The following is a 69,921-nucleotide window of genomic DNA, read 5'->3' on the forward strand; positions in this document are numbered from 1 at the left end:
GAGGGATTTACAAACTGCTGGTGCAACCCGGTCCAGGAGAGGAAGATGATGGCTGATGTGATGAAGAGTGAGACGAAGAAAAGGGAAAAAAAAAGTCACGTCATCCTGTACAAACATTTAAGTCTCATTAACACATTTAAAGTCGTATTCATTTTTTTTATATATACGAACATCACCACTTTCAGTTCCACTTTTTGTGCGTCACTGTCAACGTCACCACTCTGTGTCTTCGTTTACGCTGTTCGCGAGCTATTTATTTGTGTTTGTGTGCATGCGTCTGGGAATGATCCGGCTATTTATTGATGTGTGCGTGGCTGTCAAACCTAAGATGCACGGCCCCTCCCTGAGGCATTTAGTTGATATTATAGCGTGCAAGTTTAAAGAGCGACTGTTTCTTTTGCGTGACTGCGTGCGTGATTGTCCGTGCTCTCCATCCCTGCCCTGTAACCTGCAGCGATGGGAGATCTGTTGCCTTAAGAGAGTCCAGTTGAGCCTCCTCTCCTCCCTCTTTCCGTCCATCCATCCATCATGTCGTCCATTTCTCCCTCACACACATTCCTTTTCCATCATCATCCTCCTGTTCGATGGGATAGTACGGTGGCCCGGAGAGCTCACAGCACTGCAAAACTGTTTATTTCACTTAATGTAAATAATCACACAACTGTTTTAGCATTCTGATTACACAAGTTGCAAAACGAAAAATATCTACAATCATATCTGAATCATACAGTCAGATTCAGTGCAGGCTCTGTGGACGGTTTCAAGTAATTATATCAAACATTTGTCACATTTCTGAGGAGAAAGGTTTCATTGAGATAATTATCTTTATCTTTTATACTTCCATGCCAAATTTCAGCCTCCTAGGACCAAAACTGTGGCCAAACCAAACCAAAAGTCGGGTACATTTTGTGGAACGGCCGTCCGACAGAGCGACCTGCAGAGCTGCTGGACGCTGCTAGAAATCTTAAATATACATCATTTGCTCGTATTGAACAACACCGACACAGCTGATGTGTCACTTTTTAGCATCCAATAGAAACAGTCGCTGTGCATTTTTCTCCTGCATGCTGCACACGCTGTCAAATGTTCCTAGGTTGCAGTTTGTGAGCGCTCAGGGCCACCGTAGAATGTGAGAAAAGACCGAAAGACACTCCTATGCACACATACGCTCACACACTCTCACACACACACATACACCATGCACGCACCTAATGCATTAAATGGAGGCCTATGGGACGCGGTCCTCTGTAGCAAAAACCATATAGGACCCTCTGAAGGAGAGAGGGAGGAGGAGGAGGAGGAGCTGACAGAAATAGAGATCTGACGTATCGTTCTCTGAATGTAAATAGAACCTTGAGATTGTCATTTTTTTATTTCCATTGCTTCTTTTATAAGATGATCAAATTGTAAGTTTTTTTATTATGCTGTGTTTGATTTTGTGCTGCAGCGCTCCTTCCCCCGACCCGCTGCAGCCTTTGTATCATAAACAATCCCCCCACCCATCCCCACCCATCCCCACCCCCCACCACCGTCTCCTCTTAGGTTTGTCGATTAGTAGCCCAGAGACATTTAGAGAAGACTAGAATCATAGCGAGAACAACCGCCCCCTCCCTTCATCGAGTTTCTTTATAGCGCTTAGAGATGCAGCAGATAATATTGATTATGAAGAAGAAGTCACATCATAAATGTTAATGTTTATACCTAACGCCAAGGCAGTGCTGTCGTAACATGGGCGAGATGTGTTCTGCAGCCCTGGACGGAGCGATACTGAAAATCAATCTTAATACTTAGAGGGTTTATTTTTGTGGCTTCACTGTGTCGGACTAAACTCGGTCTGACGAGCGATGTGAAGCAGGATTATCGACCAGGGACTTCCCAAGTGTTTGGACCCAGAGCTGAAGTTTGTTTCGTCTGGGAGCAGAGAGGGACGGGAGAGACGAGCCTGAAGAGCCACTTCACACACACACTGAGCAGAGAGCGTCACGATGCTGTTTCTACTTTTATTATTGTTGCAAATCACGTTCAAAAGACCAAAACCAGCCGTGTGTTAGTCAACCGCCTCTCAGCTCCAAACCCGCCGGCGCTTACTTTCATTTTTAAAAGGCTGTCAGTGATTTTTCAAAAACAGCTCCTCATTGTCGTTTTTTATCAAACACAGTTTGTTGGGGACTATTTTCAGCGGCGGATTAATCCGCGTCAGATGCTCTAATGAGTATTTGTGGCAGCAGGACTGTGTGTTGGGTTGAGCTCTGTGACACAGGGGAAGAAGATACAACAATACTTGTCAGTCGATACATTAATCTCCTTGTGGAGGACAACCAAGCAAGAAAAAAAAGCTTTCTTACAATTCAACATGTTTTTACCCTCAATCTGGAAAATCACAGCAGTAAACTCTACGGCGACATCCGCACGCAGCAGTCGCAATTTCAAATCGCTGCATTCACGTTAAAACAACTTGTGTTTCCAAGTGATTTAGTGTAAACATCCGTCCACAACGAACCAACTAAACAACAGAAAAACTCTAACGTTTTACTTTTCTCAGTAGATAACGCAGTAACGTAACAAGTTACTTTTAAACGTAACGTTACCCAACGCCGGTCATTGGTTTGCAAAACGCTCCGTGCACGTGGCACACACACACTGATACACCTGGCTGCAAGATTAAGATTTAAGATTTATACACACTAAAAACAGTTTGGAAAAATTTCCATTGACAGACAAAAAGACACATAACCATGACAACTGTCCTCCATCAGTCATCTCTCAGTGTAATAATCCACAGTCCGACATGTTGCCTTGTTAAACGTCTCCCAGGTCTCGCCCGGCTCCGGTCTTCCTCTCTGCTCCCGATGCTGACTGTACAGCTGTCTGTCTGTCTGTCTGTACAGCTGTCTGTCTGTCTGTCTGTCTGTCTGTGTCTGTCTGTCTGTCTGTCTGTGTCTGTCTGTCTGTCTGTGTCTGTCTGTCTGTCTGTCTGTGTCTGTCTGTCTGTCTGTGTCTGTCGCAGCCTTCTTTTATACATATAAACACGTTGGGAAAAAACACAAAAACTAGTAAAAAAAAAAAAAAGACAAAAAAGACAAAAAACTTTAGTTATAAATAATAACAATACTGCTAATGATAACAACAACAACAACAACAACAACAGTGCTATTATCAGTTACGATGACGCAGTCAGTATTGTCATCAGTAGCAGTGATGTGATCAGTGAGTAACACAATGAAATCAATCAGTATCACAGGATCGAGCAGGGACGTGACAACAGTGGAGGGGGGGGGGGGGTGGCAAATACAGAGGGGGGGTGATGGGGGGGGGGGGGGGGGGGGGGGGTGTACTGCAATATTGAGGTGTGCTGATGTTGTACCTGCTTGTTGCATTGTGCGCTGTACTGTAGCTGACAAACTAACCCCAGACTGTCAACTAATAAATAAACATGGACTACGCATATCCTGAACAGACCTGAGGGCTCCTTTCTTCTGTGTGTGTGTGTGTGTGTGTGTGCGTGTGCGTGTGTGTGTGTGCGCGTTGGTCTTTGTCAGGACCAGCGTGAGTTTGGACACTTGAAGTGAGGACCGTTTTTCAAAGTGAGGACGTTTTGGCCGGTCTTCAGATCCTTTAAGTGCAGTTTGAGTGTCGGAGGACTGAAACTGCCAAAAATCAAAATTGAATATAGAAATAAATAAATGACTCGATAAATAAATTAATGTGTCGTTTCATGCCAACAATATTTAAACATAAATGTAGGTATTAATTTGATATTTCTGTTTTAAAGATTAAAATCAATAACATGAAGAAAGAAAAACAAACAAGGGGAACGGGAAATATTACAGAAATATATACAATATTTAAAGGGGCACTACGTAGTTTTGGAGAAGAAATTCAAACTCATTTGAATATTTACAATATTAATGAGGTTGTAATACAAACTTTTTTCCATCAGTGAATAAACAAGCTGGAAGCTTCTCAGAGGAAAATAAGGTCCCAGAACACTGTCTGAAGCTAGAGAGGTGGCAGGGTCCGCCACATATAAACAAAGTAAAAGGTCAGTTTGTTTATTAAGTCATGAAAACTAAGAGAGTTTGTTTATTTGTTTGTTTAGGCAGATCTTTCTCTGCTCATTAACATTTCTTCACCAAAACTACAGAATGCTCCTTTAAACATATTGTAAAATGAATGAATTAATAAACAAATAAAAAGCTGAATCTATACAGAGGTAAATAAATACAGAAGCTACTGAAACGAGTTTTGATGCAGCCTTTAAAATCTTGGGATGTCGTCTTGAGAACAAGGAAATTGTGTTTATCAGTCGAGTCGTCGGTCGCCACGACTCCTGCTTCAACCTGCACGTCTGAAAGATCACGAGATGATCGATGGAAGTTTCCTTGTGTTGTTGACAGTTCGTCTCTCACCTTTGCCGGGGCCTCGAACATGAGGTCGCAAAATATTTGGGAATCACTGGTTTTAAACTGTCGATCTGTTGTCCTTGAAAAGTTTGTTGTGTTTTGTTTTATGTAATCTGAAAAGTAATTTGCAGATAAATGCAATATTTCCCTCCTGAACTTCAGTGAAGCAGAAGTATACAGAAGCAGGAAATGGAAATATTCAAATAAAGTAGCCAACAGGTGCCTCGCAATCGTACCTGCAGCTCTAAACATTAATGTGACGACAGTGTCGGTCTGAATGAAGCACTGAGTCACGTTTACGTAAAAAGTTATGCTGGCAGTCTGACAGGTCCGACCGGAACCATCAGATTCTTATCAGATGAATCAAGAACTGTACTGCCACGTCACGTTGAGGTACTTTCCATTTTCTGCTGCTTTAGCTTCTAGTTAACAACATTTCAGAAGCAAATACTGTATTTTTGACTCCATTACATTTATTCTAAACTTTTGTTATCACTGTACTGGCTGAAATTTATAACACAAAATATAAACAACAATATTTAAATTATGAAATTAGATTAAAATAAGATGATTGATCCAAACAGGATCCACAAGCGACCCAGCTCCATCTTTACCAGCTGCACATTAACGTATCAGTTATTCTCAGGTTACTGTTCAGATTATCACTGTGGTTCAGTGTTGGAACAAAGTTTTTTTAATGACTTTATTAAAAAAAAAGGTGGTGTTGATTTTAATGACTATCAAAACAAAGTTCCCACCACAGGCAGCTGGTGGCCCCCTGGCCCTCAGACAGCCTCAGTACGCCCCTGCTCATCACTCCCCTGAACTAATGTACTTTGTCACCGCTGTGAATATGAGAGTATCTGTGCTAACACACACACACACACACACACACACACACACAGTGAGTGCACAGCATCAGCCAGGCTCCACAGAGGACACAGAGGCGTGGCGGATGATGGGAACATTATTTGCAGAGACTCGAGCGGAGCTGTTTACTGTCATACAGGATATTCAGAGGAAGCAGAGGAGGGTCGGTAACGAGGGGTTAAACCTGGAGGACTAGTTCCCCTGACGCAGGCGGTGTGTGTGTGTGTGTGTGTGTGTGTGTGTGTGTGTGTGACCGCAGGAATACTAAACCGGAGGCAGCACGCTGAGGACCGTGACCAGCACTGTGGGACGATGAGGCGGCGGGCTGCAACTTGTCTGTAAACCGAGCGACCGTCACGCCACAGAGCCGAGGCACACACGGAAACACACACTCTGCACATGCTACATGCACGCACACGCATCCATAACAGACACACGCGCGCGCGCTCCGCCAGGAATAGATTTGGAGGATGAACGGACCGACGGTTACGCAAGACGGGGCCGAGCCGCAGGGGGGCGCGGGGAGGACGCTCCGGTTCCAGCGGCCGCACGGTGAGTGACGGCGACACACACACACACACACACACACACACACGCACTCTCTCTCTCTCTCTCTCACACACACACACACACACACACACACACACACACTGCTGACACGTTCATATGCGATGCAAACATTCACACTTCCTCTTTCAATTTGTGTGTGGGGAATTTGGGGAACTGTTTGCGCGTGCGCGACCTCGTGACACAAGCTGTTGATCATTCTCATTGATTAGTGCGCGTGTTATCATCACATCATACACACACACACACGTGCAGCATTATGTAACGTGGAGCGTGGCGGAGCCTCGGAGGTCTCCGGCTGTGGAACAGCATGTGCTGCCCGTGTGTCCCCCTGCAGCAGCCCGCAGAGGGGGCGTGCTGAGCGGCGGTGTTGGGTGTCCTCGCCCCGGTCAGTCAGGCGGTCCGGACCGGGGAGTGGGCGGCGGGTCGCTGCAGGCTGAAGGACGCTCTGCGGGGATGGCAGGCGTTTATTTTGGGATGGGGGGGTCGGGGGGAGGGAGGGGGCTGTAGTCCTTGTGACCCACGTGGCTCCTTCTTCTTCTCGGTCTCTGCGTGAAGAAACAAATGGAGTCCAAGAAGCTGAACGTACCGGCGGTGCGGCGGCTGCGGCGCGTGCGGTGTGACAGCACAGGTGAGGTTTGAGTTTAAAGAGCAGGATGATGATTTACCTGCAGTCTGTCTGACACACGCACACGCACACACACACGCTGCATGAAGTGGTGCATGACATGACAGGATGATGAGACGTTTTTCCTGCGAAATTTGATGCGAGTAGATGAAAAATAGCGATGTTGTACTTAAAGGTGCATTCTGTAGTTTTAGTGAGAAATGTTAATGAGCAGAGAAGATAAACAAACTAAATAAACAAACTCTCGTTGTTTTCATGACTGAATAAACAAACTGACCTTAAACAGCTTGTTTATTCACTGATAGAAAAGATAAATATTTCTAAGTTTGTATTATTACCTCAATTATAATGTAAATATTAAAATGTTGAGATTGAATTAAAGAGCGGATCGATGAAAAGCCTCCTGAACTGCTCACAGACTCATCACAGCCGCCTCCATGTTTGATATTTAGGATTTAAAGTCTGGATGATTTTACGTCGGTGCTTTCCGAGCCGGACCACAACAACCGATGAGAGAGGCATCCCAAAGCAGCTGACGGTGCTGCGGCTAACATTAGCTAGCACACTGATAGAAACTTAAAGGGGCACTGTGTCTTGGAGAAGAAATTCAAACTCTATATCTATAATATTTTGTATTTTTTCCACATTGTTCTCAGAGGAGAATAAGGTCCCAGAACACTGTTTGAAGCTGGAGAGGTGGCAGGGTCCGCCACATATAAACAAAGTAAAACAGTATAAACTGTGTCGTCCTTTAAGGTCAGTTTGTTTATTCAGACAAACAAAGAGTTTGTTTATTTAGTTTGTTTAGGCAGAAAAAAATCAGCCAATGAAGATCTTTCTCTGCTCATTAACATTTCTTCACCAAAACTACAGAATGCTCCTTTAAAATCTCCCCTCCAGTTCTCCCTGAAGAATAAAAAACCTGCGTCGCTTTGTTTCTTGTATACTCGCTTTTTTCCAAGTAATCGACCCGTTCAGTATCGGATCAGTGGACTGAACCGGACTGTGTTCTGAAAACAAGGCTTTTAAATATTATCAGCTAAATGTTCTTGAAGTGAAGTGTGTGTGCACTCATCATGCACATTAATACACACACACACACACACACACACACACTTTATTGGTCATGTGATGAAACCCTAATAGAGCCGCTCTGCGTGGTTCTTCCTGCTCTGTCACGCTTCACCACTTCCTGTTTGCCGGGGCAAAGTTTAGAGTTGTGCTCTGTGATTGGTCGATGCCCCCTCACTCTGGGCTTTACTGGGACAGTTAACGTGACTGACAGGTTATCTGACCAATCAGAGACACTGCATCCTCTGCCAGGCGTGGTGACTCACTCAGAGCTCCTCCCCCTCTGACATGGTGTGAGAAGGTTCAAAATCTGAACGCTCACCTGTAGAGCGCCTTCATATATCAGCCTCCTGTTAAACACACACACAGTGCAGAGGAATACACACACACACACACACACACACACACACTCGGTGGTTGTCGGCTGTTGAAGCCATGTCAGGAACACAAAGAAAACTCACTCAGAACCCTCTGGAGAAGACCTGGGTGCCATGGATGAATAGCAGGCTGAGCAGACGCAGAGGCTGTGAGTACGCACACAAACAGACACACATGGATACCACAGTGTTGTGGCGTCTTCAGCTCAACAAGTTGATACTTGTGCATTAAAGAAAAGGTGTCTGACAGCTTTTAAGAGCGGCGCGGTTTCTGTCATGTAACTGTTGGTTTGTGTTTTTGGGATCAGAGGATTTCTTCTTCTCCTTCTTCACAGCTCGGAGTCGCTCTGACAGACCGGACGGCCGTTCACCCCAAAGGGTCAACACGAGAGCACGTTTACGCTCGTGTGCGCTCTTCTAATCTGACGAATCCCCAATCATTTCAAATCACTAAGTGCCGGTTTTGATGCTCTCTGTCGCCAGATGATGCAACGTGATAGTGCTTAAAACTAAAGGCAGCGACTGATCATCATTATCTGTAACGATTAACAGAGAAACTTCAGAGTAATTAGCAGTGCAACAACGTGTCGCCATTCTCAAGGCTGTGGACTGATCTGATTTTATGTGACATCATCAGATCATTAACACAGACGCATCAATGTGAGAAACATTGTACTGTCGCAGCTGCTTGTTGGTTTAATACAGTGGTTCCTCCAACCCACTAACGAACCGTGTATTAACATTACTATCAAGATGAAGCTAACCTGAGAGGCCGAGCTTTAAAGGGTCCAGTGTCACATATCGATTCTGAATACTTGAAACTGTTCAAGACTCATTTTACAAAGTATCGATCCAACTGAACCAGCTGCACTTTCTCTCTCTGTGAGATAACGGATGCACTGCTCTGCAATGAGCCAAGAAAACATTACAGCCTTGTTACATTTATCTTTTAATAAAAATCACAGCACAGGAAAAGTGTTTAAAACGGGTGAAAAGATCTTCAGAAATATGAAATGAGGTCCCATGTTGGTCCACCAGAGGGGCCATTTTGGCTCTCTCTATAAGCTCATGTTCATTTTCAGTAAATGCATATGATCGGGTCATCGTTTACTGAAAACATGAGCCCTCTTTATTACGCCATTGTGCTAAGCTAAGCTAACCCGCTGCTGGTTGTAGCTTCGTGTTAAAGGTTCAGATATGTGTGTGGTTTTGATCTTCTCATCAAGATCAATGTCATCAATGTTGGACTGTTCCTTTAAGTTGTGTCAAACCTCTCAGGCTCCATGGAAACGTCTTCAAGTGCAGCACAGGCGTTTTAACACTGTGTGTGTGTGTGTGTGTCTGTGTGTGTCTCTCTCTTGCAGCGTCGGTGCCTCAGTTCACCAACTCCCCGACCATGATAGTGATGGTGGGACTGCCGGCCAGAGGGAAGACCTACATCTCCAAAAAGCTCACCAGATACCTGAACTGGATCGGCGTCACGACCAAAGGTATCACATGACGGTGCAGGATTACACTGAGCCTCACACCAACATGTGATCACAGATAACCACACAAAAACAATCGTTGACTCAGTGTTCGTGAGAATCTTTATTCAGTCGCTTGTATAAACACAACTCGAAAATGTTGAGGTCAGGCCAAGAAAGTGCAAATATTTGTTTTGTAGGTCAACATCTGGAAATCAAGTGTTTTCTCATGAACATGCAAAAAACTCAAAACACAGAAAAAGCTGCAGGGAACTTCTTCGTTCGTATTTGTTTGACAGAAGACGACTTCCAGCCCTTCCAACAAATGAATACAAGTATAATAGTGTTAAGAATCACTGAGAGATGCTACGTTAATTTGTTAAGAAGTGCTTTATAGATGACTAAAACAATAGAAAATCTTTTTGACATTTAACTCTAATAAATCGATCTTTGGTCACAGAAGCTGCATCTCTTCCACTTTTGTTTCGCAGTGTTTAATGTTGGCCAGTATAGACGAGATGCCACGCGTTCGTACAACAGCTTCGAGTTCTTCAGAGCCGACAACGCCGAGGCCATGAAGATACGCAAGTACGACCTTTCAGCCTCACTGCCAACAATGTGTGACTTCACACGTCTCCTGTCCTGAGAGTATAGACCAGTAGATCTGTATAGAGACAAGTGTGAAAGTGTCGGGTGTGTGTGGTGGAGAACTGTGATCCAAATCAGACCGTGTATATTATATTTTATTATATTATTAATGTTTGTTTTTCTGTTTCTGTGCACAGAGCTTGTGCTGTCGCTGCCCTGAAAGACGTGTCCGACTACTTCAACAGAGATCTGGGGCAGGTGGTGGTGAGTACAGATGTCACATCTGCTCATTTTCAGGTTCATAATTTTATGTTGTGCTACTCCTAGAACAGCTTTACATACTTTAATGCTCAGAAAACACATCAGTTGTCTCCTACTGCAGCTCTCTATGCCCCCTCTGTCTTGAAACGCTGTTTTAGCGCCTGTCTCTTTAAGGCCCGCCTCCTGAACACCCAGTCGGCTCTGATTGGTCGGCTCACACACGTCTGAGCCAGCATCGTAACAACAGAGCAGCTGTGTTTAATCAGTTAGGCATAAATTATGCAAATGTGTGATATGGTGACGTGGTGTGATGTCACAGAATTGAAGGCGGGGCTACTGACGAGGCGTTCAGGAGCAGTGTTTTCTGTGGGAGAGAGGAGCTTCATTGACTTTTTTACATGCGTAAGAACCAGTTTAACACACTGAAGGAAATTAGAAAATGAGAAGGCGTAATCAGAAAGTGATTGTAGTTCAGGTTGTTGATCGTGGCTGCAATTAAATAGATTGTGATATTATCTTTTCACCAGCGATCTGCCACCATCGTACCAGTCAACAGTAAGACTGATATCAGTGATAACAAACTGAGCTGCATTATTACATCATATGTTCTTACTGTCAACAGGGGAAATTAATTTTGCTCAGACTGACACGACAATAAATAACACAACCATAAATACACAAAGGCAAACATCACAGTTTATGAGTTTATTGCCAAGTAGGTTTTCATATACGAAGAATTTGCCCTGTTGTTTAAAATGAGTGAAAACAATTATTAAGCTAAAGTAAAAAAAAAAAACAATGAAATATATGAAAACGTGTATATAAAATATAATTTCTCTTATTGAAAAGAGCTGACAATTAAAATATTAGATATTGTGTGCAGGGCTGTTCACAGTCTGTGGATTTGTTGTGTTGTGAAAATTCGATGTCATCATCATTAAAGATTACGGCACATTTAAAACATAATGACACTACATATAAAGCCCCACCATAGTAACAGGAAACGATGACGCCGACATCAGTGATGACAAACTGAGCGCTATAGTTTCTTGTCAGTACATCAGTCAATACCCACAAATCTGTTTTGAGGTTTGTAGTCTCGATCGTACATTCATTGTTTGGTCACTCGTCACATTCGCCCCTGCAGGTTTTTGATGCCACCAACACGACCGCAGAGCGCAGAGAGGTCATCCTCGGCTTTGCCAAAGAGAACGGATACAAGGTTTGTTTTTCTTTTCCTGTATCACAGATGAAAACCTGAAAAAAATCTAAATGCTGCTACAACTTCTCGCTCTTTCTCGTCCCGCCTGCGCAGGTTTTCTTTGTGGAGTCGATATGTGACGATCCAGAAATCATCGCTGAGAATATTAAAGTAAGGTGTGTGTGTGTGTGTGTGTGTGTGTGTGTGTGTGTGTGTGTGTGTGTGTGTGTGTGTGTGTGTGTGTGTGTGTGTAGGAAGTTGTGTTTCCAGGATGTTGTGTTTCCAGGATCACTGTCGGAGCCGAGCTTCGAGCCAGGAGCAGTTTTGAACCAAAGCCCAGCGTGTTTCTTATTGGTTGTCGGGCTGAACTGCGGCGCTGCTCAGAGCTCGGTCACAGTGTGCCAGGTCACGTGTGTGTTGGAAGGATCTGATGTGTCGTTTGTTCCAAAACAAGATATTTCTGCACGTATGGAGAACATTTCTCCTGCTGTTAACATCTCTTACCTTCTCTTCCTTTTTTATTTTCAGCTCAGTTTGGCTCATTTGCAGTTGGGTTTAATTAATTTTGATTGTCTTTATGTGAAGTCATTGAATACCTTTTTTTTAAATATGTGAGGCTGCAAAACAACAAGTATTTTCCGTGATCACCACGCTGACTCTCACTGGGTTTGCTGCGTTCACACTGAAACAAGTCAGCGCTTCAGAGTAAAAGTGTCGTGTACAAAACTTCAGTGTTGAACTAAGTAAGTTGGTATTTCAAGAGTTTCTCTTGACAAATTATTTCAAACTCATTGTAACATTTTTTGGCATCTGTATGAACAGATGTTTAAGTTGCATGTCGTAGTCATTTAAAAAGATTTTTGATTATTTCCTTCTTCTTTCTTTGACATGAATATATTTGACATTCTTTAAGATAAAATGAGCAAATTCACAATAAATGTGATCAGTTAAGAGCAGCGCTGCCAAAAGTGGGGCCGAAGTTGGCGCTGAAATGAAACATGACCTATGTTTAGTTACAAGAAAACGTCTTTTAAAGATTAAAATACTCAGTTTAGGAAAGGCTTGTTTGTTTTTGGGTGAGAAGAAACCTTGGACAAAGGACTGACATGGAGAAAAAACTGCACGTTACAAAATTATATGGATATAATCTCAGTGTTGACTAAATAAGTTGGTATTTAAAGAGTAAATCTAGTTAAATGGTTCCAGTATTTGGCATCTGCATGAACAGATTTATTCACATTTTAAGATTTCCGTCTCATCTTGAATCTTTTCTTCTTTCTTCGGTCTGAATTTGTGACATTCACAAGATGAAAAGAGCAAATTTACAATAAATTTGATCGGTGGATCTGTGGAACAAACCTGACAGATTAAACTAATACATTCAAATAATAAATATCAAAAGTGATGTTGGACATGAGATGAGGTCGTGTGCTGCAGTTTGACGTCTCCCTCAGACTCTCTCTCTGTCTCCGAACAGCAAGTGAAGCTGAGCAGTCCCGACTACATCGACTGTGACAAAGAGGAGGCGGTGGCCGACTTCCTGAAGAGGATCGACTGTTACAAGATGACCTACGTCCCGCTGGACGACAACAAGGACAGGTGACGGCATCTCAGAGCCGGTCCAGTGTTCATGTTTACATCTGGATGATTCCAGCCAATCACATTCAGTTTCATCTGGGAGTTTTTTAGTATTTTTATGATCTTTCTTGACAATGTTTTTAAAAAATCATGTTTCCAAAGCTGCTGTCGTACGTGAAGGGAACGTGTTCAGAGTGTAATTAATGAATCTAAATTAGCGCATTATATTATATTATATTATATTATATTATATTATATTATAAGACTCTCCAGATATTGTAGATAGCGTATTATTGTAAAAATATATGCTGTTAAAGTTTTTGTTTTGTGGGATATTTAGTAAAATAAAGAACACCAGGTTTATGTAACAGCACTACAGTATATTTAGTCTTGATAATGTTGATTTTTATTTATTTTTTTGTTTTGGTGCATAAACTGATTTTCGTCCTTCTTCTCGTCTTTGCAGGAACTTGTCGTACATCAAGATCTTCAACGTGGGCAGCAGGTACCTGGTGAACCGGGTCCAGGACCACATTCAGAGCAGGATCGTCTACTACCTCATGAACATCCACGTCACCCCGAGATCCATCTACCTGTGTCGCCACGGAGAGAGCGAGCTCAACCTCATGGGTCGCATCGGGGGAGACTCGGGGCTGTCGCCTCGCGGGGCGAAGGTCAGGAGAGAGAGAGAGAGAGAGTGTGTGTTGAATATGTGACACATCCTGTTTCTATTCTCATATCCTCTGTGTGTGTGTGTGTGTGTGTGTGTGTGTGTGTGTGTGTGTGTGTGTGTGTGTGTGTGTTAGTTTGCCAGCGCTCTGGGTGCCTACCTGCGTGGGCAGTGTATCAGTGACCTGAAGGTGTGGACGAGCCACATGAAGAGGACCATCCAGACTGCAGAGGCTCTGGGAGTCCAGTACGAGCAGTGGAAGGCCCTCAACGAGATCGACGCTGTGAGTGTCGTTATTCTCTGAGAAGGTTGCAGCCGGAGGAGGAGAGCTGTGTGTTTTAGACTCTGTTTGTCTGTGTCTGCTGCCTCAGGGGGTTTGCGAGGACATGACGTACGAGGAGATTCAGGAGAATTACCCGGAGGAGTTTGCACTGAGGGACCAAGACAAGTATCGCTACCGCTACCCTAAAGGAGAGGTGAGGGAGGAGAGAGCCGTTAATGAGAAAAGGTTTTCAAACAGGGCCGAGAGGCGGAGGAACAATGTTAAGCTGTGTGTCAAATTAACCTCTGTGTGTCCGAACAGTCGTACGAAGACCTCGTCCAGCGTCTGGAGCCCGTCATCATGGAGCTGGAGAGGCAGGAGAACGTGTTGGTCATCTGTCACCAGGCTGTCATGAGATGTCTGCTGGCCTACTTCCTGGACAAGAGTGCCGGTGAGAGGAAAGACCAACCAGGTGTCACCGTTTCAGACGCACCTTCTTCAGTCCGTCTTGCCTAAATGACTGTTGAAGATTGTTAGTGTCTGCAGCATCTGTTAAGACATGAAACATCATAAAGTTTACACACCGTCCTGCTGACACAGACTCACTAGAGCACCAGGTGTGGATTCATCCGCTGCTGAAAGTAGTCCCCCACAGATGCACTATTCCCTCCTGGTTGGGTAAAACTACAGTGAGCAGGTGTTTCAGGAAATAAATCAACCTTTTTTAAAAAATGAAGCTTTGTATTCATGAGGTGGGAACAAATTTGAGGCGTGCGTACTTAGATTTGGTCTTTTTTCAAATGCATAAATATTAAACTGTGATTCAACGAACTGACTTTCTCTTTGTCGTCGTGTGTCAGCTGAGCTGCCGTACCTGAAGTGTCCTCTCCACACGGTCCTGAAGCTCACCCCGGTCGCCTACGGTCAGACTCTCTGCCGGACATTTATCTCTCCTCCGTTAACGTCCTCACCCGTCTACAAACTCTTTCTGTTTTTCTCTTTTCTCTCTCAGGTTGTAAAGTGGAGTCTGTCTTCCTCAACATCGAAGCTGTCAACACGCACAGAGACAAACCAGAGGTGAATCATTTTTATTTTTCAAAAACATGTCGTGTCCGCAGAGCTTCCTGTCAAACAACCAATCAGTGGATAAATGTAGAAAATGATCAGCAGATGAAAATACTTTAACAGTACTGTTACTTTTAGTACTTTAAGTATCATTTTCAGTGGAGGACCTTCTTTCTTGTATTTTTAGTGCAGTATTAGCAGTTTTATTGAGATCCGAGTACTTCCTCCACCACTCGATTTGATCCGGAGAGAATATCTGATTATCCTTTTTTATATTTACGTACATTATGCAGACAAACACTGTTTATTACTAAATCGATGGTATTTGCCCAGTTATCAGCCGATATTTACAGCGACGGTAGTGAGGCTAGAAAAAACAAAAAGTAGTTTGTGATCATATTTTCTGAGGTATTGGGTGTTTTTTAGTAGATTAATATACAACAGTGCTCTGCAACAGCAAAGCCATTATGGAATGTAACTAAGTATATCTACTCAAGTCCAGTTTTCAGGTATTTAATTTAATTATTTCCATTTTCTGCTTCTTTTTTTTTACCTCCGCTCCAAATATTGGACTTTTACTTCACTACATTATGATTACTTTAGTTACTTCATGAAGCATCAGAGTTTCACATTTTATCTTGTCAGCAATCTGATTTTTTTTTTTATTTTTTTTTTTTTTATGATTCTGATTATCAGTCGACTCATCATATACACACATAAATATATGTATGATTTACTTTTACTTGTGCTTTAGATACTTAAGTACATTTAATGCCAGGAGATACTTTTGATACTTAAAACACATTTGATATCAGAAACCTTAAAGACTTTTACTCAAGTACTATTTGTATGGGTGACTTTGTCTTTTACCAAAGTAATATTTTAACACCATGTCTTTACTTTTACTAAAGTTTGACCTTTGGATACTTGATACAACGCTGCAGCTGAGTATTTAAGTTGGCTGAATGAAGACGAATCTATAACGGCGGCTTTGTGTCTTCCTCAGAACGTGGACGTGGACAGAGACCCGGCGGAGGCGTTGGAGACGGTCCCAGATCACATCTAGGGGAGGACAGCCGGTGTCGCGTCCACCCGACCCTCATGGAAAGTGGCCTTTTTTTTAATTTAATCAATCATTGTGTTCATTGTTGTTGTGGTCATTGTTGTGAAATGGACAAACTTTGTGATATGAGACATTTTTCCTATTGCATTTCCATTGTAAATGCACTTTATAATGCAGGGCTCAGGCCAAATGTCTGATATGAAGAAGAAGAAGAAGCTTCCTTTACTGTGAAAAATGAGCTACTACTGCTGAACGCTGGCCAGATGGACCTCGTTGTTTTAACCAACATTCAAACAGCCGGCTTTTAACTTGATAACAGTATCTGACATGTCACTTTGAGCCGTTTCCCATCATGTTATCTCGTCTCCACATTCACAGAGGTTCAACATATACGAGTATACAAACGACTAGTAGGCAGATATGAATTTAGAGTAGCTGTGGTTGTGTTGGTCGTCACAGCTGTACTAACTGGTTGACTTTGGTCTAAATGCTGAATGAAACGGGGGAAACTACAAACCCCACAGTCCTTCCAGAGTAAAACTAAAGAGGACATTTGGCACTTTAACTGCCCGACACCACGACGTGCCTCACACAGGTCAAATATACTCGATTACTCTATGCACCGTTCATACACAGACACACACACTTGAGGCTGTGGTATGTTTTTAACTGACATGATCATTTTCATAAGATACAAGTGGGCGTCTGGTGCAATATGTCTTTTTTTAATGGTGGGAATATTTCACAGGTGACTGGCTGTTTGTTGTTTAGTGTCTCTGTGTTGTGATCAGGTTTTTACTTGGTTTTAGGTCGAGATCTGGGGCCTGTACCGTGAAGCTACATAGTGCGGCTCTCTGGCTTCATTGAGAAAAGACATCGGTGATCTTTGATAACTGGTTTCATGAAGCTGGTCGTCAACTGACTCGGTTAACTCGGGTTTTACAGAAAGAGTTCCTGATTGTTAAAAAAACAACAACCAAAAATTAAGTTAAAATACGGTTTATTATTAACTTCTTTGCTGTTATTTAATAGTAATAATAAGATTTAATGAGATTAAACTGATACCGATGAGGAAAGTTGGTTGATTCAGGATCAAAAGGTGATATTTAGTGTAAAGTGTATATAAACAACATAATCCAACAACTTGAAAAGAACCAACGCTGTGATAATAACCACATAAGAAAAGTAAAGCTATAAATTAACGTGGCCGATATCGTAGCCCATAACTACAGATACCTCACTCTTGTAAAAGCAGAAGTACTGATTCACCTTCTTTACTCCAGTAAAAGTAATAGAGTACAGGCTCTGACATGTACTCAGAGTATCAGAGTAAAAAGTCTCCCTCTGAAGGACATTTGTGGTCAAAGCTGACTGAAGCTCATGTCATGTTAATATAATTCAAAGACTGTTAAAGTTAAAGGTAGAATTAGTAGGATTTGTCCCAGCTGTTCCTGAACGCACCACAAAGATCCCATCCCTTGTCATTCAGCCACTTTTTATCAGCCTCTCGATTTAAAAGTGATGCAGTGTGATGGACAGAAAAATCAGCGTGGCAGATTTTACAGCCAGTTTTCTTTTAAACTACTGAAAAAACGTGATTTTTTTTTTTTTTTTTCTCCCTCTCCGAGGCGTCTGAAATGTGTTTTAATATTCCTTCTCTTCATTTCTTTCTGTCTCTCACTCACTGAGGAGGACGAGGTGTTAGTGATTACTAAAAGGGGGGAAAAAGTGTGGAAAACAGTCATGAATCAGGAGCGATAAAGGAGAATTAGGACCCCGGGAGGAAACCATGAAAAGCCCGCCGAGAAAATTAGGGGGGATCAGAGTCCCCGCCGTCTAACCCACTAATCTCGCTCTGTGCTACAGGCCACTGGTGTGTGCTTCTTTATAAGGATTACACTATAGTTACTTTATAGTTACTTTGTCCTCTGAGGGAGCAATAGAAAATACATTTTTTTCTCAGGGGATCTTTATTTTCAAAAAAGGGATGCCAGCACATATTAACGCACATTTCCTCTCAACGTGACGAGTGTCTTCGTCAGAAAACTAGCATCTAAAGACGCGAGCCGTCCCTTTTTAAAAAAGAAAAAACACGCTCAGCTCTTACGGTGCGTTCCATTGCAAGTCGGAAGTTGTAATTTCCAAGCCGGTATTTCTGATTTCTAATCCGAGAGCGTTCCGGTGCATTTCCTCTGAAACACATGGACGCTCGCTGCAAACGGCTGTTTGAATAGAAAGTCTGCGAAATTCACAGCAACTACAGCAGCTGATTTAATAGATAATGCGTACTGTCAAAGACTTCTCCTGTAATGAGCACAGATCAACTGAATGAAGGTGAAAATGACAACTACTATTTTTATTTACTGCACGTTTCACACAGTAATTGTTCAGTATGTGTGCAACCACACTGCTGTGATGTGTTCATGTCAGCTAACTACAGCTACACGGCTCTCGTCCGAGTTTCCGACTTTTCCACGTTGGAGGTCGCTTTTTTCCGAGTACAATGGAACGCACCATAAGTTTAAGTCCACACGGTCGGATCAGTGCTGTTTGGTCAGACTGTATCTGAGCTCACAGCTCTTCTCTTCTGTATGTTCATGTGCAGTTGTGCCTGTGTGTCCTGAGCTCTGTAGTATGTAGCCACAATCAGGACTGTCCTCGTGTCCAACAGCTGTGAGCGTGTGGGAGAAACGAATGTAAAGACGATGTCAATCAGTGCAATCAGTGATGTTGAATCTGTTTTAAAAGACTTTATTTTCTGAACTTGGGAGAAAAAATAAATGTCACCTTTAAAGTCCAGGCAATAAAATGAAAATGATACCTGACTGTGTGTGATAACGTTATTAAAATGTTTAAAGAGACACTCGGTGTAAACACATGAACATACAAGTATGTAAAATCCAGGATTGTAAATGATGGTTCAGTTTGTTGTACCTTGCATATTGTAACAGTTGATTTGTGTGTCTTCACTCTGAACACATTCAAAAAAGAAAATTATGCCAAAATAAATAACATTACAGGGGAAACACTGATACTGAGCTTGTTATCTCTGGCTGCTGGTGCCGGGCTGTGTGTTGGAGGCAGGGTGAGCTTCTCTGTACTGCTGGCTCCAGCTCTGAGGCTCCTGTCCATGAAGCTGAGACCAAACAACACATCTTCATTAGGTACAAATATTCAGTTTACCGACCGACTCAAAGTACAACAGCAGGTAGGTAGAGTCTGCTAGATAGGTCACACTACAGGACTTTAAAAGTTGTCAGATTGTCACAGCTCTTGAAGTCATTGTAGTTTAAGTGTCATTCATGCACAACTACACAAGCCTTTCGAATGTTTGGCCCACGCCGTAGCTGTCCCTCTACCATCGCTCTACCAAAGTCCATAATATCTGATCAGCTACATGTCAAAAGGAGCTTATTAGCACTAATTAATTTGAATCTGCAAAGAAACTAGCAGAAAATGGAAACACTGAAGTAAAGTACCTCGAAATTGTACTTTTACGATACATTTTGACTTTGACTCTAAGATTTGTTTTTTTCTGCAAATGTATATCTGTTCCAATTATCGCTTATCGTTCTCCTTATTTATAAATAATCCGTATCGGCCTGAGAAAAACACATCGGTCGACCCGTCTTAAATCCTCTAGTGTGAACTTTACCAACAACAGATACTTACTTCACCCATGAACTCGAGGATTCTGGCTTTTGACACTTCAATTTCAGCACGTTGACCCCATCGAAACTCATGTTCGACTGGCTCCGTGTGAGGGATTCGCACGTACTCCAGGTATCTGCACGCACACACACACGCACACAATAAGCTTGTCATTCGTAGCCTTAATGTGAAACATTTTTCAGCACATTCATGAAAGAGTTGTTGCCATCAACGTGAGTTAGAATAATATTTAAAACTATATATCTATAGTTCACATTGTAGCTCTCATTCTTAGTGTGGATGGCCGTTAACACAGTTAGAGGGAACAGCAAAATGAACTGTGTCCTGAAACATCAACCAGCAGCACGGGTTGAAATAACAGAAACAAATCCACCACCTTCCAGCACTTTGCTGGACCGCATCACACAGGGCTAAAAACTAAATGCACAAATCTAACAATCTCTGGACAAAAGAAGGAGTCAACTGAAATGTAAGCCAGTGAACTGAGTGTGGAAATACATTTGTGTACACAGTGAAAATGTTTGGAGTCAGGACTGGCCCAGACCACTCTGCTGTCGTGGCCTGGATTCTCAGTCTCCTGCTGATCTGTGGTGTGGTATAAACCAGAGTCTATGGTCTGACAGACACTGGCTCTGAACACACCAGTACAGTTTCATACAGTGGTCCCAGCAGGGCTTGAACCTGTGACCTTCTGATCACAGATCCACTGGATTAGATGAATGAGCTATCACCAGCAGCTAACAGCCACCATCAGTGTTCACACCTTCAGACGACGGAGGAGGGGGGAGGATTCTTACCTCTGTCGCACAAACTCGTCTGTGACCACCTTCTTCACGTCACCAAACTCTTCATGTTTCTTTCTGCACAGATTTTGCATCATCAGGATAAAAAGAAAGAATAAAAAGAATCGCAACAATCAAACTCATGAATGCGTCGTGTAACAAGTCAAGTCAAAGTTGCCTCACCCGGGGTCAACTCTGAGTTTCTTGAGAGTATTCCAGATGAGGTCTGCAGCACAAAACACAACAACGCGGTTCACACAATATTACTATGGTGAATGGACTAATACAAGTATGTGACTGATGCAACAAACAGCCCTCACTCACTTTCTCTGACGACTCCTTCTTTCATGAAAATAACACTCAGGATGACGAACAGCAGACCCATCTTTGGATTGGCGGGGCTACTGCAACACAAGCGCAACAAAGATTTGTCAACAAAATGCGATTCGGGTTCGATTCTCAAAAGCAACAATTCGATTTTAAGCTCTACCGTTGCTGGACTATTGTTTCTTGATTTGTAAAGATCAACCGATCATGTATTTTATCAAGGCTACATGGTTTTACACAGTGTGATATAACAGTACAGCACACTGAGGCCATGTGGACAAATGTAAGAAATGTATTCAGAAACAAGTTTTTTTTGTGTTAAACACAAAAACAAACTCAGTCCTGCTTTTGAATGCGATAATCAAAATTTAAAACTCATTTCCATACATTTTTGTTTTAAAATCAAAATCGTGACACCCCTAGCTGTGATGGTTGAAATGTTAAAGTACCAATATGTGATGAATAAAAAAACTGATGCAACAGTGTTATTTACTCACTTGATCGGCGAGGCTCCCTCAGCCGTCTCCAGCTTATTGATCAGTATGTACGTGTGACTCTTGGCGTCGATTTCAACCAGTTTGAGGCCAAATACCTGATTTAAACAGCAGAAAAAAGCAACACTGACTGTATTAGTGTTAACGTGATATCACTTTAGCTGCTTCCAGTGTTTCCTCTGATCCTCTCAGACTGAACAAACCTGGTCAAAAGTATGTGCTGCTCTCTTCATGATCTCAGGGTAGATGTTTCTGTACTCCTTCACCACGTGTTTCACAATGTCTGGAAAGGCGATGAGGAGACATTTATCAGAGTATGGAAACATACATTACACTTTTGACTACAGCTGCAACAAGTCGTTAAAATTCTCTGATTCCAGCTTCTTAAATTAGAATATTTTCTGGTTTCTCTCCTCCTCTGCGACAGTAAACTGAATATCTTTGCCTTGTGGACAAAACAAGACATTTGAGAATGAAACACAGATCGATATTTTTCACCATTTTCTGACATTTTTTGGTCCAAAAAACGTATCAGTTAGTCGAGAATTGACAATTATGAGAGACAGGTTAAGTGAAACATCCCACAATCAGAATAAACAACACTGAACGAAGCTGAATAAACTGGAAAGCCAGCATTAAGCAAAAACATATTTCTTTCTTCAAACGCACAAAGTTTTACGACACTAACTTCGGCCAAAACCTATTTATTTTTTGGCCATATTTTAAAAACGAGAGCGGCACAGATGAATGGAACGAGCAAATCACGCTTCTCTTCGTGCAGCTGTTTTTTTTCCCCGCATTTGGAGATACGATTCACCACACATTCATCAGAGCATCAGGCATTCCTCCGAATGTGTACAATACAGTCTGACAAAGATTACAACAAAGATTTTCTGACCCACTTCACAGGGTGACATGCAATGAACTTGTACAACTGTCCTCACTGACACACATTGTATTTACAGTAAATGCAGCTGTACCTGCTCGTCGTACAGGAATTTTCTTTTGGTCTTTCACCAAGAAGTACTGCACCACCTCAGCTGTCTGCAAGACACACAGACAAGATGTGTCCATCAATCGTTCAAAATAACACTGTGGATTTCTGCATGTGTGTGTGTGTCTGTCTGTGTGTTACCTTTTGGTCGACCTGTGCGGGTGTGACTTTCTCCAGCCCTCTCTGAACCTGCGACGTACTTGGCTGAGTGAATGTTGTGTCATCGTCTTCTTCCTGAGTTATAATCATTCACAGAAAGTAAGACGCTCAGGACATTTCTATGTGAACACAGTGAAGGTCACATATAAAAACGGTTGTGAGTAAATTACTTCTGCAGCGTTTCAGTATGTTAGATGAGGAGAACTCATAATTATAGAGAACTAACACCCGAGCAGTCGTCTTAAGCAGCTCCATCTTTTAAAATCATGGCTCGTGAAATAAGCAAATATAAAATGTGTAAAACCCACAAAGTTCAGTGTTTGTTAGGAGTGTCTGAGGCCCATTTCATCAACAAAATGATCAAGTTTCCCTCCACACATTTTGTTCCTCGACCTTCACTATAAGGATTCATGTACGAGCAGAGTTTGATGAGAAGGCTGCATTTTCACATTCATCTGTTGAAGCCAATCATGGTCCTGAAACTTAAACAAGTGCGATGTGGAAACTTGAAGCCTTTCGACTGAAGTCATTTTGTCCCAGTCTTGTCTTGGGCACGTTCAAGTCAGGTCCCTTTCCCTCCCAACGATTCTGTAGTCTTTGCTTGAACTCTGACCTTCTTGCTCCTATTTACGTTGAAGCTCAAAGAAATAAATGTGCTTTCATCTGTCACTGACTTTCTTTATATTCACGCGACACACCGTGACGTACGTGTCGAATCTTCAGCTGCACAGAGAATTGTGGGTAAGAAAAGCAGGCTGGCTTGCACACTGCAAAATGTGACCAGATATAGTTGAACATCCTGATATTTTTGGCATACTGCATTTCACCAACTTTGTTATTTAGGACATAATACATCTTTTTTCTGGCACACTTAATAATATGGTAGTATGGGTGCTGGAAAGCAGGGAAAGTATCTGTACCTGCCTAATGATGACATCATTACCCAATTTATGTAACCGGTTTCTTAATGTGAAAGTTTTAAACAGTGACTTGAGTCGATTCGGGTCCAGGTCACAATGACTCAAGTCTTCATCTCTGCTTTTCAGTCAAGTAGTTTCTTCTGTGTTGTGTTTTTTCAACGAGCTGGACTTTTTAGTGGAAAACCAAATCAGACACATATTAACAACCAAAGCAAACTGATCTGATGTCTTAAATTACGTCTTGGGGGATGAATCGATGCATTAAGAGGCTGATTATCATCAGATTATTCAATAATCAAAACAATCTTTAGTTTCGAGCATAAAACCTTCTCATGTAAAGCTTCATATAGTATCCATCAGAGCACATGTTTACAGCTGAGAGGCAGAAGAGGCTGAAGACACTCAGAGGAGATGATGGAAGGATGTTTTGTTCGTGTGTGAGACGCACTTACTCTGTTCTGAGTGGCGCTCTGTGTGTTAGACAGCCTTTTCCTCTGCGTCATGGCGACGAGCTGCCTGATCGACACAAAAGAAATACATCCAGTTATGTCGCTATGCTTCAGACAGCTATGAACTAACAGACACATCAACTACAGCACAGTCAAAACCGTCCCGAGGACACGGAAGTACCACGGCGAACCTTAAAGCTAAAGTAACCGTAGCTAGATAACCACAGCTCGATGGCTAACTAACTTAGCTGTTGTAAGAGAAAAGTCGACTTAAACGACATTTACCGTTCACTTCTCAGTCTCAGCTAACTGCAGCGATGCTAACAGAGTATTAATAATCCCGCTCAGTGGAAATGTTCACTCACTTCGCCTAAATACAAACTCCTCAGGCGTTTCCAAACTGTCAATTTCCCGCTAGTGCGGCTGTAAGGTAGGCGCCTGTTGATGACGTAACAAGAGTGCGCCGGCCGCCGGCTGCTTTGTGTTGTTGGGTTTTTTTTTACTGATGATTGAAACGATATTAACTATAATATCAATATAGTGGTGAATACTAATAATATTTAAATATCTGAGTTTAACGGAGCCTATAATAATAATAATAATAATAATAATAATAATAATAATAATAATGACAATAAAATCAATCAATCTTACAAATACACAGTGTCAGTGACTTCAGTGAAGTTAGTTTTAAGTTGGATATTAGACAGACATTCACACGTTTCAAGTGCACCGACTTCCTAAAATGCTGATATTTACTATAAAAAATAATAAAAAAAATATTTAAAGATGTAAGGTGTAAAAACAAGAGGTGTATCTCATGCAGCCAGTGTAGTTACATGATCCCACACTGATTTTGAGTCAATTGATCACATGACCTGGGAGCTATTGAGCTAAAATGCTAATGACGTGGAAGCTATTGAGCTAAAATGCTTATATTTGCATATAAAAATTAATAGAAATTAATAAAAAAAAATTGTAAAGAAAAGTGCCAAATTAAGTTTATTTCTATTATTATTATTATTATTATTATCATTATTATTATTATTATTATTTTTATTATTATTGCTGTTTTAGTAGTAGTAGTATTGTTATTATTATTAATTTATATAAATATTATTATTATTATTGTTGTTGTTGTTGTTGTTGATGTTATTGTCATTGTTGTTGTTGTTGTTGTTGTTGTTGTTGTTATAAATAGGTAGCGCAATTACTGTACAAACACCTCCGTAATATTACTTGTGCTTTTGGCCTGTGTCACCGCGGGGGGTCGCTGTTTGTCTGTTTGACTCTGTTCATACTCAGCAGTTAATGTAATCTGCATATATGTAGTTTACATTATATACACAAAGTGGCAACAGGCGACTCAGATGTAGTTGTGTTGTGACGTCACGTGATAAGTGTGCAGCTGATATAAGTAGTAAGTGTTGGCAGAGAAGTCTGTCCCTGTCTCCGTCTGTCCCTCTCAGCTGAGAGACAAAGTCCAGCTCATAGTGTGGCAGGCAGACAGACAGTTAGAGAGGCAGGCAGACAGGTGGAGTGTCTGACGGAGAGAGAGAGAGAGAGAGACAGGACGGCGGCGGTTGAGCGGACTGTCGGGGCGGTGTGAGGTGGACCGTGGCCCGGCTGTGTGTTCTGGCCATGCGGGGGAGAGGATGGGGACAGAGGCAAGAGTTTCTCCGCTCAAGAACTTCGTGGCTGGAGGCGTCGCCGGAGCGTGTCTGCTGCTGGCCGGACACCCGCTGGACACCATCAAGGTGACTGACTGACTGACTGACTGCACTTCATGTTGTTTAAAGTCAGTCTGTCATTCAGCACAACTTTATTCAAACCTCTCAGAAATTCACGGAGACGTGTATTCAGTCCCAGTTTCCTGGTTGCGAGCCGTTCTGGCAGATTGTGTTCTGGTCCTGTTCGGTTTTAAAGCGACTCGCGGTGGAAAAGTCAGTGATCAGACGGAGGTGTTGAGGGGATTATCGATAAATCAGCTTACACTGTCACTGAGGCCATGAACCAGCTACCAGGCAGGTGAAAACAGTCGTATAGAAGGATATTAGGCTCTGCATGAGGGGGAAGTGCTGCAGTTTAAGGATATATCCTATAATCAGTGGGAGAAGTCCTGTTTTAACTCTTAATGTCTCGTTTTGTCCGATTAAAACTCCAAAACTCAAAGATATTCAGCGTAAACATCACATATGATAAAGAAAAGCTTTACATCATCATATCTGAGACACTGGAAACTCTCAATGTTTGACTTGTTTATTGAAAAATGTAGATTTCTTTTCTGTAGATGACTAATCAGTGGTTAATGGAGTGGATAGAAAGCCTTCAGTGTCTGTAAATGTAATCCCATGGCACCAATGAAGTGCCTAAACCAGCAGGGGGCGACGCCACTGGTTCCAAAAAGAAGTCTGATTGTGTGTAAGCTTATGAGAAAATGACTCTACTTCTCAACTGATTTATCACGTCAGTAAACAGCTTCCTGATGAGTTTATGGTCTCAATCTCTAGTTTTAAGTTGTCTTCAATACAGCATGATGTTCATATAGTAAATGATGGTCCCATTCAGAGTAAAATAAACGATAAAGTGGAGTTTTCCTGACTGGGAAAATTCACGAGAGCCCCCTCAAGTCCGAAAAGTCGGCGAAAAAGTTTCCGAGTTGTCGTCGTAGGACGCTGAAACATGGCGGATGAAAGGAAACATTGGGTTGATGGTTCACATGTGATCTGTGATATGATGTTTTAGGTTGACACAGCTATCAAAGTGTTGTTCAAACACTCTGAGCGATAAAATGAGAAAACTACTACTTTCTTTCTGGCGTCCATGATGGCAAACAAAAACCAAGATGGCGACGGTGGATGAAGCTCCACCTCATCTTATCTTGGTGATAAAACCTACAGAGTCCTGCAGTCGGTGCACGGCAGATCACCGAACCTGTTGGCCGATATTAGTTCATCTCAGTTATATATCAGTTTGAGCACCGACATGTGAATACGACGCAGGTGCAGAAGCTCATTAGATGAACATGCACCCGTAAAATAAAGCATTTCTCAAATCATTTAGTATTAACTGCATTTATTTGGGAGGTGTTTCATAAATAGTTCTTCCTCTGTTTGTAACCAACCTCAGTCTGATTACCCTGAAACATCGATGTGTGAGGTTGTGTATGATACAATGGCTTTGCATTAATTGCTGACAGTGTGTTATATGTAAGTAATTAATGTGATTGTGTGAATGTGAACATGTTGTATCTCATCCTCACATTAACTGACACTCACAACGGCCTGTCTGTTATCAGTGACCCTGAGCTGCAGACGTTGATGGGTGTTTTCCTTATCTCATGTCTCAACAATCCTCCCTTCATGTGACCTTTGTGTGTGTGTGTGTGTGTGTGTGTGTGTGTGTGTGCGTGTGGCTGACCTTGCTAATTAATTTCTGTTCTCCAGGTGAGGCTACAGACGCAGCCTAAAGCCCCCTGCGCTCAGTATGTGCTCTACACTGGAACGTATGACTGCTTCCGCAAGACTGTATCCAAAGAGGTGAACACACACACACACACACACACACACACACACACACACACACACACACACACACACAGTTAGTTACGGGAACAGTTCACCCAAAAATGAAAATCCAGTCATCGTCTCCTCCTGATGATATAAAGTCAGGCTCAGTCATCGTCTCCTCCTGATGATATAAAGTCAGGCTCAGCCATCGTCTCCTCCTGATGATATAAAGTCAGGCTCAGCCATCGTCTCCTCCTGATGATATAAAGTCAGGCTCAGCCATCGTCTCCTCCTGATGATATAAAGTCAGGCTCAGTCATCGTCTCCTCCTGATGATATAAAGTCAGGCTCAGTCATCGTCTCCTCCTGATGATATAAAGTCAGGCTCAGTCATCGTCTCCTCCTGATGATATAAAGTCAGGCTCAGCCATCGTCTCCTCCTGATGATATAAAGTCAGGCTCAGCCATCGTCTCCTCCTGATGATATAAAGTCAGGCTCAGCCATCGTCTCCTCCTGATGATATAAAGTCAGGCTCAGCCATCGTCTCCTCCTGATGATATAAAGTCAGGCTCAGCCATCGTCTCCTCCTGATGATATAAAGTCAGGCTCAGCCATCGTCTCCTCCTGATGATATAAAGTCAGGCTCAGCCATCATCTCCTCCTGATGATATAAAGTCAGGCTCAGCCATCATCTCCTCCTGATGATATAAAGTCAGGTGAAGTCTCGTAGTCCACAGAACATTTCTGGAGCTTCACAGTAAAACAGAGTTGCAGCATTCTGTTAAACAGCTGAAGCAGCTGGAGACTTGATTTAAAACAGAGAAACAACCAAGAAATAAATAAATATAAATGTGTGTGTGTGTGTGTGTGTGTGTGTGTGTGTGTGTGTGCGTGTGTGTGTGCAGGGTGTCCTCGGCCTCTATAAAGGTATGGGGGCTCCTCTGGCGGGCGTGGCTCCGATGATGGCCATCAGTTTCTTTGGGTTCGGTCTGGGAAAACAGCTCCAGCAGACCGACCCTGACAAACCTCTAACGTAAGTAACACCATTCACACACACACACACACACACACACACACACACACACACACACACACACGTGTCTCTTTTACAGTGTGTTTGTAATACCTGGAATATGAGCTCTATATTTAACCATTCCTCTGTTGCCCTCCCCTCTGCTGTCATTCGCTCGCTTGAAGCTACACTCCCCCTCGACACCCGTTTCCTCGTGTCGTCCTCCCACCACTCTGCTGTCAGCTCCTTTATTTTGACCCCATCTGCTCCTCAGTCTATAAATGTATGTGCCAATGTCACACGTGCTGGAGACCACCAGAAGACTCAAGGCAGAAGGATTTTTAGTCCTCACGTTTCCTCAAACCACCTTCACTGTAAACTCTTTTGTTCAGACTAGTGCAGCAGGACTTGTCGCTCCTCCCTTCCCTGGCAGGATAAGCATTTTGAAAGTTGTTTTTTTCCACTTCCTGAATGTCAAATACAGTGCATACAGCCACAGACTGCACTGATCTTCTGTATAGTGAAGACAGGGTACTTCAGTCCACCAGTGCTTACTACTGACCTCGGTGATCCCCTCAGCTTTCCTCCAGCGCCACCATGAGGTTGACAGTTTTTGTTTTTAAGTGAAATATTTCATCAACTTTGGATAAATTACCAGTTAAATTTGGCATTTTAACGACCTTCCCACGAGCCCCAGCTGGACTTTATAATTATGGGAACTATGAAGGTGAACGTGCTGAACATTATGCCTTCTTAACATTAACATTTTAGCCTCGTCATTGTGAGCATGTTAGCACGATGACCAGCCTTCTGGTTTCCCTTTTTGAATGATGAATTCAGACGACTGCCTCCTGGTGGTGTGGAGGGTTATCTACTCTCACACTGCTGCCGAACATACGAGCTAGTCGTCCGTTGGCTGATGCCTTTGTGGTGCGTTCAAGTGCAGCTTTTTTTGGCTGAGACACGGTCCAACTTATTTGATTTGGGTTTTGTATGTTTGGGCAACTCACCGCCTCTCGAAACTCACTAAAACAAATGTAAACGTACCGTCATTGATCTTAAATGAAGACAGATTCACGTCTGCATGGCTTATTTCTCACCTTACATTTTTGCACGGTTGCAGCCTAGAGCCTGCGCTACCTGAGAGCATCTGTAAGTCATCATGTATCGCGACACCGCCTCGCCCATCAAGCGTCTGATGTTGGGATGCAGTGCGAAAAAAAAATGTATATTTTAAACTAAGCAATGACTATGTGTAATGTGAAAAGGCTCGCTCTAGTTAACACCTGACTGTGTGCTTCCCCTCAGCCCTCTGAAACTGATATTACTCTATTTTATTCAGGCACACTCAAATATTCCTGTCTGGCTGTCTGGCAGGGGTCTTCACTACAGTGATTGTGGCTCCAGGAGAGAGAATCAAATGTTTACTGCAGGTAAAGTGACACGTTCACAACGTTTCCAGTCCAAACTTCAATGTTTTTACAAAGACATAAAAATATTAACAGTAGCATATTTCTTTTTTTAACCGGACAAAAAATAAAAGAAGTGCGATGTGTGTTTTGCAGGTGCAGGCCAGCAGTGGCATGGCGAGGTACTCCGGTCCACTGGACTGTGCAGTCAGACTGTATAAGGAGCAGGGGATCCGCAGCGTCTACAAAGGGACGGTGCTGACTCTCATCAGAGGTTTGTGTCTGTACGAAGTATTTCTGGAGCTTCACAGCGAAACAGCGTTGCAGCATTCTCCTCAACGACTCAAATAGCTGGGGACCAAAAAACATTAAATGGCTCCAAACAGCTCGTCGGGCGTAAAGAGAGTCTCTGGTAGACCTGACATCACAGATTGATTTGAATTGATGTTGAGATTGATGTTTAGCAGAGTGCTGCAACTCTGTTTTACTGTGAAGCTCCAGAAATGTTTGGTGGACTACGAGACTTCACCTGACTTTATATCATCAGGAGGAGACGATGACTGGATTTTATTGTTTAGGTGAACTGATGAACTGCAGTTTGGTCCTTTTCAGATTCAGAATAATGTTTATTGTATTATTGGATTATAATTATTGATGACTTTATGTATTCAGCTGGTAAAAGTGGAGCTAAATTTGATTACTATTTATACTGAAGGGCATCTTAATCTTAATCTGTTGGATTAGTTGATTTATATTTTGTAATAATAATCCAAATCTGCAACGTAACTAGTAACTAAAGATGTCAAATAAATGCAGTGGAGTAAAAAGTACAGTATGTCCATCTGAAATGTAGTGAAGTAGAAGTATAAAGTAGCATAACATAGAAATACTACAGTAAAGTAAAAGTACTTAGTTGTGTGTATCTTGATCTTCATACAGAGACAAACAAAGCCCTGGAGTGTGTGACCTTGTTTGTTGGTGTGATTGTTGGATCCAAAGTGCAGAATGATTTACAGCCTCACATGTTCTCCGTCTCTCTCGTAGATGTGCCTTCTAACGGTCTGTACTTCCTCACATACGAATACCTCAAAAACGTCCTGACACCCGAGGGTCAAAGGTGAGTTACCATGGTTACTGTGGAGAAGCCACAGGACTGGAAAGTAACAGAGTACTTGTATTTACAAATGTCAATTTTTAGTCTTTAGTTGCTGGTTACTTTATAAATTAAGATCTTTATTCACACAAAATATGTGAAGAGTTTATAAAAAATATTATATTTTGTTCAATTAGTTGATTGACAGAAGATTAATTAACAACTATTTTGACATAATTTTTCATGTAAACTCATTTCGGCTTTCCAGATGTGAATATTTGCAGTTTTTCCTTTAAATCATTCTAATAATTTGAATGTATTCGTGATAAAGATGAGGTTTGGGAAGGTGTCACTTTGGGCTCTGGGACGACTTTTCTCACTATTTTTTAAAGTTTAATTTTGACGAACCAAACAATAAGAAAAATAAACAGTCACGGGGGACATTTACTGATTATACTTATACTCTTTTACTTAAAATACATCATCAATGAAGGACTTTTCCTTGATATCAATACGTAAAAGATCTGAATACAATTCCTCCACCACTGGAAGAAGATTATAAAGATGAAAGTCTCTGAAATCCTGCCGTGTCTGTATGTCTTTATAGTGTTTCTCAGCTCAGCACTCCCAAAATCCTCCTGGCTGGTGGCGTAGCGGGGATTTTAAACTGGACAATCGCTCTTCCTCCGGATGTCCTCAAATCCAACTTCCAGACAGGTGAGTGAGTCAGAGACGATGTGAGACTCCACACTGAGCTCTGGGAAAGAAAATAGTACGTTACAGACAGGACAAAGAGACCAACGCCATGTCGGGGTTAATAAATCCTTTGTTATGCAGTTCATAACAGTGTTTTCAACTCCGTGTTTATTTTGAAGCTGGAGCCTGGAGGGTGGTTACAGAAGCTTAGCTTAGCTTAGCATAAACACTGGGAAAGCTTTAATTTTTTTTTCACATGTATCCACATATTTGCGTTAAAGATAAAAAAATTTAAGATTTTCTGCATTAAAATGTCTAAAAACGATGAGGCCTTTGTGATGTCACTTGTTGTATGTACCAGAGAAATCCACAAGTTTACTCAAAGTAACGGTGCGTTTCATGTGGTCGCCTGTCGCCTGAGAGTGAGGAAGGAAGTCGGCTAATGAGGTTAAACATGACATCAATAAAAAACATTACCTCCTCATTGAATCGTGTCAGATGGTTTGATCACCACTGACGCCCCAAACAGCCAGATTACTTTACCGTACATTAGCCGTTAGATAAAGACCAACGACATGCACCGAGGGTGTGTGTCTGTGAGTTCGACTTCAGGTGAAGCTCTGAGTGAAGTCAGCACTCAGCAAAGACTCTGGTTCTGGTTCTGGTTCTGGTTCTCGCTCTCCTCTATGTAATGTTACATTCATGAAGTAAAGTACATTTCCCCTCCAGCTCCGGTCAGCAGTCAACAGTACAGAACAGAAACACAAATGCTTCATATACAAAAGAGAAAATCACTCTCTGTTAACGTTGAATGTGTGTGTGTGTGTGTGTGTGTGTGTGTGTGTGTGTGTGTGTGTGTGTGTGTGTGTGTGTGTGTGTGTGTACAGCTGCAGATGGGAAGTACAGAGGTCTGGTCGACGTCCTGAGAACGCTGCTCAGAGAAGAAGGACCTGCAGCCCTCTATAAGGGATTCAATGCGGTCTTCCTGCGAGCCTTCCCTGCCAACGCGGTACATCTCGACTCTCACTCTCCTGTCAGACTTCTGCTCTTTTACTGCCTGATAGCTACATCTGCCTTTTATTCGCTCACTGAAATACTTCCTTCCTTTCTCCGTCCCTCAGGCCTGTTTTTTGGGGTTTGAGGTGGCATTAAAGGGATTGAACGCACTCGCACCCAGCTGGTAACTGAAGAGACGCCGGCCTCTCGTGGACGCTCAGTTCTGAGTTACAACTGTGTTAAGTGTTTCGTGTCTTTTGAGTCACATGTCAGGATGTTAAAATGTGATTTTTGTATTCTTAAATGTGATTGTACATTTAATTTTACAAATGACTTGTCATCCTTTGTAATCAATATTTTTTTACGCTCACTTTTTGTGAGTGGCATAAACGCACACTTGTGAATGTATGATTTTGAGATATAACTTAAATAAGAATGTATATTTTTTGGCAGGAGGGTCTGAGCCTTGAGTTTACAAACTGTTTGTGACGTTTGTAAAGTGTCAGGTAATACATTTAGCACCATTCATTTAGAATGGGTTTAAATATATATTTAAAGGTGCTATTTGTAAGAAAAGTTTATTTTTGAGTCTCAATCCCAACTCGTCAGATCTGATGAGTGTTTGACAAGTTGGGAAAACCCAGAGCGTCATCACTTGACGAGTTGGGACTGAGACCCAAAAATAAACTTTTCTTACAAATAGCACCTTTGATCAACAACCTCTGCCCGAAGTCAGTGTTAATTCATGCTGGGCGAAGAGGCTCGTTTGGCCTGTGTGCAGGCCGGGGGGAGTTTTATAAGCTTTGTCATTACAGTGTTTTCAATAAAGTTTTTTGAATTTGCCATAAAAAGTGTAAGTATCCACTGTTTAGCCCAGGATGAGCCACTGAGCCACTCCATGATAGAATGTAACTGAGTACATTTACTCAAGTACTGCACTTTGATACAGTTTTGAGGTACTTGTACTTTACTTTATACTTCCACTCCGCTAAACTTTGGAGGCACATACTGTGCTTTTTACTCCACTACATTATATTTGATGACTTTAGTTACTGGTTACTTTGCAGATTTCATCCTGTATCACAGTCAAAGTTGCACATTTTGAGAAAATTGATGTTATTGGCAATCAAACGAAAGAACGTACTCTGATAATCAGAAAAATGCTGAACATAGTATACAGTATATACGTACAGGTATGGATGGTTTACTTTTGCCTCCTTTTTACTCGCCTACTAATTTACCAAATTAATATTTTCTCACAACGTCTTTACTTTTGTGCCTTTTGGGTTTTTGTTACAGCACTGATTGCAGCACAATAGAAATAAATCCACAGGGTCTTGAGGCGTAACATCTCATTTTGAGGCCAGTGTCATGAAGATTGTTTTAATGCTTTCATATTTAACATAATATACTTAAATGCTTTTTTTTCTCCTTCATTTTTTAAATACATGTGTGTTTAATCAAACCATCACAAACGTTCAGCAAACGTAGTGAAATGTATTTCAGTGTAGAAACAGTGGTTGGCTCATTTTAACCGATTTCTGCCCCCTACTGGACTCAAACATTGATTGACATACTGTCCTTGGTTCAACCCTAACCCTAGGTCCAGACTGGCCATCTAGCATACCAGGTATTTTGGGCCGAACAACCTTTAACTCTTCATGTACACTACTGTTCAAAAGTTTGGGGTCACCCAGATAATTTCATGTTTTCCATGAAAACTCACGCTTTTATTCATCAAATGAGTTGCAAAATGAATAGAAACTATAGTCGAGACATTGACGAGGTTAGAAATAATGATTTTTATTTGAAATAATAATTTTGTCCTTCAAATTTTGCTCTCGTCAAAGAATTCTCCATTTGCAGCAGTTACAGCCTTGCAGACCTTTGGCAGTCTAGCTGTCAGTTTGTTGAGGTAATCTGAAGAAATTTCACCCCACGCTTCCTGAAGCACCTCCCACAAATTGGATTGGCTTGATGGGCACTTCTTACGTACCATACGGTCAAGCTGCTCCCACAACAGCTCAATAGGGCTGAGATCTGGTGACTGCGCTGGCCACTCCATCACAGACAGACTACCAGCTGACTGCTTCTTCCATAAATAGTCCTTGCATAGTTTGGAGGTGTGCTTTGGGTCATTGTCCTGTTGTAGGAGGAAATTGGCTCCAATCAAGCGCTGTCCACAGGGTATGGCATGGCGTTGCAACATGGAGTGATAGCCTTCCTTATTCAAAATCCCTTTTACCTTGAACAAATCTCCCACTTTACCAGCACCAAAGCAGCCCCAGACCATCACATTACCTCCACCATGCTTGACAGATGGCGTCAGGCACTCCTCCAGCATCTTGTCACTTGTTCTGCGTCTCCAAAATGTTCTTCTGTGTGATCAAAACACCTCAAACTTAGATTTGTCTGTCCATAACACTTTTTTCCAATCTTCCTCTGTCCAATGTCTGTGTTCTTTTGTCCATCTTAACCTTTTCCTTTTATTGGCCAGTCTCAGATATGGCTTTTTCTTTGCCACTCTGCCTAGAAGGCCAGGATCCCAGAGTCGCCTCTTCACTGTGGACGTTGAGACTGGCGTTTTGCAGGTACCATTTAATGAAGCTGCCAGTTGAGGGCCTGTGAGGCGTCTATTTCTCAAACTAGAGACTCTAATGTACTTGTCCTCTTGCTTAGTTGTGCTCCGGGGCCTCCCACTTCTCTCTATTCTGGTTAGAGCCCGATTGTGCTGTTCTCTGAAGGGAGTAGTACACACCGTTGTAGGACATCTTCAGTTTCTTGGCAATTTCTCGCATGGAATAGCCTTCATTTCTCAGAACGAGAATAGACTGTCGAGTTTCAGAAGAAAGTTATCTTTTTCTGGCCATTTTGAGAGTATAATCGAACCCACAAATGCTGACGCTCCAGATACTCAACTAGCTCAAAGGAAGGCCAGTTTTATAGCTTCTCTAATCAGCACAACAGTTTTCAGCTGTGCTAACATAATTGCACAAGGGTTTTCTAATCATCAATTAGCCTTTTAACACGACTAGCTAACACAATGTACCATTAGAACACAGGAGTGATGGTTGCTGGAAATGGGCCTCTGTACACCTATGTAGATATTTCATTAAAAATCAGCCGTTTCCAGCTAGAATAGTCATTTACCACATTACCAATGTCTAGACTGTATTTCTGGTTTATTTAATGTGATCTTCATTGAAAAAAACAGTGCTTTTCTTTAAAAAATAAGGACATTTGCAAGTGACCCCAAACTGTTGAACGGTAGTGTACATCATGTCTCTTTCTCTCACACACAGGATGCCCTCACTCACTTCTTAAGGAGATGTACTGCAGTAAAAGTACGACACTGAAGTGTGAAATGTCAAAAACAATCAGAAATACTCAGAATTGTTCTTTACGCAACTTTTTTTCATTCCACCTCTGATTTTCCTATAATGACACCTAAACACACAGAAATGTGACGTTTCAACAATCTCATGTTGTCGTCCTGTTGTTCCTGCAGGGCTGAGTGCTGTCTCATCACATGTTCACCGTCAGCACCATTTTGAAGAACGTGACTGAAGCTCAGAGTCACTGCAGAGAAAAACACACACACCTGGCAACTACAGACAACATGGAGGACGTGAAGATCCTGAACGACATGGCAGATAAAAGCTCAGTGGTGGACTCTGAATACAGCCACGTGAGTTCACCTTTCTCTCTCGTCTCAAAGCCATTTTGGACGATTACGTAAACGTCAGGCCGGCAGGTTGAAACTCACTTTATTTTGGTGGTTTGTCACGGAAGTAATGTGGATTTCTGCCTGTCGTTGGTAAGATTTCTATACGGGTTAAACATGGTGTGAGAGAAGATGGTACAGCGGCCTGGTAATCTGACACCTGTTACCTGCTGCCTGACACGAACCTCAGTGTATGAAGATCATATCTGATCCTCTCGTCTATTCTGGTCTACAGTTCCTCTTTTCTCTGTGTGTGTGTGAGTGTGTGTGTGTGTGTGTGTGTGTGTGTGTGTGTGTGTGTGTGTGTGTGTGTGTGTGTGTGTGTGTGTGTGAGTGTGTTGTTTGTGTGGCCCCTCCCTCTGCTGTCCTCTGAGTCTGATCTCTGTAAGATCTCTTATTTTAAAGATAGTCTCTATCATAGGCAATCAGCCATTCATTAGAGTCTGTTCTGTTTCACATTGGTCCATTTTTATGGCTTCACTAGATTCCTACACTCTCTGACGGTGTTTGAGAAACTCTGTTATTTATGGTAACTTGACATTTCTTTAACCAAATGTTTCCGGCTGTTTCTGTCCCGAGCAGCTTAAACATTCCTGACAGGCATTAAGAAGTTCTCTTAACCTTTTAAAGTCTGACACGCGACACGATTACCAGGAAATTTAAACTTTTGACATCAATCATAAATAATAAGTAACTTTGATTTGCATTTATGAATTTCTGTATGTATTCAATAACATCCAGCTTTTATGACAAGTTATCTTGACCAGGCTTCCTTTTAACGTAGTTTTTCACATTTATTCATGTAGGTGTTTGCTTATTTATCATTTGTCACTTGAACTGTGTAATTGTACGTCTGTACACTTCAAGGGGTAAATACTGAGTACTTCTTACTCTCCTGAGTTTATTTTAAAGTGTTGGTGACTCTGCAGATGGAGATAATCAATGCAAAATATAATCATGAAATTAATAACAATGTACCAGTCTTGTGTGTTTCCTTGTCATCAACATCTTGGTAGCCAAATAAAGTATGCAAAGCATGTCGTGCACACAGGGTAAGGTGTAATTAGTTTTCTAGTCAGATATTGACAGCTACTTAGAATAGCACAAATTATGTGTGCAAATGAGTTGTGGACAGTAACGTATTGTATTGAAGCCGTGTCAGCTGTAATGAGCTACATCAACAGCCACAGTCTGAAGTCTCACATTAGAGCGAACAGAGAGCCGACGAAGATGGACGCAGTCCTGCTGCTCATCATGGCTGCATCAGGTCAGTAGGTTATTTGTTTTATAGATGTTTATATTCTTTTATTACAGCACATAACCTTGTGGGGACAAAACTGTCATCAGAAGTCTAAATTAAAAATGATGTCCCACATTTATATAATCCTTCTCCTTTGATTGACGCACAGACTGATGCAAACTGAATCCTCTGAATTTGATTTCTTTTACCCTGAAATATTTTGTGGTTTTCTGTGCATGAGACGCATGCTCTACCACTTGAGTTACTGGGACGTCCCAGAGAACCACTGGTGTAATATATAACTATGTATTTTACTGTATTTCAGGTTGTCATGTGTCTTTAGACTAAAATCTTCATCTGAATAACACTTAAATGTACTGCAGTAAAAGTCTGATATTACCGTGAAATGTAATGGAGTAGAAATATAAAGTTACATAAACAGAAATACTGCAAATTGTCCTTAAAGTGTCAACAGACACCCCCAACCCTGTCACTAGTTTAAGTACAGTACTGAAGTAAATGACTTTGTTACACTCCACAACTGATTTTACTGACAGAGACAACGACACACCTGAATACACTGAAATGCGACGTGACAAAGTCCAGATGATTCATAGAAGTCATGTTTCACCCAAATGTCACCAGTATGCATGTCTGTCCCTACAGGGCTGAGTGCTGTCTCATCACATGTCCGTCCTCAGTACCATTTTGTTTATGACCTGAAGACCATGACTGAAGCTCAGAGGTACTGCAGAGAGAAATACACTGACCTGGCAACTATAGACAACATGGAGGACGTGAGGATCCTGATCGACACCGTAGATAAAAGCAAAGTGTCCACTGTGAGTTCACTGATGTCTTTCTTTAGTCTCAAAGCCATTTTTGACAAACATGTAAATGACACGCAGGTTGAAAGTTTTGCACTTCCACATTGGTGTAAAGTCAGTAGATACATTTTGAAGTAACATTTTGAGCTACTGTACTTGTACTTGAGTATTTCCATGTAATGCCACTCTGTACTTCTACTCCACTACTTCTCAGAAGGACATTGTAAGCAGCACTTTAATCTTGTGTCTGATTAAGGTGCAGCTTGAGTTTAAACTACTCCTACCTCTACCTCTAGAAAATGCCTCATATTTATTTGTTTACAATATGAAATGTACTCAGACTATATGTCTACATATGTCTATATATGTATACAACGCTCACTCCAAAGAAGTTGGGACGTTGTGTAAAATACAAATTAAACAGAATCGGGGAATGTGATAATTTGCTGATCCTTTTTGACATAAACTCAATTTAAAACAGTACAAAGACAATTTATTTATTTCATGTTCAACTTCACTGATTTGTGTAAATATATGTCTATTCTGAAGCGACGCGTTTCAAACAAATTGTGACGGGGCAACAAAAGCCTGAAAGTTGTTGTGTGGGAACCTTCCACAGGTAAACAGGTTCATCGGTAACAGGTGATAGTATCATAATCGGGTATGAAAGGGGCGTCCTCGAAAGGCTCAGTCGTTCACAAGCAAGGATGGGGCGAGGTCGTCAGACACATGATTGTATAAATGATTTTACTACATGAGCTCAGGAACAGCAGGACTGAAGTCAGCTCTTTGCAAATGTTTGCATTGTGTCTTTATTCTACACAGCGTCCCAACTCTTTTAGACTCGGGCTGTGAAGTGTTTTTAATATAAAACTCCCTCGTTGTGTTTCACCAGACTGAGTGTCCCTGTTGAGCTGCAGTGGATGGAAACAAAAGGAGGGAATGTTGTATCAGAAAGCCTGTCACTTTGGAAGATATGAACTGGATCTGTGTCACTCAGACTGCTGAAGCCTCAGATTCACCTCTGAATGTAGTTTTACTCAGAATGAGGACTGTGGATTTTGACCCCCGTCACTGACAGGATATTGAAAGAATATTACAAGGGGATAATATGGCCAGTATGAACAGGAAGAATGATCACAGCATGCAAGTCCTGTTTCAGTGTACATGTGGGCACCTAGATATAGTTTTAAGAAAGACTTAAGGGTTTTGCAAATTGTTGTGAGAGTTGAGCCAAAGTCGTTGTAAAGTAGAGGCAGTATCAAGACTGAACATGTTACATGAAAACATTTCCTTTAGCAGCTCAAAGCTAGAGCAGGGTCGAACGCTTTATATTAAAATTCAGCCTAAAGAAAGATATATTAAAATATTGCTTTCAGGATTTCTGGATCGGGCTGTATGATGACGTGAACAGCTGGAGGTGGTCACTGTCAGACACCAGTTTCTACAAAGACGGGGAGACTGAGTTCAGACAGTGGTGGCCTGGAGAACCAGACAACATTAACAGTAGACAGCACTGCACAGTGATGTCTGATGGTGGACGATGGCATGACTATGATTGTAAAACTCCCCTTTGGCCGGCCTGCATGGATGTCAGAGGTGAGAATATTCAGCAGTGAAGTTTAAAACACACCAGTTCAGGTTCTTGAGCTCTCCCTCATTATTTGGGCCGATACAGGATCAGTCAGTCAAACTTTATTTACAGCACCTTCCATCAAAGTTAGTACAATTCAAAGAGCTTCACAGACGACTTACAAGCCAATAAGGCAGCAATTAATATTGATGATTTGACAGCGATGCAGATGAGAATGAGAAAAAGAAGCTTGTCAGTGATGAAGGACTTGTTTGGGTGGAGCAGATAGAAGAGCATTGTAATAGTCCATCCTGCTGGATTTAAAAACATGCTTCAGTCTCTGAGTCACTCAGACGGAGACGTGGCCGCAATTTAGCTGTTTCAGATAATAAAAGGCAGATCTGGCTCCACAGCCCACATGAAAGCAACTGAGTACATGTACTCTATTACTACGCTACTTTATTTACTGTGTAACTTTATAACTCCACTGGGTCTCAGAGGGAAAATGATGTATTCTTGAATTGACTTCATTTACTCAACAGCTGTAGTTACTTGTTACTGCTCAGATTAATATAAACATTAAAAACATATGAGAAGCTTATAAAATACAACACATTGTTATATATTGAACTAGTTCCCAACCTTCTTGTTTCTTTCTGCTGGTGACCTCTAACACAAAGCTCTGTCTACTGGAGCTTCTTGTCATGTTTCACATGTTCATGTGTTGTTAGTTCCACCAAAGAAACATTTCCCCACTAAACTTCTCACATGGTGAAGTCCAAAGAAGTCAGATGATCCAATGTTTTATGTGAAAGCAAATATTGGAGGAAAGTTAAAGAAAAGAAAAGCTGAAGACAGATTTGTGTATCAGAACTTTTTTCTTTTCTTTCCTCTCCCATCAACCATCTGACGAGCCCTCAGATGTATCTGGTGACCCTTCAGAGGGGCCCGTATGTTTGTGTTTCATAAATCTGAGAAAATATTCACATGAAGAAGAAATAATGTGTCAATCTATTAGATGTAGATTTTAAGGATGTGATTATTAATGGGGAGAGACTGAAGAAATACTCAGTAACATTTATTAAGATGATCATGTCTTCCATCTTTATTTTACAAAGTCATTAATTCAGTGGATTTATAATGCTGTGAATACTGCCACAGACACGGCATGGATGGTAAACTGTATGTTATAGTACCTCTGCACAGCACTGTGCTCTGTTTTCAGGGCTGAATGTGACGTTTGTCCTCATCGGTACTCGCATGAACTGGACTGAGGCCCAGAGCTACTGCAGAGAACACCACACAGACCTGGCCAGTGTGAGGAACACAGCAGAGAACCAGGAGGTAAAGGACCTGCTAAATCCAGGATCTAAAGTCTGGATCGGCCTTTTCAGAGACTCCTGGAAGTGGTCAGATGGAAGTAACTCCTCATTTAGGTACTGGGATGAAACTGAACCTAATAACCATGGTGGTGTGATAGAGGATTGTGTGATGGCACACTTACCCACCTCTGGAAAATGGAGGGACGCTCCCTGTGCCTGGAAGCTACCGTTCGCTTGCTACAGCCTACGTGAGTGTTAACTCTTGATTCAACTTGTATTTATATTTGGATTTTGGTTTAATTTAGCATTAAATGTCCTCAATGATAATGTAACAAAAACAACACAAAACATAAAGTTATGGACAGAAAATAAAATGTAAACACTCCTGATGTTTATAATTGACATGAAATTATCTGTAAAGTTAGCAAACAGACGCCACAGATGGAGGACAGAGCCACATGTTCCCTGTCATTGTTCAGACTGATGAGTCAATATTTACATGAACAGATGTTTTGCAGTTGTAGAATGACACAATGGACTTAATGCAGTGGTGTAACAGTATGAACGTACTGTGTGTTTGAATACAGCTGCAGTTCAGACAACAAGCAGCAGCAGCACCACATCCAGCACGCCACCAACCTCCAGCATCACGCAGCCTGGCGCCGGTGAGTTCTGTTAACTGTATGTGACTGTGGGCATCGTCTACATTACATACATTGCTCCTCGACTGTGGAAAACCCTCCCAGAACACCTGAGGGTTCCACAGTCGATTGATTGTTTTAAAAAGGGCCTTAAAACGTACCTTTTTAAAAAATCTATTAATCTGTAATCTTGCTTGTGTTACTTTGATATCTGCTTTTAACTCTGTCTTAACTTCTTTTTCTTTTTTTTGTTGCTGTTGTAGCACTTTGAGATTTTTGTTAAATATAAAGTGCGTTACAAATAAAAAATTTTATTATTATTATTATTACACATAATGAGATATTTTACTTCAGCTGCAGTCATAAATCCAACTCCTAATGTTGCCTCGGGCACCAAAATGGCGAGAGCCGGCCCTGCCACAGATGGAGGACAGAGCCACATGTTCCCTGTCATTGTTCAGACTGATGAGTCAATATTTATATGAACATATTTTTTCACAGTCCCTACGACTACAAGGCAAGTGTTCAAAGTGCGTCTGGAGAGAAAGGACTCCTCTCTGGATCTCAACGACCCTGCTGTGATGGAACAAATGCTGAAGGAGGTAAATCATGTTGGACCTTTCTAATTTTATACACAAACAGAACAAATTCAAATAAAATCAGACTTTATTGATCCCCGAGGGAAAACTCAGCAGAACAAGAAACAGTGTGAAGAGGTAGGAAACAGATAAACATGACATGAGCTGAGCATTGTGTAGGAAGCTGTGCACGTACATATGTGCAGGATTAAAGAGTGTAGTCGTGCCACTCTGCAGGCCTGACTGAGGTACAACTGTGACTCGTTAAGAGTCGACGCTCAGCACAAACTTTACTGTCAGTTTTAGAAAAGCCAGAGCCTTTACAACAGAAGAAAGAGGAGGAGAAAGTCAGAAAGGACAGCAGGCCAACAGGGCGACGCCATCTTAGGGAACACAACATGTGAATATATAAACGTGATGCAGAGCGCTCCTGAAATAGAGGAACATATAAAGAACAGTGCAGAATGTAATATCTCTATGTGAGTGATAATGCTGAGGAGGTTTTATCAGCTCAAACAGAGGCTGAAGGACCAGGGGGTGGATGGAGACGTCAAACTGAGCTGGAGGAAGCAGTCGGATGGAAAGGTCTTCCACAAGGAGGAGGAGACAAAGAAGAAGAAGAGGAAGGACGAGTTTTAAAGGGGCACTACGTAGTTTTGGAGAAGAAATTCAAACTCATCATTTTAATATTTACAATATTAATCAGGTAATAATACAAACTCAGAAATGTTTATCTTTTCCATCAGTGAATAAACAAGCTGTTCTCAGAGGAGAATAAGGTCCCAGAACACTGTTTGAAGCTAGAGAGGTGGCAGGGTCCGCCACATATAAACAAAGTAAAACAGTATAAACTGTGTCGTCCTTTAAGGTCAGTTTGTTTATTCAGTTTATTCAGTCATGAAAACAAAGAGTTTGTTTATTTAGTTTGTTTAGGCAGAAAAAAAAAATCAGCCAATGAAGATCTTTCTCTGCTCATTAACATTTCTTCACCAAAACTACAGAATGCTCCTTTAATGTTGAGTTTGTGTGTTTCTTTCCTCAAAGTGCTCATGTAATGTGTCAGAATAGACCTGCAACATGTGGATGAATCGAACAGTCACATCAACTATTTTGATCATCAGTTAATCCTTTTAGTTATTTGTCAACTAAACATACCAAATATTCTCTGGTTCTAGCTTCTTCAATGTGAGGGTTTGATGTTTTCTTCTCATATATGATCATAAACTTAATATCTTTGTGTTTCAGACTGTTGGTCGATTATAACAAGACATTTGAAGTGATCTCATTGGGCTGTGGGAACTTAGAACAGACTTTATTCACTCTTTTCTGACATAGATGAGATAATATACTGTGTGATGAGATAATATACTGTGTGATGAGATAATATACTGTGATGAGATAATATACTGTGTGATGAGATAATATACTTTGTGATGAGATAATAAACTGTGTGATGAGATAAATGACTGCAGGTTAGATAAGATAAGAACTGACTGGAGGAAGCTGCAGTGAAGAAAACATTAAAAAGATGAGCTTTAATGTTTGAAGACTCTTTAAAATGAAAAGTCTTTGTTCATTTCAGAGTGATATTCAGCACCTCACCTTTCAGTCTATTGAGCCAATCTGTGTGTATTTACAGCAGCAGCCTCTAGTTGGTTGATTCAGAATGACTCCGATGTTGTTGCTCCAGCTAACAGGAGCTAACTGGCTAAATTAGCACTCGTTCAGTTTGCTAGTTGAAGTGAGGCGGGCGCATGTGATTGGCTGACAGATGACGGGGGCGGTGCCAACACCACTGTCAATGAAATGTGACAAATGACAGAGTGAAATAAAGTGTGTCCTTATAAAAAGTGTGACATTAAATAAAGAAGTGTGGTTTGAGAAAATGTCAGAACAACTCTGAGTTTTTTTAAAGTCTATTATGAAATGAAAATAATATCCTGTTGATGTTTTTATGAACGTGATGATGAGTTAACATTTCATAATGAGTTGAGCTCAATCATTTCTTCAGTTATTAAATTGGGTTCATTGATGAATCTTGTAGATTCACAGGATGCAGAGGTGGGATGTAACTTGGTAGTAAGAGTGGTAGTAGTAAGTAAGAGTGCCTGACTAACGTGTTTTGTAACAGGACTTTTACTGGAGTTAAGGATCTGAATCCTGAGCCCTCTGAGGGGCTCATGGTCACAATGATCCTTTGGGGGCTCCGTACTTTACAAAGGTGTCCAAAGGTCAGTGGATTAAATACAAAACACAAAAATGTACATTCGCTCAAAACAAAGGAAAATGTTTGTTTCATCTCTGATTTATCTCTTTCTCTCAACACGTTTGAACTGGGCATTATAAACTCAAACTCTTACTGTATTTACTTTTTATCGGCATAATATTTACCAGCAGTTAACCACATTTATTCTTCAAGTTCTTTGTTGTCATTTGCAAAACTAATACAGTGATCCAATAAAAAGAGGTGTGTCCCTGTTAGAGCCATTTTACTTTATTCTGATTTATTCTATTTTACTATTATGACGTTATTGTCTGATTAATTACCTTGATGGGCGTGAGAGTATTTCCTTGATTATTCTGATATTATTTATGTATATGTATGTTGAAGGTCTCCCCCTGTTGTCCTCTAATATGTACTGCACCTGTGGTAGCCAGGTGGGAGTGACACATGACTGGAGACAGGTGTTGAAATCATGGTGAGGAGGGAGGTCGGTGATGTCTTATGACCACACACACCCACGCAAGCTTTGTGTTATTGTGTAAGGAGAAAGTTTATGTTTATGATACTGAACGCGGAGCATTACACAAATAAATGGATGTGATGCAACGTAACAGATCTCCGTGATTGTTCGGAACAAAGAGCGGTGGGTCAGAAACCACATCCCCGACAGAGACAAGCGTCCGAGTTCATGAAAATGTGCTGAGAAGACACAACAGTCCCATTTGTCCTCTTCAGGGAAATAGTTCGGCAATGGTTTCCAGTACCTGGGTCACATGACACAGAAGCTATTGGAAAAAACTGCTGAATTCTCATAATTAATGTTCATATAAAATAAAAGCAGCATTAAAATATAATAGAAACAGATGAGTGTCATTGATCCCATTCAGTGACACAATTCAGCATCGGTCTGGAGTCACTGGGTCACATGACACGGAGGCTGCTGAAAAAAAGACTTTACCTTATTAAAATACTTTTGCACAACAAACACAGAAACACATTAGCAGTCAGAATAAGTGTGCTGCATGAAATCAGTGTTTTTTAAATCATAATATTCACTAACATCGTGACGTCAGCGTGGAGAAACTTTGTTTTCGTGTTGACCAAACAAACAACAGGGTAATTTATTGACGGTCCCTAAATCAGCCTCCCGCGCAGCGCGAGGCTCTGGGAGGCGGCTAACCGTCCTGCTGCTGCCAACACTGGGGGACACCGAGGAAGAGACGCCGCTGGGTGTCTCCGGAGTGGATGTGTGTCCAGTATCCAAGTTAAAAGTAAGTTGTGGAACAGGTGGACCAGCCTCCGCACCTGTGGCAGCACTGGCGGCCGATGATGATGGAGGTGACCGTGAGGGGGACGAGGCGAGGCCGAGGCGAGAGAGAGATGACGGCGCTGGCGGCGAGAGTGGCGGGAGAGCTGGAGCTGCGGTGAGAGGCTGTGAATGGACTGCGCTGTCTGCCTGGATCAGACGTGATGAAGTGGTGTTGGAGACATTATTCAGGGAGCTCGCTGGCTTTTTGTCACAGCGTGTGTAGTTTGCCAGCTGCGTTATAACATCAGTGTCTGGTGCATAGATCCAGGTCACAGCGGCTGTTAGCGAGCAGCGCGGGCTTCAGACAGTCGGTCACCATTTGCTGCTCTCGTGTTTCCCTGGTGAGCTAAATGCGGCTCTGTTGTCTTTTTGAAACAATATCACGACTTTGCTAGTTGATGACTTTTTCTGCATGTGTTTATGAGGCTATATGGGTGATGTCTGTTGTTCATTGTTCAGGAGGTCAAAGGGCCACACAGCCTTTTGAGTAAGTACACAATGTGTACAACCCCGTCAGCTTTGACTCTTCATGTACATCATGTCTCTGTCTCTCACACACAGGATGCCCTCACTCACTTCTTAAGGAGATGTACTGCAGTAAAAGTACGACACTGAAGTGTGAAATGTCAAAAACAAATCAGAAATACTCAAAATTGTTCTTTACGCAACTGTTTTTCATCCCACCTCTGATTTTCCTATAATGACACCTGAACACACAGAAATGTGACGTTTCAACAGTCTCATGTTGTCGTCCTGTTGTTCCTGCAGGGCTGAGTGCTGTCTCATCACATGTTCACCGTCAGCACCATTTTGAAGAACGTGACTGAAGCTCAGAGTCACTGCAGAGAAAAACACACACACCTGGCAACTACAGACAACATGGAGGACGTGAAGATCCTGAACGACATGGCAGATAAAAGCTCAGTGGTGGACTCTGAATACAGCCACGTGAGTTCACCTCTCTCTCTCGTCTCAAAGCCATTTTGGACGATTACGTGAACGTCAGGCCGGCAGGTTGAAGCTCACTTTATTTTGGTGGCTTGTCCACAGAAGTAATGTGGATTTCTGCCTGTCGTTGGTAAGATTTCTATACGGGTTCAACATGGTGTGAGAGAAGATGGTACAGCGGCCTGGTAATCTGACACCTGTTACCTGCTGCCTGACACGTACCTCAGTGTGTGAAGATCATATCTGATCATCTCGTCTATTCTGGTCTACAGTTCCTCTTTTCTCTCTGTGTGTGTGTGTGTGTGTGTGTGTGTGTGTGTGTGTGTGGGGCCCCTCCCTCTGCTGTTTTATACTGTTTTACTTTGTTTATATGTGGCGGACCCTGCCACCTCTCTAGCTTCAAACAGTGTTCTGGGACCTTATTCTCCTCTGAGACCAGCTTGTTTATTCACTGATTTTGAGTTTGTATTATCACCTCATTAATATTGTAAATATTAATATTCTGAGTTTGAATTTCTTCTCCAAATCTACATAGTGCCCCTTTAAAATAAGAGACCTCTGAGAGATCAACCATAGTTGTTTTTAATGTGATTTTTGGCCTGTTTCACAGGACAGGGGAGGAGAGGTGACAGGAAGCCTGATGAGAGAGAGGGGGGACGACACGCAGCAAAGGGCAGCAGGTCGGACTGGAGCCTGGGCTGCTGCAGCGAGGACACGGCCTCTGCAAGTGGGACGCGTGCTCTACCGACTGAGCTACCAGGACACCCACCAGGTGGGAGGTCTTTTAAATCATAATGTTACGATGGTACATGGCTCAGTAGTTGATGAGTGTCTAGTGCATTTACTCAAGTACTTAATTGGACTGTTTGTATTTTATGCGACTTTATACTTGTACTCCACTACATCTCAGAAGCAAATACTATCAGCTGTATTTGCTAGTTTTCATATTACACACCTGAAAACCACGTATCTCCAGATGTGTTGCTGGTGAGTGTTTGTGATGGACTGAAGGATGAAGTGTTCCTTCATGTGTTCAGAGAATCCTCCTCCTCCTTAAACCAAATGAACTCTTCAAAAACCCTCTTGGATTAGCCGCAAAATGCATCGTCACACAGCTGAAAACAGGCTGTTTTTCTGCCTTTTTACAGATACGTGGTTCTCACAGGACAGCCACAGTACAAACCTCTGATGATCTTATAGAAATGTGACGTTTCAACAATCTCATGTTGTCGTCCTGTTGTTCCTGCAGGGCTGAGTGCTGTCTCATCACATGTTCACCGTCAGCACCATTTTGAAGAACGTGACTGAAGCTCAGAGGTACTGCAGAGAAAAACACACACACCTGGCAACTACAGACAACATGGAGGACGTGAAGATCCTGAACGACATGGCAGATAAAAGCTCAACGGTGGACTCTGAATACAGCCACGTGAGTTCACCTTTCTCTCTCGTCTCAAAGCCATTTTGGACGATTACGTATTATCACCTCATTAATATTGTAAATATTAATATTCTGAGTTTGAATTTCTTCTCCAAATCTACATAGTGCCCCTTCAAAATAAGAGACCTCTGAGAGATCAACCATAGTTGTTTTTAATGTGATTTTTGGCCTGTTTCACGGGACAGGGGAGGAGAGGTGACAGGAAGCCTGATGAGAGAGAGGGGGGACGACACGCAGCAAAGGGCAGCAGGTCGGACTGGAGCCTGGGCTGCTGCAGCGAGGACACGGCCTCTGCAAGTGGGACGCGTGCTCTACCGACTGAGCTACCAGGACACCCACCAGGTGGGAGGTCTTTTAAATCATAATGTTACAATGTTAAAAAAAAACACTGACAGGAAACATTTCATGGCACAGTGAGTACCTTTTATACTGAAAGATCCTGCTGATAATATTTATATACTTTTACTCATGTTAGGTTTGGACTTCAGGACTTTTACTTGTAATGGAGTATTCTCACCATGTGGTGTTAGTACTTTTACTAAAGTAAAGGACCTGAGCAGCTCTTTCTCCAGTGTCCAGCTACAGTTTAAGAATACACTGTGTGCTGATGTTGTATGCTGCTTGCCACTTCTACCTCTGTTCTGCATTCAGAACTTGTTTTGACCCAGTCTTGAATGAACAATAGTATGTTCAACCCTGTTTACTGTAAATGTGTTGTTCTCGTCTGTTTTCCTGTCATCGACACTTTGGTAGCCAAATGAAGTATGCAAACCATGTCATGTATACAGGTTTAATGTATTGAGGTGTACTGTGAGTCAGATGTTGACAGCTACTTGGAATAGCATCAATTATGTGTGCAAATCATAGGTGGACAGTGACGTATCGTATTGAAGCCGTGTCAGCTTTAATGAGCTACATCAACAGCCACAGTCTGAAGTCTCACATTAGAGCGAACAGAGAGCCGACGAAGATGGACGCAGTCCTGCTGCTCATCATGGCTGCATCAGGTCAGTAGTTTATTTGTTTTATAGATGTTTATATTCTTTTATTACAGCACATAACCTTGTGGGGACAAAACTGTCATCAGAAGTCTAAATTAAAAATGATGTCCCACATTTATATAATCCTTCTCCTTTGATTGACGCACAGACTGATGCAAACTGAATCCTCTGAGTTTGATTTCTTTTACCCTGAAATATTTTGTGGTCACGCTGCAGCTCTTACAATCTTCAGCTTTCTATTTTTTCCAGTCCAGCTTTGGTGTTTGCCGTTTACAAACCATCACTGAGTTCCTCAATATTTCTCGATGCTGAACTGACTTTTAAAACAGTAAAAAAAAAAATTAGGAAAAAAACCTTAAATACTACACAAATAGCATGAGACAGATTCATCTTAATTGTGAGACACTTATTTTCATATAGTGTTATTTATTTAATGAGAAATTATGAATAACACTATTTTTTTCCCCATGACTTGTTGAACGTTTTAAATAAATGCGAGTCAAACTTTGATGTTAACCTTTCAAAACTGTTGAAAAAATTATAATAATTCAATGTGAATGATGATTATATATCCCCTAATGCAATACTCAACCTTTTTTTAAGATATTTTTTGACATACAAATACATTTTTGGTTCTTTTATGTGTGTTACACCATAGGACATTATGTCACACTAAAGGACAGAAATAGTAGTCATTAAAGAGTAATTGAGAGGTGTTACATGAAAATGTCAGAGATGAAAGAATATTCTTTTTTTTACAAACAATATCAACCATATTTTTAAACAAAACAAAAAATAATGATTTTCACCTAACTTAACTGACCACTCAACAGAGCAAATATTTTAAACAAGCAAGTTTAAAAGTGTGTCAGGGGGAAAGAACATTTCATTTATATCAGTCATGTTTTTAAAAAACAAAGCAATCATTTTTCATCAGATAACCAAAAAACTCTTAATTTAATTAATGTTATAATTTATTTAATTTCATTTCATTTTATTCAATTGTTTAATACAGGAGTTCTCCTCCTCCTCCTCCTCCTCCTCCTCCTCCTCCTCCTCCTCCTCCCTTTCCTCTTCTCTCCCTCTTCTCTTCCTCCCCTCCTCTTCTCCTGCTCCTCCTCTTCACCTTGACTTCTCTTCTCTTCTTCCTCCTGTCCTTCTCCTCTCCTTATCCTCACACTCTTCTTCCTCTTCCCCTTTCCCTGATCTTAATTTCATATCCTTCGTGGTTTACTCATTGAACATTATCCAATCAAGAGGTGTGGGTTGAGCAGCACGGTGCATTCGCTCTGGTTCAGATATGACACCAATTATCTCCTGCTGTGAATAGTAAATGCAGTCGGGTTTCTTTGGCCACACAAATGAATTCTTCTCACCTTTCTGGATCATGTAATTGATTTTTATCCCTTCTCCATTAACCACCATGATCTGGCCAACATATGGCTTGCCATCATATTGCACAATCACAAATTTCCCTTCTGTGTATTCATCATTAATCATTAATCATCAAAAACTTGGTACTTTTTTCTCATGACACTTTAAAACAGTACAAATTTTCAACAAAAACAGAAAATATTTTAATTAATGGAGCTATTGCAGTTAAAAACACTGAAAATGGTCAAGGGAATAAAAATTGTTTTAAAAAAAAATCTTATTTAATTGTTTAAAATGCTTCTTAAAGAGACCTTGTCCTCCGGAGTGACAGCTAAAGGTGTCACACCGGAGGACATTTCTGTCATCCTAAAGGACATTTCAGCCTTTTGTGTGAGTTAATGACCATGCCAATCCTAGCTAACCTGTCTTTAGCAGTTAGCAGTTAGCATTTGTATAATTTTCCATAATTATGTAGTTTAACCAACAGCTTTTAATTGAAAAATATAATTTAGTGACATCACACCAAAGGACAACAAAACTGAACACTTTCATAGTGGTTTGGAAAAAGTTAAATATTTGAATAATGCTGAGACAAGAACTTTCCATGCACTCATGTCATTGGCTTCATAGGAGGCTTCAGTAACAAGAATTTGAATGGGGTCCTTCAATTAAATAAAGTTGTTCGTGGAATTGCCCAATTTAAAATCAGAATAAGGTGTCACACTGAAGGACATGTTTTTTTTTGTGACAAAATGTATCAAGTTCCTATGCATTTAGAAATGTATGGATGAAAAAAGTGATTGCCATTTATTAATATAAAGACTTGTAAAATTATGCCTGACTTATTTATAAACATTTTATGCTTTTTGGGACGGGACCTTTAAACCTCCTGACTTCAAAAAATGTGAACCTCTCTTTTCAGTAAAACTACAAAAGTATTATCAGATCAATGGACTTAAAGTATCAGAATCCATTAAAGGAGCATTCTGTAGTTTTGGTGAAGAAATGTTAATGAGCAGAGAAAGATCTTCACTGGCTGATTTTTTTCTGCCTAAACAAACTAAATAATCAAACTCTTTGTTTTCATGACTGAATAAACAAACTGACCTTAAAGGACGACACAGTTTATACTGTTTTACTTTGTTTATATGTGGCGGACCCTGCCACCTCTCCAGCTTCAAACAGTGTTCTGGGACCTTATTCTCCTCCGAGAACAGCTTGTTTATTCACTGATGGAAAAGATAAATATTTCTGAGTTTGTATTATTACCTCATTAATATTTTGAATATCTATTTTTTAAAAGAATTTCTTCTCCAAAACTACGTAGTGCCCCTTTAATGATCAGCCTCTGTGCATGAGACGCATGCTCTACCACTCGAGTTACTGGGACGTCCCGGAGAACCACTGGTGTAATATATAACTATGTATTTTACTGTATTTCAGGTTGTCATGTGTCTTTAGACTAAAATCTTCATCTGAATAACACTTAAATGTACTGCAGTAAAAGTCTGATATTACCATGAAATGCAATGGAGTAGAAATATAAAGTTACAGAAACAGACATACTGCAAATTGTCCTTAAAGTGTCAACAGACACCCCCAACCCTGTCACTAGTTTAAGTACAGTACTGAAGTAAATGACTTTGTTACACTCCACGACTGATTTTACTGACAGAGACAACGACACACCTGAATACACTGAAATGCAACGTGACAAAGTCCAGATGATTCATAGAAGTCATGTTTCACCCAAATGTCACCAGTATGCATGTCTGTCCCTACAGGGCTGAGTGCTGTCTCATCACATGTCCGTCGTCAGTACCATTTTGTTTATGACCTGAAGAACATGACTGAAGCTCAGAGGTACTGCAGAGAGAAATACACTGACCTGGCAACTATAGACAACATGGAGGACGTGAAGATCCTGATCGACACCGTAGATAAAAGCAAAGTGTCCACTGTGAGTTCACTGATGTCTTTCTTTAGTCTCAAAGCCATTTTTGACAATCATGTAAATGACACGCAGGTTGAAAGTTTTGCACTTCCACATTGGTGTAAAGTCAGTAGATACAATTTGAAGTAACATTTTGAGGTACTGTACTTGTACTTGAGTATTTCCATGTAATGCCACTCTGTACTTCTACTCCACTACTTCTCAGAAGGACATTGTAAGCAGCACTTTAATCTTGTGTCTGATTAAGGTGCAGCTTGAGTTTAAACTACTCCTACCTCTACCTCTAGAAAAAGCCTCATATTTATTTGTTTACAATATGAAATGTACTCAGACTATATGTCTACATATGTCTATATATGTATACAACGCTCACTCCAAAGAAGTTGGGACGTTGTGTAAAATACAAATTAAACAGAATCGGGGAATGTGATAATTTGCTGATCCTTTTTGACATAAACTCAATTTAAAACAATACAAAGACAATTTATTTATTTCATGTTCAACTTCACTGACTTGTGTAAATATATGTCTATTCTGAAGCGACGCGTTTCAAACAAATTGTGACGGGGCAACAAAAGCCTGAAAGTTGTTGTGTGGGAACCTTCCACAGGTAAACAGGTTCATCGGTAACAGGTGATAGTATCATAATCGGGTATGAAAGGGGCGTCCTCGAAAGGCTCAGTCGTTCACAAGCAAGGACGGGGCGAGGTCGTCAGACACATGATTGTATAAATGATTTTACTACATGAGCTCAGGAACAGCAGGACTGAAGTCAGCTCTTTGCAAATGTTTGCATTGTGTCTTTATTCTACACAGCGTCCCAACTCTTTTAGACTCGGGCTGTGAAGTGTTTTTAATATAAAACTCCCTCGTTGTGTTTCACCAGACTGAGTGTCCCTGTTGAGCTGCAGTGGATGGAAACAAAAGGAGGGAATGTTGTATTAGAAAGCCTGTCACTTTGGAAGATGTGAACTGGATCTGTGTCACTCAGACTGCTGAAGCCTCAGATTCACCTCTGAATGTAGTTTTACTCAGGATGAGGACTGTGGATTTTGACCCCCGTCACTGACAGGATACTGAAAGAATATTACCAGGGGATAATATGGCCAGTATGAACAGGAAGAATGATCACAGCATGCAAATCCTGTTTCAGTGTACATGTGGGCACCTAGATATAGTTTTAAGAAAGACTTAAGGGTTTTGCAAATTGTTGTGTGAGTTGAGCCAAAGTCGTTGTAAAGTAGAGGCAGTATCAAGACTGAACATGTTACATGAAAACATTTCCTTTAGCAGCTCAAAGCTAGAGCAGGGTCGAACGCTTTATATTAAAATTCAGCCTAAAGAAAGATGCATTAAAATATTGCTTTCAGGATTTCTGGATCGGGCTGTATGATGCCGTGAACAGCTGGAGGTGGTCACTGTCAGACACCAGTTTCTACAAAGACGGGGAGACTGAGTTCAGACAGTGGGGGACTGGACAACCAGACAACTATCAAAGTAAAGAGCACTGCACAGTGATGGATGATGGTGGACGATGGCATGACTATGATTGTAAAACTCCCCTTTGGCCAGTCTGCATGGATGTCAGAGGTGAGAATATTCAGCAGTGAAGTTTAAAACACACCAGTTCAGGTTCTTGAGCTCTCCCTCATTATTTGGGCCGATACAGGATCAGTCAGTCAAACTTTATTTACAGCACCTTCCATCAAAGTTAGTACAATTCAAAGAGCTTCACAGACGACTGACAAGCCAATAAGGCAGCAATGAATATTGATGATTTGACAGCAATGCAGATGAGAATGAGAAAAAGAAGCTTGTCAGTGATGAAGGACTTGTTTGGGTGGAGCAGGTAGAAGAGCATTGTAATAGTCCATCCTGCTGGATTTAAAAACATGCTTCAGTCTCTGAGTCACTCAGACGGAGACGTGGCCGCAATTTAGCTGTTTCAGATAATAAAAGGCAGATCTGGCTCCACAGCCCACATGAAAGCAACTGAGTACATGTACTCTATTACTACACTACTTTATTTACTGTGTAACTTCCAAAGAAGTCAGATGATCCAATGTTTTATGTGAAAGCAAATATTGGAGGAAAGTTAAAGAAAAGAAAAGCTGAAGACAGATTTGTGTATCAGAACTTTTTTCTTTTCTTTCCTCTCCCATCAACCATCTGACGAGCCCTCAGATGTATCTGGTGACCCTTCAGAGGGGCCCGTATGTTTGTGTTTCATAAATCTGAGAAAATATTCACATGAAGAAGAAATAATGTGTCAATCTATTAGATGTAGATTTTAAGGATGTGATTATTAATGGGGAGAGACTGAAGAAATACTCAGTAACATTTATTAAGATGATCATGTCTTCCATCTTTATTTTACAAAGTCATTAGTTCAGTGGATTTATAATGCTGTGAATACTGCCACAGACACGGCATGGATGGTAAACTGTATGTTATAGTACCTCTGCACAGCACTGTGCTCTGTTTTCAGGGCTGAATGTGACGTTTGTCCTCATCGAGACTCCCATGACCTGGACTGAGGCCCAGAGCTACTGCAGAGAACACCACACAGACCTGGCCAGTGTGAGGAACACAGCAGAGAACCAGGAGGTAAAGGACGTGATGACTTCAGGACAACGAGCCTGGATCGGCCTTTACAGAGACTCCTGGAAGTGGTCGGATGGAAGTAACTCCTCATTTAGGTACTGGGATGAAACTGAACCTAATAACCATGGTGGTGTGATAGAGGATTGTGTGATGGCACACTTACCCACCTCTGGAAAATGGAGGGACGCTCCCTGTGCCTGGAAGCTACCGTTCGCTTGCTACAGCCTACGTGAGTGTTAACTCTTGATTCAACTTGTATTTATATTTGGATTTTGGTTTAATTTAGCATTAAATGTCCTCAATGATAATGTAACAAAAACAACACAAAACATAAAGTTATGGACAGAAAATAAAATGTAAACACTCCTGATGTTTATCATTGACATGAAATTATCTGTAAAGTTAGCAAACAGATGCCACAGATGGAGGACAGAGCCACATGTTCCCTGTCATTGTTCAGACTGATGAGTCAATATTTACATGAACATATGTTTTGCAGTTGTAGAATGACACAATGGACTTAATGCAGTGGTGTAACAGTATGAACGTACTGTGTGTTTGAATACAGCTGCAGTTCAGACAACGAGCAGCAGCAGCACCACATCCAGCACGCCACCAACCTCCAGCATCACGCAGCCTGACGCCGGTGAGTTCTGTTAACTGTATGTGACTGTGCGCATCGTCTACATTACACACATAATGAGATATTTTACTTCAGCTGCAGTCATAAATCCAACTCCTAATCTTGCCTCGGGCACCAAAATGGCGAGAGCCGGCCCTGCCACAGATGGAGGACAGAGCCACATGTTCCCTGTCATTGTTCAGACTGATGAGTCAGTATTTACATGAACAGATGTTTTGCAGTTGTAGAATGACACAATGGACTTAATGCAGTGGTGTAACAGTATGAACGTACTGTGTGTTTGAATACAGCTGCAGTTCAGACAACAAGCAGCAGCAGCACCACATCCAGCACGCCACCAACCTCCAGCATCACGCAGCCTGGCGCCGGTGAGTTCTGTTAACTGTATGTGACTGTGGGCATCGTCTACATTACATACATTGCTCCTCGACTGTGGAAAACCCTCCCAGAACACCTGAGGGTTCCACAGTCGATTGATTGTTTTAAAAAGGGCCTTAAAACGTACCTTTTTAAAAAATCTTTTAATCTGTAATCTTGCTTGTGTTACTTTGATATCTGCTTTTAACTCTGTCTTAACTTCTTTTTCTTTTTTTTGTTGCTGTTGTAGCACTTTGAGATTTTTGTTAAATATAAAGTGCGTTACAAATAAAATTTATTATTATTATTATTATTATACATAATGAGATATTTTACTTCAGCTGCAGTCATAAATCCAACTCCTAATCTTGCCTCGGGCAACAAAATGGCGAGAGCCGGCCCTGCCACAGATGGAGGACAGAGCCACATGTTCCCTGTCATTGTTCAGACTGATGAGTCAATATTTATATGAACATATGTTTTTCACAGTCCCTACGACTACAAAGCAAGTGTTCAAAGTGCGTCTGGAGAGAAAGGACTCCTCTCTGGATCTCAACGACCCTGCTGTGATGGAACAAATGTTGAAGGAGGTAAATCATGTTGGACCTTTCTAATTTTATACACAAACAGAACAAATTCAAATAAAATCAGACTTTATTGATCCCCGAGGGAAAACTCAGCAGAACAAGAAACAGTGTGAAGAGGTAGGAAACAGATAAACATGACATGAGCTGAGCATTGTGTAGGAAGCTGTGCACGTACATATGTGCAGGATTAAAGAGTGTAGTCGTGCCACTCTGCAGGCCTGACTGAGGTACAACTGTGACTCGTTAAGAGTCGACGCTCAGCACAAACTTTACTGTCAGTTTTAGAAAAGCCAGAGCCTTTACAACAGAAGAAAGAGGAGGAGAAAGTCAGAAAGGACAGCAGGCCAACAGGGCGACGCCATCTTAGGGAACACAACATGTGAATATATAAACGTGATGCAGAGCGCTCCTGAAATAGAGGAACATATAAAGAACAGTGCAGAATGTAATATCTCTATGTGAGTGATAATGCTGAGGAGGTTTTATCAGCTCAAACAGAGGCTGAAGGACCAGGGGGTGGATGGAGACGTCAAACTGAGCTGGAGGAAGCAGTCGGATGGAAAGGTCTTCCACAAGGAGGAGGAGACAAAGAAGAAGAAGGACGAGTTTTAAAGGGGCACTACGTAGTTTTGGAGAAGAAATTCAAACTCATCATTTTAATATTTACAATATTAATCAGGTAATAATACAAACTCAGAAATATTTATCTTTTCCATCAGTGAATAAACAAGCTGTTCTCAGAGGAGAATAAGGTCCCAGAACACCGTTTGAAGCTAGAGAGGTGGCAGGGTCCGCCACATATAAACAAAGTAAAACAGTATAAACTGTGTCGTCCTTTAAGGTCAGTTTGTTTATTCAGTTTATTCAGTCATGAAAACAAAGAGTTTGTTTATTTAGTTTGTTTTGGCAGAAAAAAAAAATCAGCCAATGAAGATCTTTCTCTGCTCATTAACATTTCTTCACCAAAACTACAGAATGCTCCTTTAATGTTGAGTTTGTGTGTTTCTTTCCTCAAAGTGCTCATGTAATGTGTCAGAATAGACCTGCAACATGTGGATGAATCGATCAGTCACATCAACTATTTTGATCATCAGTTAATCCTTTTAGTTATTTGTCAACTAAACATACCAAATATTCTCTGGTTCTAGCTTCTTCAATGTGAGGGTTTGATGTTTTCTTCTCATATATGATCATAAACTTAATATCTTTGTGTTTCAGACTGTTGGTCGATTATAACAAGACATTTGAAGTGATCTCATTGGGCTGTGGGAACTTATAACAGACTTTATTCACTCTTTTCTGACATAGATGAGATAATATACTGTGTGATGAGATAATAAACTGTGTGATGAGATAATATACTGTGTGATGAGATAAATGACTGCAGGTTAGATCAGATAAGAACTGACTGGAGGAAGCTGCAGTGAAGAAAACATTAAAAAGATGAGCTTTAATGTTTGAAGACTCTTTAAAATGAGAAGTCTTTGTTCATTTCAGAGTGATATTCAGCACCTCACCTTTCAGTCTATTGAGCCAATCTGTGTGTATTTACAGCAGCAGCCTCTAGTTGGTTGATTCAGAATGACTCTGATGTTGTTGCTCCAGCTAACAGGAGCTAACTGGCTAAATTAGCACTCGTTCAGTTTGCTAGTTGAAGTGAGGCGGGCGCATGTGATTGGCTGACAGATGACGGGGGCGGTGCCAACACCACTGTCAATGAAATGTGAAAAATGACAGAGTGAAATAAAGTGTGTCCTTATAAAAAGTGTGACATTAAATAAAGAAGTGTGGTTTGAGAAAATGTCAGAACAACTCTGAGTCTTTTTAAAGTCTATTATGAAATGAAAATAATATCCAGTTGATGTTTTTATGAACGTGATGATGAGTTAACATTTCATAATGAGTTGAGCTCAATCATTTCTTCAGTTATTAAATTGGGTTCATTGATGAATCTTGTAGATTCACAGGATGCAGAGGTGGGATGTAACTTGGTAGTAAGAGTGGTAGTAGTAAGTAAGAGTGCCCGACTCTAACGTGTTTTGTAACAGAACTTTTACTGGAGTTAAGGATCTGAATCCTGAGCCCTCTGAGGGGCTCATGGTCACAATGATCCTTTGGGGGCTCCGTACTTTACAAAGGTGTCCAAAGGTCAGTGGATTAAATACAAAACACAAAAATGTACATTGCGCTCAAAACAAAGGAAAATGTTTGTTTCATCTCTGATTTATCTCTTTCTCTCAACACGTTTGAACTGGGCATTATAAACTCAAACTCTTACTGTATTTACTTTTTATCGGCATAATATTTACCACCAGTTAACCACATTTATTCTTCAAGTTCTTTGTTGTCATTTGCAAAACTAATACAGTGATCCAATAAAAGGAGGTGTGTCCCTGTTGGAGCCATGTTACTTTATTCTGATTTATTCTATTTTACTATTATGATGTTATTGTCCGATTAATTACCTTGATGGGTGTGAGAGTATTTCCTTGATTATTCTGATATTATTTATGTATATGTATGTTGAAGGTCTCCCCCTGCTGTCCTCTAATATGTACTGCACCTGTGGTAGCCAGGTGGGAGTGACACGTGACTGGAGACAGGTGTTGAAATCATGGTGAGGAGGGAGGTCGGTGATGTCTTATGACCACACACACCCACGCAAGCTTTGTGTTATTGTGTAAGGAGAAAGTTTATGTTTATGATACTGAACGCGGAGCATTACACAAATAAATGGATGTGATGCAACGTAACAGAGATCTCTGTGATTGTTTGGAACAAAGAGCGGTGGGTCAGAAACCACATCCCCGACAGAGACAAGCGTCCGAGTTCATGAAAATGTGCTGAGAAGACACAACAGTCCCATTTGTCCTCTTTAGGGAATTAGTTCGGGAATGTTTTCGAGTCACTGGGTCACATGACACAGAAGCTATTGGAAAAAACTGCTGAATTCTCATAATAAATGTTCATATAAAATAGAAGAAGCATTAAAATATAATAGAAACAGATGAGTGTCATTGATCCCATTCAGTGACACAATTCAGCATCGGTCTGGAGTCACTGGGTCACATGACACGGAGGCTGCTGAAAAAAAGACTTTACCTTATTAAAATACTTTTGCACAACAAACACAGAACACATTAGCAGTCAGAATAAGTGTGCTGCATGAAATCAGTCTTTTTTAATCATAATATTCACTAACATCGTGACGTCAGCGTGGAGAAACTTTGTTTTCGTGTTGACCAAACAAACAACAGGGTAATTTATTGACGGTCCCTAAATCAGCCTCCCGCGCAGCGCGAGGCTCTGGGAGGCGGCTAACCGTCCTGCTGCTGCCAACACTGGGGGACACCGAGGAAGAGACGCCGCTGGGTGTCTCCGGAGTGGATGTGTGTCCAGTATCCAAGTTAACAGCAAGTTGTGGAACAGGTGGACCAGCCTCCGCACCTGTGGCAGCACTGGCGGCCAGTGATGATGGAGGTGACCGTGAGGGGGACGAGGCGAGGCCGAGGCGAGAGAGTGGCGGGAGAGCTGGAGCTGCGGTGAGAGGCTGTGAATGGACTGCGCTGTCTGCCTGGATCAGACGTGATGAAGTGATGTTGGAGACATTATTCAGGGAGCTCGCTGGCTTTTTATCACAGCGTGTGTAGTTTGCCAGCTGCGTTATAACATCAGTGTCTGGTGCATAGATCCAGGTCACAGCGGCTGTTAGCGAGCAGCGCGGGCTTCAGACAGGCAGTCACCATTTGCTGCTCTCGTGTTTCCCTGGTGAGCTAAATGCGGCTCTGTTGTCTTTTTGAAACAATATCACGACTTTGCTAGTTGATGACTTTTTCTCCATGTGTTTATGACGCTATATGGGTGATGTCTGTCGTTCATTGTTCAGGAGGTCAAAGGGCCACACAGCCTTTTGAGTAAGTACACAATGTGTACAACCCCGTCAGCTTTGACTTCATGTACATCATGTCTCTGTCTCTCACACACAGGATGCCCTCACTCACTTCTTAAGGAGATGTACTGCAGTAAAAGTACGACACTGAAGTGTGAAATGTCAAAAGCAAATCAGAAATACTCAAAATTGTTCTATACACAACTGTTTTTCATCCCACCTCTGATTTTCCTATAATGACACCTGAACACACAGAAATGTGACGTTTCAACAGTCTCATGTTGTCGTCCTGTTGTTCCTGCAGGGCTGAGTGCTGTCTCATCACATGCTCACCGTCAGCACCATTTTGAAGAACGTGACTGAAGCTCAGAGTCACTGCAGAGAAAAACACACACACCTGGCAACTACAGACAACATGGAGGACGTGAAGATCCTGAACGACATGGCAGATAAAAGCTCAACGGTGGACTCTGAATACAGCCACGTGAGTTCACCTCTCTCTCGTCTCAAAGCCATTTTGGACGATTACGTGAACGTCAGGCCGGCAGGTTGAAGCTCACTTTATTTTGGTGGCTTGTCCACAGAAGTAATGTGGATTTCTGCCTGTCGTTGGTAAGATTTCTATACGGGTTAAACATGGTGTGAGAGAAGATGGTACAGCGGCCTGGTAATCTGACACCTGTTACCTGCTGCCTGACACGTACCTCAGTGTATGAAAATCATCTCTAATCCTCTCGTCTATTCTGGTCTACAGTTCCTCTTTTCTCTGTGTGTGTGTGTGTGTGTGTGTGTGTGTGTGTGTGTGTTTGTGGGGCCCCTCCCTCTGATGTTTTATACTGTTTTACTTTGTTTACATGTGGCGGACCCTGCCACCTCTCAAGCTTCAAACTGTGTTCTGGGACCTTATTCTCCTCTGAGACCAGCTTGTTTAATCACTGATTTTGAGCTTGTATTATCACCTCATTAATATTGTAAATATTAATATTCTGAGTTTGAATTTCTTCTCCAAATCTACATAGTGCCCCTTCAAAATAAGAGACCTCTGCGAGATCAACCATAGTTGTTTTTAATGTGATTTTTGGCCTGTTTCACAGGACAGGGGAGGAGAGGTGACAGGAAGCCTGATGAGAGAGAGGGGGGACGACACGCAGCAAAGGGCAGCAGGTCGGACTGGAGCCTGGGCTGCTGCAGCGAGGACACGGCCTCTGCAAGTGGGACGCGTGCTCTACCGACTGAGCTACCAGGACACCCACCAGGTGGGAGGTCTTTTAAATCATAATGTTACGATGTTAAAAAAAAACACTGACAGGAAACATTTCATGGCACAGTGAGCACCTTTTATACTGAAAGATCCTGCTGATAATATTTATATACTTTTACTCATGTTAGGTTTGGACTTCAGGACTTTTACTTGTAATGGAGTATTCTCACCATGTGGTGTTAGTACTTTTACTAAAGTAAAGGACCTGAGCAGCTCTTTCTCCAGTGTCCAGCTACAGTTTAAGAATACACTGTGTGCTGATGTTGTATGCTGCTTGCCACTTCTACCTCTGTTCTGCATTCAGAACTTGTTTTGACCCAGTCTTGAATGAACAATAGTATGTTCAACCCTGTTTACTGTAAATGTGTTGTTCTCGTCTGTTTTCCTGTCATCGACACTTTGGTAGCCAAATGAAGTATGCAAACCATGTCATGTATACAGGTTTAATGTATTGAGGTGTACTGTGAGTCAGATGTTGACAGCTACTTGGAATAGCATCAATTATGTGTGCAAATCATAGGTGGACAGTGACGTATCGTATTGAAGCCGTGTCAGCTTTAATGAGCTACATCAACAGCCACAGTCTGAAGTCTCACATTAGAGCGAACAGAGAGCCGACGAAGATGGACGCAGTCCTGCTGCTCATCATGGCTGCATCAGGTCAGTAGGTTATTTGTTTTATAGATGTTTATATTCTTTTATTACAGCACATAACCTTGTGGGGACAAAACTGTCATCAGAAGTCTAAATTAAAAATGATGTCCCACATTTATATAATCCTTCTCCTTTGATTGACGCACAGACTGATGCAAACTGAATCCTCTGAGTTTGATTTCTTTTACCCTGAAATATTTTGTGGTCACGCTGCAGCTCTTACAATCTTCAGCTTTCTATTTTTTCCAGTCCAGCTTTGGTGTTTGCCGTTTACAAACCATCACTGAGTTCCTCAATATTTCTCGATGCTGAACTGACTTTTAAAACAGTAAAAAAAAAATTTAGGAAAAAAACCTTAAATACTACACAAATAGCATGAGACAGATTCATCTTAATTGTGAGACACTTATTTTCATATAGTGTTATTTATTTAATGAGAAATTATGAATAACACTATTTTTTTCCCCATGACTTGTTGAACGTTTTAAATAAATGCGAGTCAAACTTTGATGTTAACCTTTCAAAACTGTTGAAAAAATTATAATAATTCAAGGTGAATGATGATTATATATCCCCTAATGCAATACTCAACCTTTTTTTAAGATATTTTTTGACATACAAATACATTTTTGGTTCTTTTATGTGTGTTACACCATAGGACATTATGTCACACTAAAGGACAGAAATAGTAGTCATTAAAGAGTAATTGAGAGGTGTTACATGAAAATGTCAGAGATGAAAGAATATTCTTTTTTTTTTACAAACAATATCAACCATATTTTTAAACAAAACAAAAAATAATGATTTTCACCTAACTTAACTGACCACTCAACAGAGCAAATATTTTAAACAAGCAAGTTTAAAAGTGTGTCAGGGGGAAAGAACATTTCATTTATATCAGTCATGTTTTTAAAAAACAAAGCAATCATTTTTCATCAGATAACCAAAAAACTCTTAATTTAATTAATGTTATAATTTATTTAATTTCATTTCATTTTATTCAATTGTTTAATACAGGAGTTCTCCTCCTGCTCCTTTACTCCTCCTCCTCCTCCCTTTCCTCTTCTCTCCCTCTTCTCTTCCTCCCCTCCTCTTCTCCTGCTCCTCCTCTTCACCTTGACTTCTCTTCTCTTCTTCCTCCTGTCCTTCTCCTCTCCTTATCCTCACACTCTTCTTCCTCTTCCCCTTTCCCTGATCTTAATTTCATATCCTTCGTGGTTTACTCATTGAACATTATCCAATCAAGAGGTGTGGGTTGAGCAGCACGGTGCATTCGCTCTGGTTCAGATATGACACCAATTATCTCCTGCTGTGAATAGTAAATGCAGTCGGGTTTCTTTGGCCACACAAAGGAATTCTTCTCACCTTTCTGGATCATGTAATTGATTTTTATCCCTTCTCCATTAACCACCATGATCTGGCCAACATATGGCTTGCCATCATATTGCACAATCACAAATTTCCCTTCTGTGTATTCATCATTAATCATTAATCATCAAAAACTTGGTACTTTTTTCTCATGACACTTTAAAACAGTACAAATTTTCAACAAAAACAGAAAATATTTTAATTAATGTAGCTATTGCAGTTAAAAACACTGAAAATGGTCAAGGGAATAAAAGTTGTTTTTAAAAAAAATCTTATTTAATTGTTTAAAATGCTTCTTAAAGAGACCTTGTCCTCCGGTGTGACAGCTAAAGGTGTCACACCGGAGGACATTTCTGTCATCCTAAAGGACATTTCAGCCTTTTGTGTGAGTTAATGACCATGCCAATCCTAGCTAACCTGTCTTTAGCAGTTAGCAGTTAGCATTTGTATAATTTTCCATAATTATGTAGTTTAACCAACAGCTTTTAATTGAAAAATATAATTTAGTGACATCACACCAAAGGACAACAAAACTGAACACTTTCATAGTGGTTCGGAAAAAGTTAAATATTTGAATAATGCTGAGACAAGAACTTTCCATGCACTCATGTCATTGGCTTCATAGGAGGCTTCAGTAACAAGAATTTGAATGGGGTCCTTCAATTAAATAAAGTTGTTCGTGGAATTGCCCAATTTAAAATCAGAATAAGGTGTCACACTGAAGGACATGTTTTTTTTGTGACAAAATGTATCAAGTTCCTATGCATTTAGAAATGTATGGATGAAAAAAGTGATTGCCATTTATTAATATAAAGACTTGTAAAATTATGCCTGACTTATTTATAAACATTTTATGCTTTTTTTAAAAAAACTTATAAAAGTTGTAATTTATTTAACTATGCATGTGACAGTCACACCATAGGACAATTTTGAGATTTGACTCAAAAATGTAAAAAATCTAATAACAAAGCAGTTTTTATAGCAACAGGTCCATGTAAAACAAATAAATGTTTAACCATTTTTTAAATGACGAGAATACTAATTATATTCATTTTTATCTTCTGTGACAGTGAAAAATACATGTCATGTCAACAACCCATATACAGTTTATATATTTATACACAAACACAGTTTATACACCGATGAGCCAAAACTTTGGGACGGGACCTTTAAACCTCCTGACTTCAAAAAATGTGAACCTCTCTTTTCAGTAAAACTACAAAAGTATTATCAGATCAATGGACTTAAAGTATCAGAATCCATTAAAGGAGCATTCTGTAGTTTTGGTGAAGAAATGTTAATGAGCAGAGAAAGATCTTCACTGGCTGATTTTTTTCTGCCTAAACAAACTAAATAATTAAACTCTTTGTTTTCATGACTGAATAAACTGAATAAACAAACTGACCTTAAAGGACGACACAGTTTATACTGTTTTACTTTGTTTATATGTGGCGGACCCTGCCACCTCTCCAGCTTCAAACAGTGTTCTGGGACCTTATTCTCCTCCGAGAACAGCTTGTTTATTCACTGATGGAAAAGATAAATATTTCTGAGTTTGTATTATTACCTCATTAATATTTTGAATATCTATTTTTTTAAAAGAATTTCTTCTCCAAAACTACGTAGTGCCCCTTTAATGATCAGCCTCTGTGCATGAGACGCATGCTCTACCACTCGAGTTACTGGGACGTCCCGGAGAACCACTGGTGTAATATATAACTATGTATTTTACTGTATTTCAGGTTGTCATGTGTCTTTAGACTAAAATCTTCATCTGAATAACAATTAAATGTACTGCAGTAAAAGTCTGATATTACCGTGAAATGTAATGGAGTAGAAATATAAAGTTACAGAAACAGAAATACTGCAAATTGTCCTTAAAGTGTCAACAGACACTCCCAACCCTGTCACTAGTTTAAGTACAGTACTGAAGTAAATGACTTTGTTACACTCCACAACTGATTTTACTGACAGAGACAACGACACACCTGAATACACTGAAATGCAACGTGACAAAGTCCAGATGATTCACAGAAGTCATGTTTCACCCAAATGTCACCAGTATGCATGTCTGTCACTACAGGGCTGAGTGCTGTCTCATCACATGTCCGTCGTCAGTACCATTTTGTTTATGACCTGAAGACCATGACTGAAGCTCAGAGGTACTGCAGAGAGAAATACACTGACCTGGCAACTATAGACAACATGGAGGACGTGAAGATCCTGATCGACACCGAAGATAAAAGCAACGTGTCCACTGTGAGTTCACTGATGTCTTTCTTTAGTCTCAAAGCCATTTTTGACAATCATATAAATGACACGCAGGTTGAAAGTTTTGCACTTCCACATTGGTGTAAAGTCAGTAGATACAATTTGAAGTAACATTTTGAGGTACTGTACTTGTACTTGAGTATTTCCATGTAATGCCACTCTGTACTTCTACTCCACTACTTCTCAGAAGGACATTGTAAGCAGCACTTTAATCTTGTGTCTGATTAAAGTGAAACTCTCGCCAAAAAGCAACCGAGGCTTTATTTATGATTGGGTATGAGTCAAACCTTCACGTACAAGCACACTCATGACCAAAGAGGCACTTTTAAGATTTACCGTAGTTTCGTTTTGGGGCAAGCTCATTTTGAACGGGAGTACATAGGGCATACCACGACGGCATCAAAATGTCTATTTTTAGACCACTAAGAAGGCTCCACACATCATGAAACTTTACTGGTAGCATCACCAGGGTCTCTACTCATGACACGAGCAGTAAGAACATTGTTTGTGTACACAAAGTGTGTGAAAAAGACGGTTTTGAACTACTTACGCTTAGCTACTGGGACTCCGGCGCGCCGCCGCCATTCCAGGCAAAAAGTGTCGATCTCCGGTTACGTGACATCACCGGCTGTTGATGCCGTACTGTTTGTAATATGTGGCTCCCTTGTCAACATGGACGTCAGTGTTGCTTTTGACTAACGACAGAACAACGAATTATCCGCGAATTCATCTGGAAATAAGCCCGAGGAGCGTCCCACCGTTACTCTCCGTCATGATGGCCGCACTCGGAGATCGACACTTTTTGCCTGGAATGGCGGCGGCGCGCCGGAGTCCCAGTAGCTAAGCGTAAGTAGTTCAAAACCGTCTTTTTCACACACTTTGTGTACACAAACAATGTTCTTACTGCTCGTGTCATGAGTAGAGACCCTGGTGATGCTACCAGTAAAGTTTCATGATGTGTGGAGCCTTCTTAGTGGTCTAAAAATAGACATTTTGATGCCGTCGTGGTATGCCCTATGTACTCCCGTTCAAAATGAGCTTGCCCCAAAACGAAACTACGGTAGATCTTAAAAGTGCCTCTTTGGTCATGAGTGTGCTTGTACGTGAAGGTTTGACTCATACCCAATCATAAATAAAGCCTCGGTTGCTTTTTGGCGAGAGTTTCACTTTAAGGTGCAGCTTGAGTTTAAACTACTCCTACCTCTACCTCTAGAAAATGCCTCATATTTATTTGTTTACAATATGAAATGTACTCATAGACTATATGTCTACATATGTCTATATATGTATACAACGCTCACTCCAAAGAAGTTGGGACGTTGTGTAAAATACAAATTAAACAGAATCGGGGAATGTGATAATTTGCTGATCCTTTTTGACATAAACTCAATTTAAAACAGTACAAAGACAGTTTATTTATTTCATGTTCAACTTCACTGATTTGTGTAAATATATGTCTATTCTGAAGCGACGCGTTTCAAACAAATTGTGACGGGGCAACAAAAGCCTGAAAGTTGTTGTGTTGGAACCTTCCACAGGTAAACAGGTTCATCGGTAACAGGTGATAGTATCATAATCGGGTATGAAAGGGGCGTCCTCGAAAGGCTCAGTCGTTCACAAGCAAGGATGGGGCGAGGTCGTCAGACACATGATTGTATAAATGATTTTACTACCTGAGCTCAGGAACAGCAGGACTGAAGTCAGCTCTTTGCAAATGTTTGCATTGTGTCTTTATTCTACACAGCGTCCCAACTCTTTTAGACTCGGGCTGTGAAGTGTTTTTAATATAAAACTCCCTCGTTGTGTTTCACCAGACTGAGTGTCCCTGTTGAGCTGCAGTGGATGGAAACAAAAGGAGGGAATGTTGTATTAGAAAGCCTGTCACTTTGGAAGATATGAACTGGATCTGTGTCACTCAGACTGCTGAAGCCTCAGATTCACCTCTGAATGTAGTTTTACTCAGAATGAGGACTGTGGATTTTGACCCCCGTCACTGACAGGATATTGAAAGAATATTACCAGGGGATAATATGGCCAGTATGAACAGGAAGAATGATCACAGCATGCAAATCCTGTTTCAGTGTACATGTGGGCACCTAGATATAGTTTTAAGAAAGACTTGTTTTGCAAATTGTTGTGAGAGTTGAGCCAAAGTCGTTGTAAAGTTGAGGCAGTATCAAGACTGAACATGTTACGTGAAAACATTTCCTTTAGCAGCTCAAAGCTAGAGCAGGGTCGAACGCTTTATATTAAAATTCAGCCTAAAGAAAGATACATTAAAATATTGCTTTCAGGATTTCTGGATCGGGCTGTATGATGACGTGAACAGCTGGAGGTGGTCACTGTCAGACACCAGTTTCTACAAAGACGGGGAGACTGAGTTCAGACAGTGGGGGACTAAACAACCAAACAACTATAAAAGTAGAGACCACTGCACAGCGATGCCTGATGGTGGCGGATGGGGCGACTTTCCTTGTATAGTTCACTATAAAGCGGTCTGCATGGATGTCAGAGGTGAGAATATTCAGCAGTGAAGTTTAAAACACACCAGTTCAGGTTCTTGAGCTCTCCCTCATTATTTGGGCCGATACAGGATCAGTCAGTCAAACTTTATTTACAGCACCTTCCATCAAAGTTAGTACAATTCAAAGAGCTTCACAGACGACTGACAAGCCAATAAGGCAGCAATTAATATTGATGATTTGACAGCGATGCAGATGAGAATGAGAAAAAGAAGCTTGTCAGTGATGAATGACTTGTTTGGGTGGAGCAGATAGAAGAGCATTGTAATAGTCCATCCTGCTGGATTTAAAAACATGCTTCAGTCTCTGAGTCACTCAGACGGAGACGTGGCTGCAATTTAGCTGTTTCAGATAATAAAAGGCAGATCTGGCTCCACAGCCCACATGAAAGCAACTGAGTACATGTACTCTGTTACTACGCTACTTTATTTACTGTGTAACTTTATAACTCCACTGGATCTCAGAGGGAAAATGATGTATTCTTGAATTGACTTCATTTACTCAACAGCTGTAGTTACTTGTTACTGCTCAGATTAATATAAACATTAAAAACATATGAGAAGCTTATAAAATACAACACATTGTTATATATTGAACTAGTTCCCAACCTTCTCGTTTCTTTCTGCTGGTGACCTCTAACACAAAGCTCTGTCTACTGGAGCTTCTTGTCATGTTTCACATGTTCATGTGTTGTTAGTTCCACCAAAGAAACATTTCCCCACTAAACTTCTCACATGGTGAAGTCCAAAGAAGTCAGATGATCCAATGTTTTATGTGAAAGCAAATATTGGAGGAAAGTTAAAGAAAAGAAAAGCTGAAGACAGATTTGTGTATCAGAACTTTTTTCTTTTCTTTCCTCTCCCATCAACCATCTGACGAGCCCTCAGATGTATCTGGTGACCCTTCAGAGGGGCCCGTATGTTTGTGTTTCATAAATCTGAGAAAATATTCACATGTAGAAAAAATAATGTGTCGATCTGTTAGATGTAGATTTTAAGGATGTGATTATTAATGGGGAGAGACTGA

General features: G+C 41.1%; 7 protein-coding genes across 15 annotated transcripts in view; 6 read left to right on the forward strand and 1 right to left on the reverse strand.

Annotated features, from left to right (window-relative positions):
* The window catches only part of LOC311265359 (neural cell adhesion molecule L1.1-like), a 48,171-nt gene extending 44,902 nt beyond the window's left edge, over positions 1-3,269 (forward strand). For both annotated transcript variants that reach the window (XM_084366937.1, XM_084366938.1), the window contains one exon: positions 1-3,269. This exon is cut by the window's left edge and continues 1,549 nt beyond it. The gene's annotated coding sequence lies outside the window, so the exon portion shown is untranslated.
* A 2,068-nt stretch (positions 3,270-5,337) lies between these two features.
* LOC311265420 (6-phosphofructo-2-kinase/fructose-2,6-bisphosphatase-like) lies at positions 5,338-18,895 on the forward strand. Of its 4 annotated transcripts, XR_014623584.1 has the most exons (15): positions 7,541-8,065; positions 9,281-9,406; positions 9,874-9,970; positions 10,168-10,234; positions 11,379-11,453; positions 11,547-11,603; positions 12,910-13,031; positions 13,477-13,684; positions 13,817-13,963; positions 14,052-14,156; positions 14,264-14,393; positions 14,803-14,865; positions 14,955-15,019; positions 16,014-17,768; positions 17,877-18,895. XR_014623584.1 is itself a non-coding variant. In XM_084367060.1 (14 exons), the coding sequence occupies exons 1-14, from the start codon at positions 5,744-5,746 to the stop codon at positions 16,071-16,073; spliced, it is 1,404 nt and encodes a 467-aa protein (XP_084223186.1). In that variant the 5' UTR covers positions 5,338-5,743; the 3' UTR covers positions 16,074-18,895. The 4 variants fall into 4 exon arrangements, 3 of the variants coding, with proteins under 3 accessions (XP_084223186.1, XP_084223187.1, XP_084223185.1); XM_084367060.1 differs by lacking the exon at positions 7,541-8,065 and adding an exon at positions 5,338-5,825 and having other exon boundaries at positions 16,014-18,895; XM_084367061.1 differs by lacking the exon at positions 7,541-8,065 and adding an exon at positions 6,348-6,471 and having other exon boundaries at positions 16,014-18,895.
* ndnl2 (necdin-like 2) lies at positions 18,806-24,320 on the reverse strand. 2 transcript variants are annotated; one of them, XM_084367062.1, is made up of 11 exons: positions 24,233-24,320; positions 23,871-23,934; positions 22,481-22,573; positions 22,326-22,389; positions 21,549-21,628; positions 21,349-21,443; positions 20,849-20,928; positions 20,708-20,750; positions 20,540-20,602; positions 19,743-19,857; positions 18,806-19,206 (listed from the first exon to the last, which is right to left on the reverse strand). In XM_084367062.1, exons 2-11 carry the CDS (start codon positions 23,919-23,921, stop codon positions 19,114-19,116), a joined length of 777 nt encoding a protein of 258 aa, XP_084223188.1. In that variant the 5' UTR covers positions 23,922-23,934; positions 24,233-24,320; the 3' UTR covers positions 18,806-19,113. The 2 variants fall into 2 exon arrangements, with proteins under 2 accessions (XP_084223188.1, XP_084223189.1); XM_084367063.1 differs by having other exon boundaries at positions 24,153-24,243.
* A 1,120-nt stretch (positions 24,321-25,440) lies between these two features.
* LOC311264791 (mitochondrial carnitine/acylcarnitine carrier protein) lies at positions 25,441-33,428 on the forward strand. Its single transcript, XM_084365897.1, has 9 exons — positions 25,441-25,624; positions 27,314-27,406; positions 28,283-28,410; positions 29,732-29,822; positions 29,955-30,072; positions 30,843-30,915; positions 31,499-31,608; positions 32,475-32,596; positions 32,709-33,428. The coding sequence occupies exons 1-9, from the start codon at positions 25,523-25,525 to the stop codon at positions 32,769-32,771; spliced, it is 900 nt and encodes a 299-aa protein (XP_084222023.1). The 5' UTR covers positions 25,441-25,522; the 3' UTR covers positions 32,772-33,428.
* A 4,012-nt stretch (positions 33,429-37,440) lies between these two features.
* Positions 37,441-44,363, forward strand: LOC311264692 (C-type mannose receptor 2-like). Of its 2 annotated transcripts, XM_084365778.1 has the most exons (7): positions 37,441-37,574; positions 38,214-38,389; positions 39,754-39,973; positions 41,173-41,517; positions 41,857-41,934; positions 42,412-42,512; positions 42,999-44,363. In XM_084365778.1, the coding sequence occupies exons 1-7, from the start codon at positions 37,475-37,477 to the stop codon at positions 43,125-43,127; spliced, it is 1,149 nt and encodes a 382-aa protein (XP_084221904.1). In that variant the 5' UTR covers positions 37,441-37,474; the 3' UTR covers positions 43,128-44,363. The 2 variants fall into 2 exon arrangements, with proteins under 2 accessions (XP_084221904.1, XP_084221905.1); XM_084365779.1 differs by lacking the exon at positions 41,857-41,934.
* Positions 44,364-46,380: 2,017 nt separating this feature from the next.
* LOC311264711 (macrophage mannose receptor 1-like) lies at positions 46,381-57,542 on the forward strand (the record flags this gene model as incomplete). Its single annotated transcript, XM_084365802.1, has 12 exons — positions 46,381-46,624; positions 46,790-46,969; positions 47,580-47,741; positions 48,219-48,398; positions 48,596-48,752; positions 52,570-52,745; positions 54,110-54,329; positions 55,228-55,572; positions 55,912-55,989; positions 56,277-56,354; positions 56,833-56,933; positions 57,420-57,542. Exons 4-12 carry the CDS (start codon positions 48,240-48,242, stop codon positions 57,540-57,542), a joined length of 1,437 nt encoding a protein of 478 aa, XP_084221928.1. The 5' UTR covers positions 46,381-46,624; positions 46,790-46,969; positions 47,580-47,741; positions 48,219-48,239.
* Positions 57,543-60,445: 2,903 nt separating this feature from the next.
* Positions 60,446-69,921, forward strand: part of LOC311265666 (macrophage mannose receptor 1-like) — an 11,842-nt gene continuing 2,366 nt past the window's right edge. Inside the window, exons 1-6 of one of the 3 annotated variants that reach the window (XM_084367559.1) lie at positions 60,446-60,472; positions 61,124-61,303; positions 61,914-62,075; positions 62,601-62,740; positions 66,186-66,361; positions 68,668-68,887. In XM_084367559.1, coding sequence (XP_084223685.1) covers positions 62,641-62,740; positions 66,186-66,361; positions 68,668-68,887 — 496 coding nt within the window. In that variant the 5' untranslated portion in view covers positions 60,446-60,472; positions 61,124-61,303; positions 61,914-62,075; positions 62,601-62,640. Of the gene's footprint in view, positions 60,473-60,679; positions 60,699-60,828; positions 60,959-61,123; positions 61,304-61,913; positions 62,076-62,600; positions 62,741-66,185; positions 66,362-68,667; positions 68,888-69,921 lie in introns of those variants that run through there. The other 2 variants (XM_084367561.1, XM_084367560.1) reach the window with 2 other exon arrangements.

Source organism: Pagrus pagrus (assembly GCF_965226575.1).
Source record: "Pagrus pagrus genome assembly, chromosome: 11".
Classification (NCBI taxonomy): domain Eukaryota; kingdom Metazoa; phylum Chordata; class Actinopteri; order Spariformes; family Sparidae; genus Pagrus; species Pagrus pagrus.

Excerpts from the sequence above, each read along its gene's own strand:
- ndnl2 (XM_084367062.1), bottom strand. The coding sequence starts at position 23,921 with ATGACGCAGAGGAAAAGGCTGTCTAACACACAGAGCGCCACTCAGAAC. Across the intron at positions 20,751-20,848 it reads AGAAGGAGTCGTCAGAGAAA|ACCTCATCTGGAATACTCTC; the intron begins GTGAGTGAGGGC and ends TTTGTGCTGCAG. Across the intron at positions 19,207-19,742 it reads TCCTCGAGTTCATGGGTGAA|CTTCATGGACAGGAGCCTCA; the intron begins GTAAGTATCTGT and ends GTTTGGTCTCAG.
- LOC311264692 (XM_084365778.1), top strand. The coding sequence starts at position 37,475 with ATGAGCTACATCAACAGCCACAGTCTGAAGTCTCACATTAGAGCGAAC. Across the intron at positions 38,390-39,753 it reads ATAAAAGCAAAGTGTCCACT|GATTTCTGGATCGGGCTGTA; the intron begins GTGAGTTCACTG and ends TATTGCTTTCAG. Across the intron at positions 41,935-42,411 it reads CATCACGCAGCCTGGCGCCG|TCCCTACGACTACAAGGCAA; the intron begins GTGAGTTCTGTT and ends ATTTTTTCACAG.
- LOC311265420 (XM_084367059.1), top strand. The coding sequence starts at position 7,975 with ATGTCAGGAACACAAAGAAAACTCACTCAGAACCCTCTGGAGAAGACC. Across the intron at positions 9,407-9,873 it reads GATCGGCGTCACGACCAAAG|TGTTTAATGTTGGCCAGTAT; the intron begins GTATCACATGAC and ends TTTGTTTCGCAG. Across the intron at positions 13,685-13,816 it reads TGTCGCCTCGCGGGGCGAAG|TTTGCCAGCGCTCTGGGTGC; the intron begins GTCAGGAGAGAG and ends TGTGTGTGTTAG.
- LOC311264791 (XM_084365897.1), top strand. The coding sequence starts at position 25,523 with ATGGGGACAGAGGCAAGAGTTTCTCCGCTCAAGAACTTCGTGGCTGGA. Across the intron at positions 28,411-29,731 it reads GACCCTGACAAACCTCTAAC|GCACACTCAAATATTCCTGT; the intron begins GTAAGTAACACC and ends TATTTTATTCAG. Across the intron at positions 32,597-32,708 it reads GAGCCTTCCCTGCCAACGCG|GCCTGTTTTTTGGGGTTTGA; the intron begins GTACATCTCGAC and ends TCCGTCCCTCAG.